Source organism: Triturus cristatus, chromosome 2_2 (genome assembly GCF_964204655.1).
Source record: "Triturus cristatus chromosome 2_2, aTriCri1.1, whole genome shotgun sequence".
NCBI lineage: Eukaryota > Metazoa > Chordata > Amphibia > Caudata > Salamandridae > Triturus > Triturus cristatus.
This window is the reverse complement of record NC_140582.1, coordinates 194,374,655-194,446,743: the sequence shown is the minus strand read 5'-3', so window position 1 is coordinate 194,446,743 and position 72,089 is coordinate 194,374,655.

Below are 72,089 nucleotides of genomic sequence, written 5' to 3'. Positions count from 1 at the left end.
TGCGATGGGGTGATGTTGTTGTTTCCTGCGCTGGGGTTGGAAAGCTCTTTCACGATGTTGAAGAGTTCCTTGCAGTTGTGTGCGTTGTTGTCCAACCGGTCCTTGAATGCTGTTTTCTTGGCGGCGCGGATCAGCTGGTGGTGTTTCCGGGTGGCAAGTTTGAAGGAGGTCCTGTTGTCCGGTGTCGGTTCCCTTCTCCAGACTTTCTCGAGGGCTCGGCAGTTCTTCTTGGAGCTCTTGAGTTCGTCGGTGAACCATGGGGCTTTCTTGCTGCCGGGTCTGCTGGGCGGGGTCCTCCGTGGGGCGAGTTCGTCCGCGCAGTTGCTGATCCACTTCGTGAGGTTGTCGGCGGCCTGGCTGGGGTTCGCTGTGCTGGCAGGAGGGTGCTGGCTCAGGGAGGTGGCGAGCTGGTCTGCTGTGATCTTGTTCCAGCTTCTGCGGGCGGCCTGTTGCTGGTGTTGGTGGGTCGTCGTTTTCTTGAAGGTGAAGTGGACGCAGCTGTGGTTCGTCCATTGAAGCTCTGTGGCGTGGCTGAAGTCGATGTCCTTGCTGGATGAGAAGACAGCGTCGAGTGTGTGTCCGGCGAGGTGGGTGGGGGTGGACACCAGTTGCTTGAGTCCCAGGTTGGCGAGGTTGTCGAGCAGGGTGCTGGTGTTGCGGTCGTTGTTATTCTCCAGATGGAAGTTGAGGTCTCCCAGGAGGATGTAGTCAGCGGAGGGGAGGGCATGCGGGCTGACGAAGTCGGCGATGTCCTCGCTGAATTGTGTGCATGGTCCAGGGGGTCGGTAGATCAGGGTGCCTCTGAGGGTGGTGTTCGGGTTGGTGTGGATCTGGAAATGCAGGTGTTCGGCGCTGGTCAGGGTGTTGTCGGTGCTGGTCGTGAGACGGATGGTGCTCCTGTGGATGATGGCGATGCCTCCTCCCATCTGGTTGGCGTTTCGGTCCCTCCGGACAATCTTGTAGCCCTCAGGGATGGCGGTGGCGATGTCGGGAGCTGAAGAGGCGTTCATCCAGGTCTCCGTGAGGAAGGCAACGTCTGGAGCTGTGGTGTCGAGGAGGTTCCAGAGTTCGATGGCGTGTCTGTGGACGGAGCGGGTGTTGAGCAGGATGCACTTGAGGTGGGTGCTGCTGGTGTTCGGCTTGGTGGGTGCTGGTGCGAGGCAGGTCCGGATGCAAGTGAACTATAATAAATAAAGTAAATGTAACATGTCACCAAAAACAAAACTTATTGAAATAAATCTATTTTATTAAAATGTATGTAGTTTTAGAGACTCCAAAATGTCAACTAAACCGACCTATTCACAACCTTACAAACTGGAAATCACTGTTGTAGCATATAGAATACACATTTTATAAAGACAACATTGTGAATGAATGTACACTTTGGAAATGGACTAAATTCTACTCCGATGGCTGCTATGGGCATGCTGCTGCAAATCATGAAGGTATAGAAAATATCAGAGAGTACAATAATTCACCTCCAATGACTACATTAGAAATAAGACACATAGTACATGGCCTAAAAGCTGTTGCATAAACCTCTACATCTTCTACAAGCAAAATATTAAGCCTCTGGCCCCTAAATTCTATATGAGCCAGCTTTACATATGTTACCAGTTCCAAGCCTTAAAGGAACCATCAACAGAAAAAAGAAGAGCAGAAAAACTATCCCCAAAATCTTTGAAGCAGTAAACACCAACATCCCTTTTCTGTAGCACACCGTAAAGAAGACTTTAAACTCTCTGGTAAAAATAGTAAGGACAAAAGAATGATACTATTCATTAGTGTGCCGCTCATAGTAACATAAACCCAATCACCAATTTGCTATTGGTTGGACTTTTAAATCAAGCAACTTTTAAGTCAAACCTACACTACAAATGGGCAGTATTGTGTGTGACAAGGCTTTCATATGAAAATAAAGCATAGTACATACAAGACAGGCCTGATTGGATGTAAACATGACTCCATTTAATATTAGAGAATGAGTGTAATAGGCTTAGGGCCTAGGAAAGCAGATCAACTGTTTGAGTGGGGATGATGGCAAATATGCTTGATCAACTACTGTTGAAGTAACAGGACAGGGAAGGGCAACTTTCCACTTCTATGGTGCACACTTTATAACCACTGCTGCAGGGGAAGATGACCTCATAGAGATATCTTTGAATGAACCTGTATGGTTCTACAAAGAGTCATAACTTACACATGTCTGTAACAAAAAAGGTGATGAAAGCATATAGGATATTGATTCAGCAGTGAGGTTAGATGCATGAACCAGTGGCTCAGGGGAACTATTTATGGCTTGATATACAAGCTTAGCACAACGAATACAGCTTAGCAAAACTAATACAGTCATATAATTTAGATGGTTGACAATGTTTAGACACTTTGAGTAGTGAATAGACTACAGATTTAGGGATGTGCAATGAAATAGAATTGGAACCTATCTGATATTTGCCTTGTATGCATATCATCTGCTGAGTTGTTTATTATTATGGTAATTGTAACACATATACTTTGTAGACAGTTAGTGCTTTGTAAAGACTCATATAACTGTGAAATACAAGTGATTGTGTGTCCATACTGATTTGGTAACAGGACTCCATTTCATCATAACCAACAGAGAAGAGATTCTCTGACCAGTTTGTCTGAATCCTGACACTCTCGCTCTAACGTGGCATAACTCACTAGACAGGGATTGATAGACACCTGCCAGTTATTTGCTCTGAAAGGGGTATACTTCCTTTTGAGCTGAAGGGATTTACTTGGTATGACCCCGATCATATTCAGGTGAACACAGCAGCATTTCGACAATATTAACGTTGCCTATTCCTCTTTGCCAAACAAACAAGCTTCAACCTAACAAGTATTTATCTGAGTAATATATGAAGAAAGTAATAAATATTCAGCTACCAAAATAATCCTGGGCTTTGAATATGCAATATAAACAACATATTCAAAACCTACCCTCAAACTCAAAAGCAAGGGTTTTTATTTCATTTTAATCATGATTTTCTTTGCACTTACACAAATCTACCTTCCGGTACATATTGACAAAGGTAAATTTGGTTTCGATTGTAAACTTTATTATCTGTCCAAATTTACCTTTTTTACGCCTGCCAGGAATTCACAAAGGGATTCCTGACAGGTGTAAGGTGCTGAGATCTCCTCCACAAGTGCAGAGTTCTGTGTACTGTGATCCCACTCAAAGGGTAAGATTATGAATGTTCCAAGACATTCCAAGGCATGGTTAACTTTGTGAGCATTCACACACTCCTTTGTGGAGCTTTCCATGCAGATTCGTGGCAATTTCTTTGAATCCCAGAAAGTAGTAAATCTACACTAACATGTAGGTGTAAATCTGCAAGTATAAATGTACTACTTTCTTTGTGCATTGTGCCCAAAGTGTGGATTACTCCTTTAGCTATATATTTGCTTTTGAACTAAAAAAGAATCCAGCTTTCCATTGAACTAGTTACCAATTCTGACTAACTAAATGACTCACTTTACTGCAAAGCAAATGAGGAAAGTAGGCCTTTTCTAGGCTGTTTTGAAGGTACTTTGAAGGTTGAATTCACTAGGCAGGGTACAGGTGCAAACCCGGGTACCACATCTTATGGTGGAATCCTTTAGGAAAGAAAATTAAATAAAGCAGAAGAAAATAGACGACGGCAGCCGAATTTATCTAGAGTCAATGTCCTACACCCTAATTGTAACTAATCAACCATAGTAAACCAAAAAAAGTCTACTCCTATACCCAGAACTGGGATATTTTTTAAAGAGTTCTGTAAGTAAATTACCAATTACATGTTTTGGCTCCCATTCTGAAAGTTAATAAAACTGCAGGTCCCAGCATGCAATGAAAAACTAAACTACTATCAAATGGAGAATCCAAAACTATAAAGTGTAAAACCCATGCACAACATGGAACATTTTCTGAAAAATTACATACAAATAAAGCACGGTTGTTTAGAAAGTTCATAAAGTATTACAAAAAATGTGTATTGGATATGTATGCAAACATTACACACTTAAATACACGTAATTAAATGCATTAGTAATAACCCTTTAAAAACAAATAAAAACTAAGGGGCTGATTATGATATAGGGTGGATCGCCACCGCCCGCATGGCGGTGGCGATCCGCCCTACATCATACCCCGCCCGCCACCCATTTCCCCCCCACCATATTAGTATGGCAGGGGGGATCCCGGCGGACAGAAAGATCGTCTGCCGTTTTTCCGCCGGTCGAACAGTCGACCGTGCGGAAAAGGGTCTGGATATGGTGGCGGTGTCTGCTAGACACCGCCATCCATATTAGCATGGGTGCGGGAAGCAGCCTTTCCGTGGTGGAAAGGCATGCAGATTTTGCTGTTGGGGCCAGTTGCGGGCCCCCAGGGTATTGGGGCAGTGGGGGTGCACAGGGGGGGTACCTATAACCCCTACATTGTCACGGACAAGGTGGCAGCCACCATGCGGTGCCTGTCACCTTGTGCATGATAATGCACAATGTGCATTCCCAGCATTGTGGCGGGCGGTGCTGTGAGCACCGTCCGCCACAATGCTGGGAATAGAGGATCCCACCGCCACGGTGGCGGTGGCATCCTAATTGCAGGGGCGGGACACCGCACCACTGGCGGCCGGTCCCAGCACCTCCATCCAAATCGGCCACTAAAAGACACAAAAGTTATCCCCATAGAAAATAAATAAATAGAAATGCTCACAGTCCTGTGGCTGTAGAAGGTACAAACAGGAAGGTAGTACTCCATAGCAGATGGTCTTAATGATAGCTCTCATACAATACATGGATACGTTTCTCCAAAAAACAGTCTCAAAATAAAATAAGATTCCATATGACATCTATGACTCCTCCCAATATATAAGTTAAAAAAGGTGAATTAAACTGCAGAAAATGAAAGAAAATGAAAGCAAAATAGTTTGGAATAAAATATTCCAACACATTTTCCTTAAAAAACATAAACATAAAAAATAAAAAGGGAAGGAATACAACTGAAAAAGGAATGCTCTTTTCTACTTACAAATAACAACATTAGATATTCTCACCTCATCCCAAATCTTTAGGGCCAGATTCATGAACTGCATTTTGGAGTACACAATTTAATATGCGATTAGTATTGTTTACTTACTACAAAATGCAAATCACAAACCTTTCTTATCTTTTCTGTAAGGAGATATCTGAACAATACAGGCAAAACTCCTTACAACACCAAGCAATCACATACAGGTTGACCACATAAGAAATTAACTCAGAGACCCAACTGTTTGTTTTGTTCACTATGTCGGTGAATGTAGCTTTGCCCCTTACTTTGGGAACAATTATTTGAGGAGGAAGAGAAAGGGTTGTAGGCAATGGATCAACATCTTTTTCCTGACCAGGGAAGCGGTCATTGCCAGATACTGCTTCTCACATTAATTGATCCTTGACATGGTTGCATCCTGGCAGCTAGAACCTGCTTCACCTGCAGCCCACTCCCAAGCTATCTCTACCTATCTCAAAATACTGGCTGAACTCCATTCATTACCACTGAATCTTACCAAATGGTCACTACTGACAATGTAGGCATCTCATAGATAAGACATTCTTGATGCTTGCACTAGATACTGAAATGCACTACCAGAAGAGTGCCCTAGTTTATTGCCGTGCTACAATCAGTGTAAGAAAAGGCAAAGGGTGGCAGGGGAGTTCTATGTCTTTGTCCACTTCCCTTGTGTATTATGGCCATCAATTGCACCCACATGGCAATAAAATCAACTCACCACAGGGAGCTACTTTTCCACAATAGGTACCAATGGCACTTCATCAATATAAAAGCTGTCTGCGATGCCAGGGATGCTTCACTGATATGTGTGTTGCCTTTCCGGGAGGCAAACAACAGCTGTAATTTCTTAAATCACCTCTTGTATGTTGGTTGTTTGCTGGGGATTCGGTGGCATGAGACTATAAGTAACTTAAAACGTCTCACACTGGGACGGCATGTACATCTGGGGAATGAGACCTCAAACATACTCATTACTCATTTCAACACAATAGACACACACTACCTTAGCCGGTACTGCATGGATGTGTAGTAGCACTACATTAAGAATAGAACCACTTCTTATGGAATGCCACATGCCTTTGTAGCAGGTGATGCCGGGTATGCCTTGTCTCCATCACTTCACACTCTTCAACCATACTGCCTCAACAGAGGTGCAATAGGACACACACATATAAAAATGAGCCATTGTTAAACACACATTTGGTATTCTGAAGTTTTGCTTCAGACATTTTGACCATGCAGGGGGTTGCTGATGTATTCCCAGAGTTTGTGTGCAAGATAGCAGTAGCCTGTTGCATGTTGTACAACGTCACTATGCAATGGAGCTCACATACAGACATCACCCTTGATCAATGGCCACATCCCGGGGTGGCACACAGAACAACAGGAAGTGTCTGCAGGTGTGGGATACACTAACTGCCTTATTTTTCACAAGTTGCTAATTTTTTGTTGCATTATTAAGATTAGACAGTGGCTTGCCAATGATCAGGTTTGAACTATTACATCATCCACATATACCACCCTGAGACAATACTGCTATAATAATGTCAAAATCAAATATGCTATATTCCATTTCTTAATACACTTATACTTCACTTTCACGCTCACTCTATCACACTTATGACTGTATATTGAAATAAGACCCTTCACACAGTCTTCATAAGTATTTATTCATACATTTCTAAACCTTAGAATGTTGCTTCATTAACTCCTTTTAACATTTAACCTCCTTCTTCTATGTGTTTAGAATACTCTGCATGCGCAGTGGAGACCCCACATGTGGGATTGAGAGCGCCGCATACGAGGGCAGAGAACTCTGCTTGAGGAGTGGGGACTCTGTTTGCAGGGGAGGCCCTCATTCTTGGGGTGGAGAGCTTTGCCTACCACTACAAAGAGGAAATTACACGAAAGAACAGGAAATCTGCCATTTTCTGATCATTTTGAGCCATTATCTCAAAAGAAAAAAAACCACCATTCTTCTCTATCCAGGTGCTCCTTAGTGAATCAAAACTCACAAAATGGCTGAGGGACGAAAAGAAAGGGCTCCCAGTTTTACTGGTGATGAATTAAACATATTTTTTTGAGGGCGGAGGGTCCTCCATAATTGCCCTGAGTGCTTTGGGTTTCACAGCATAGCCCAAGATTTGGCAAAATATCGGCATGTGCTGCAGTAGGATGGGGGTCCACAACTGCAAAGTAAAGAACGCTGAAAGTGTTCATGGAACCTTTGGTGTTGGACCTACAAAAAATCCCAGGGCTTGCTTGGCCTCTCCTGCCACCTAACTTCACAGCACTCCCAAAGGATACCACTGCAAAGGAAAATCCTGAGAACAGGTTGCCCAACCCTACATGTTCAACTTGAAGTTTTGAGCACCAGAGCAGCAGCCAGAGAAATATGTCTATGATGATAAGTATGTATATAGTTTGAAAGTCTAATATCTAATGTTGTCTAATGTTTTCTTATAATGTCCATGTTGTCTGTACCAAATGATGTCTTGTTAAATAAATGGATTAATTGAATGACTGTTTATGGTTGATTGTGTTTTGTTTATAACATAACTTACATTTAAAAATTAATGTTATCTTGCCACAATGGAAAATAATTGTGACCTTAATATACTGGGTGCATATACCATCATTTACTACAGTTTACGCATTCACATATTTTACATTTCGATTTTGACAATGTATGTAAGGCTGACACTCTGCAACTTTAATTTGGTATCCCAAATGCAATTGGTTTTTATTTTGAAAGACTAATAACTTTGCAATATAGTGTGCAGTTCAAATATTTTTATACTTTAAATAGTCATTTTACATGCAATGTTTTATCCTATTTTCAAAGACTTTTGTGTAGTTCTAATATATTTTAGGTATTGTATATATTTTTTAATTGATATAAACACCACATAAGAGGTGATTCTACTGCTAAATTATTTGCATGATAGGTAGCATATTGGAGAGGCCTTGGACTACTTAGATATTTTGCCATGAACCAATCCTAAGTATGTATCCTTATTACAAAATAATGTCTTGCATAGAAGGCCTAGTTTAAAGGTCTTTTTTAATCATGGTTCACTACTTTTTTTAAAAATATACATAACTTCAACAATGTGAAATGTGGAAGATTTAGTGTACACCTTACCATTGCAAAGGTTAGTAAAACTCTTCAAAATGTCAATCATTCTCATAGCTAATGTTTTAATTTCCTTGAAAAGTTTTTTCTGCCAATGAAGTAGTAGACATATGCACTGAAATGTTCATTTGTTTCCCATACATTGCGGGTGGAAGAGTGAGACACCACCAGCCACGAGGAGGCTAACAATGGGGCTACTCCTGACTTAGAACAAGACATTATGTAATGTGCCAAGAGCAGACCCCAACATCATCTTTGATCTGCAACTACCCCTACTTAGCCCCATAGACCTCTGTACCATTGGAGCCTCCGTCTAAATCTCCTGTGGAGCCTCCTTTTTCGACCACTCCACATATGTCCCCAGACCAACACCAGCTTTCAAGGAACGTTTGTGCCCTAGTCCCCTAGCCCTCATGTGTTGCTACCCTTCTAGAGGGGGATTATGTCTCTTTGACTGATCTCAGTGAGCTTAAGAGGATCTTAGTAAATACATAGCGCTCTCAGGATGTAGGAGGTTTGATAGGTGAAGAGAGAGCGCTCTATGTAGTTCATTGACCTCCTTGGTTGCGGACATTACATCTCATCTGCCTCCACAACCTTCTCACCTCCTGTTATCATGTCTCCTGGTTCATCTGTGTTAACTATACCCCCATCAACTACTATGTATCACATTTCTCAAAGGGTGTCGGTCTTGCCTCTTCACATCTGTGTCTGAAGAGGATATTAATGTTGTTGTGGTGAAAAGTGAATTGGAGGATGACCTGGAATATTTGCCCCCAAACTAGAACTGTGCTTAGATACTCCCTCTCATGCAGCGGAGTGCTTTTATATTATGATTTGGACTGCTGATTTTGATTTAGACCTTTTTTAGGGCTTTTTTGCATTGTGTTTGGACTGCTTGGTTGTGCTGCGGTTGACTTAGTCCCTGACATTCATGTTGTGTTTTTATAATTTACCAACAACTCTTCAAGTTTCACTGTGTCTTCTGATTGAGGACTCTATTTTTTATTTTGCCCAATCCAAAGGATTGTGTGGGCAATATTTACAGAGGTATTTGTACACATATGGATTTACCATGGTGAAATATCCTACTATTTCCGAGTGCAAATGAACAGCTAGGTAAAGACTTACATTGGGTAGCACCTCCTACAATGTAAATTACAACTACAAAGATTCTACTAGCAACGTTAAGGCTGTATTTTATGTTCAAATTGCAAAAAAGAGAGAGATGGCTCCACATTGTCAGGGACAGGGCACAACAAGAACCAAAAGTTTTTTTACCTTCAGAGACTGATTCACACACTATCTGCTCTCCATTTGCACCATAGTCATCTCTATGCCACTTTTAAACTGGTACCAAAACAATGATATACAGGTGTAAGAATTTAATATTGTGTTATAAAAAAATGTATTTTGTATTTATAGTGTCTATATACCCAGAGGTACAATATAGATCATACTAAACATCTGATCCAAAAAATGAATTAAAAACAGTTGTAAAAGTCCCACCCTGTTAAAAAGAAGAATTGTTCTTCACTCTATAATGCAAACACCTTTCAAAACATAAATGACAATTACAAAATGATAAAAGAAGCACAAGAATCAGGAGAAAGTCAACACAAACTGGTTTGTCTACAAACTAATCCATTGGATCTGTGGTGGAGACCTTCATACATATCTAAAATGTCAATTCCCCACTCCACAGTCATTATAGATTCAGTATTCCAAGTTCGTCAATGTAATTCTTTAATTCTCATTTATGTATTGAAAGGTTTTTGCATTTACCACCATCAACGTTACTATCTCCACCAACAAGACTCAGAACCAGAAGTGCATGGGTGATGGTGTAGAATAGACCCCTGATAATGATGTAACATTTTACTTTCTCTAATGTAACCACAATGCACTCACCGAAACTCATAGCTATAATAGCCATTGTAGGTATCTTTTGTAAAACCTCCTCTGCATACATGTCAATTGTGAGCTATTTTGCAATAGAAAGTTATTAAAAACTGAACTAAGACAGCAATTCAATCATTGTTATTTGTTGACATTTTAAGTGTTCTTAATTTTACATTTTGTGAAGTTAATGAGAAATACAACTAATTTCATTATTATGGCAGAAATTGCACTTAGAAATGAACTGCTTTAAAAGAGTTTTAAAAAAACGTGACTCTGGGCATAAACTATCTAGAAGTAAAGTTATCATGCAGATAAATTCTCATTATTTCACACAATGTGCAACCTGGCATTATTGCAATCAGTGAATTATTTTATGATCATTAGAAACCATTAAGAATGGTTAGACTTCCACCAATCTTACTTTGAATAGCATATTACACATAGAGCATAACCTTGTTTTTCATATCAAATGCTTATTTGTCTCATTTGTAGTAAAATTATCATAAGAAACATTCAATAACAAACATCAGTCCTAACAGATTCAACTTGGGCCCTTGAAAAGTCTTTTAACCCTTTTGCTGCGGCGGGAATTCCGCCGCAGCGCTGGAGGGTGCGGGGGGGCACCGCGGTGGCGCTGTGCTCATGACGGAGCCGCTCCGTCATGAGCCACGGTTGAGCTGTGCTCATGACGGAACGGTTCCGTCATGACTCATAGGCGGAGCGGCCGCCAATGGCCGTGACATGACGGAACCGTTCCGTCATGAGCACAGCTCAACCGTGACTCATGACGGAGCGGCTCCGTCATGAGCGGGGAAGGGGTTAAATTGGGGAACACTTATTGGTACATTGTTTTTATTTACACCATCAAGTACCAACTAAACTGGGTTGGTGTATTCTGTAACCCAGTATTCTTCTTTTTTTTTAAACACTATTTTTTTCTCATAATTTTATTATCATATTAAAAATATTGTCTCACACAAATACTCTCAAATATTTTGTGTTGGCAAGAGAAATATTGTGATACAGAATACTACAGGTAAGAATAGTCTGTTTCTATGTGATTGCGTTAATGTTTTAGGATTTTGTGTGTTTAAGTTATTAGTATATTTGTTTATATTTGTACGTTTGTTTGTCATTTTTTGTAGTTGTTTTGACAGTTTTGGTAATATTTGTAAAGTCTTGTTTTTGAGTTTATTTTAATTTTTTTAATTACTGGCTGGTTGTTGAGTTAATTGGGGAGCAGTGTGGGAGGATATTTAAAGTATTATATTTCACATTTTTTAACAATTTTTTAATAATTTGTTAAAGTAAATTAGGTAATCGTTACATTGTTGAGTTAATTATAATTAGGGCTATCGGTTTTATGGTATTTATTCTTCTAGCATTTCCGTCTGTATTTATCCATATTTATTTTTTGCTCACTTTCTCTGTATCTATCCATATTTATTTTGTGTTTTGCGGATAAATGAAGTTGTAAAACTGTACATTTCCATATTTATTTAACTGATAGACGTGCACTCATACTTTGATGTCTGTCTGTTTTAGCTATTTAAGCTGCCTAATATTATATAACAAAACATCCACTGGTAAATATTAGCATTATACACAAATATATGTTGACACATGGCATTATTAATGAAATGGCATCCTGTTTTTTTTAATTTCCCATGCTGTCCATCTGCTCAGCTGTTGGCCTATAATTCATGAAAGACAGCACAGAATCACTTAAAGGAAGTCCAATTTTCTGTATTTATCCAATTTTAAAAATAGATACAGACAGAAAGCACATTGTTTTCTTTCTGTATTTATCTGTAAAAATCCGTTAAATACAGAAAACCGGGAGCCTTAATTATAATGAAAATGCTTTTATTTTAAATGGTTAAGCAGATTATTAGTTCTGTCAATTTTTTATTTAATAATCATTTATTGTTTTAAATAACAATTATTTTCCATTTGATTTTGTTGTTAATTATGTAAAATATTTACCTTATTTAATCAATTTATTGTCTTTAATTTAATGTTTTATTTGTTTTTAAAGAGATATTATTTTTTATTGTAATTTTGTTTTTTTTCAAGTATCATGTAAAATGTTTTGATTTTTGTGGGTTAATGGGATTACAGGTGGTACGGTACAAAGTATTTTGAATAAAAACTGTTTTATGTTTTTAATGGTAAATAATGTTTAAATTGGAATTTCTTTACTACATATAATTTTAAAAATTATTTTGTGTACGTAATTTCTTTTCATTGTTTATAGAAATAGCTTTTTGTATTATGATTTTTTTTGATTAACAAAATGAGTAATTTTTATGTAATTTAAAAAAAACTATTATTATATATTTTTCACACACTTTTCCTACTGTTACTTAGGTTGAAGTGCAATTAGTAAATCTGACCCTAACAAAGTCCAAAACTTCCTCTACTGTTGCTTAGGTTGGAGTGGGAATAGTAAATTTGACCCCTTAAATCCAATACTTTCATTAATTTTGCTTAGGCTGGAGTGGGAATAGTAAATAATACACTTTAAAGTCCAACGCGTTCCCTACTGTTACTTAGGTTTTAGTCGGAATAGTGAATCTCAACCCTTCAAAGTTTAATATTTTTACCAGTGTTGTTTAGGTTGGACTGTAATAGTAACTATGACCCCTTCAAAGTCAAATTCTTTGCATGCTTTTGTTTAGGTTGGAGTGGGAATAGTGGATCTGACCCCTCCAAAATTAGGCAGTTTTTCTACAGTTGCATAGGTTGGAATCTCGTCAGATTACAAGCTTCATCGTTGTCTGGTGGGCGGTAAGGCGGTGCAGCGGTCTCATTGCGGTGCCTATTGAAAAGGCACAGCTATGGGAGCGCCTAAGGGCGTTCCTGCACGGCATGGACAGTGCGTTCCATGCCGTGCAGAAAAGGGGTGGATGCAGACAGGGGGCACAACATGTGCCCCCCTGCATGCATCCCTGTGCACAGGGGCAACAGGGGGCCTTGTAGGGACCCTTTTGTTTCCCCACCATCAGCCTTTTCATGGAAGGCTGGGGGTGGGAAAACTCGTAATATGCTTGGTGGTGCTGCAGTAACACAACCAAACATATTGCTTCCCCCGACCGCCCTTAAGACCGCCAGGAATCGCGGATCCCTGTCGGTTGTGGTAGTCCCCTGGAGGTCCGACCACTGTAGTCGTAATACAGTGGTCAGACTGCTGGTGCAACGGTCTCCGACTGCCACCGCACCTACACCATGAGTTTGGCAGTCCTATGAACCGCCAATCTCATAACTGGACCCTTAGTGATCTTTTTGGATTAAGTGGTTTTTGATGAACTGATGTTTCTGTCTATAGGCATAAGGCTAAGTCCCTGCATACATATGACATCATAAATACTTAACGTGACAAATTTGATCTTCCCAAAGGACAGGATTAGGCCATGACAACTATCCTGCCACATGTGTGACTGCTGATATGAACCAGTATTTTGTCTGTCATGGAGAGGGTTGCCACCTAGGAAGCTGTGGGGGCGAGGTTGATTGGGGAGAGCTCCTCCTCACCATATGTGCCCGCCCCACCTAGTGATTGAGAGAAAACTAGAGATTTAACAGAATGGGGGTAAGTGTTTAGGGGATTCAACTGAGGTACTTGTTGGATGAGGGCTGTAGGAAGGAGGAATCTGACTGGATGGTTACCCCCACTTTTTGCCTGGTGTTTTGCTGATTTTCGACTTAGTTTGACTGAGATCCTGCTAATCAGGACCCCAGTCTATCTGCTTTCTCCTTAAATTTGTTGTTCATATTCTTCAGGTACACTCCAGATTAGATTCTGGGGTACCCTTAAAAGTCCCTAGTGTATGGTATACTATATACCCAGGGCATAGGTACCCCAGAGGCCTCTCAGGGGCTGCAGCATGTATTATGCCACTCCTGGGAGACCGTTCAAAATGACACAACAGGTCTGCTACAGCAGCCTGTGTAAGGTGATGCATGGACCCCTTACTTATATATAGGTACACTATATCTATCCGTATCACTGCACATATAAACCTATCAGTCACCCCTATAGCAGGCCTTATCAATCCTGAAGGCAGGGTGCTGGGTTTTATGTGAGAGGGTTCACCTGCATGAGCATAGCCCCTCTGCAACCTTCGGAACCTCTATTCTGGGGTTGTTTCTGATGCAGCCAACCTTATACTATTCAAGATATGAGCTACGGAAAGCTATGTCAGTCTGCTCTGTTTTCTATGTTAGCGCGGAGATACCCCTGTGGGGGTGATTCCTGCGCTTTATAAATTCCCTACATACATACAAGTGCATTATAACCTCGCGGTAAATGCTAACTTTAAAACGGCTGCATGGAAACATGTTGTGTTTGCTGTCAAACACCTTGGAATCATACCTCCACACCAGTAACTGGTGTGGGAGGTATGATTCCACCCTACTAGAGCGAGAAATATGACAACACCGGTACACCCGGTACCAGCTTTCTCGACCCTGGCATCACAAGATGGATGCTGCCAGCCACAGACACAAGTCTGCCCTCCTGCTGCTGGACGAAACTCCGGCAGGGGATGGCTGGACAATAGGTTTCCTGTCACAGGGAGGTGTGACTACCTCCCAGACAGGCTTTAGTGCATTGGGGCTGGGTGGGTGCACTCTGAGAGTGCTTGGAAGTCTGCACTGGGGGCACATTTGGTGTCCCTGTGCATAGTCCAGCTCAAACCGGTTTCAGGGGCTATCCGGCCCTGCTCTGGTGCAAAACTGGACAAAGGACATGGGTTTAGCCACCCCTCTGTCCTGACCCTCCCATAGAAGGGTCCCCAGAGTTTGTCCCAACCTTTCCATGGGTATAAAGTAAAAACTCCTGGCAACAGGACTTTAGATTTACCTGGAAGAAACTCTGCTACATAAACCAAGTACTTTGCCTATCTATACTTCGTTGGAGACTGTAGAATCTCCCTTGGAGTAAAGGAGTTACTCCCCTGCAAGGCAGGAACCTGAAACGCATCTGACCGGTTTGCATCTATGCAGCTCCTGAAGGATTCCAAAATTTTGCAACACAGGAGGTGGGTTCCCAAGCTTCCCCGAGGTCAACTAGTACTCTCAGCAATCTTGAGACCCGCAGCCCTCGTGGGGGCCATGCAACCCGTACCCCTGGACACCGTGAAGAATTGCAGCAGCATATGCTTTTTGGCAATCCCTGAGGCTGTGCTTTAGGCTACTTGTAGTCCTGACCCCGAGCAGTGTTTTCACCCAAGATTATTGGCCTACACTCCACGAGTGTTCCGTGGGCTGGTATTTTGTGATTCCTCTCAAGGTCCCTTCACGATCCCTGGTCCAACGACCTGTGGGTCCCTTTAAGGGCAACTTTAACTTTCAGTGGGCTTTCCTGGTTGCTCCAGATGTGCCCTGACTCTCCATTGCTTGGGGAGTCACCAGGGCTTTGCTGGTCCTCGCCGAATTTCAACAGTGACTTTCCCATATGATTGTACGGAGCTCGTGGCTGCGTTCTCCCACTGCACGCGTCCCCCATGGGTCCCCTGTGTCACTACCTTGGGTGGTTCCTTGGGGTCCCAGCGATTCTACGTGCTCTAGGCACTATGTCTATTCAAGTCGTGGTTGATATACCACTTTCTTAATATATGGTTTGGTCTCCCCCTGGGGCCCAATGTGTATTGTGCTATTTACTGTCGTTCTAGCATTTTAATATGGTGTATCTTGTGCTCTAATCTCATAAAGAGGTTAGTAGAGAGTGTTTAGTAATAAATACATATATTTTATATATATCTTGTGTGGTTCTCCTTTCTTTGGTCATTCAGGAGGTTATAATCTGGTAAACCAAGCTTCTTTACATTCCTTCGAGACTTAGCCTGAAGGCTGCTCTCCATAGCTACCACTAGAATAGCTTTCAGTAAAGGTTGTCTTTAACCTAATCATCAATAAGGGTTGTTTGGACTGGTGCAAGGTGCCCACTAGAACTGGGGGACAGCATATCCCAGGTCAACTTCTCACACTAGCAATTCTCAGGGGAGACCTTGGAGGAAGACTGATAGCCAGCCATATGGTGGTCTTCTGTGATGATTTCTGAGTGGGCACCAACCATGTCCTCCTCCTCTTCCTCACTCACCTTCACTACCATCTTCAGCTTTTACTCCTCTTTTTCTTTTGCTGTGCTGGCTGTGGAGAGCTGGTTGGAAGAGGATTAGATATTCACTGGGATTGCCAGTCTTCCTCTGCCTGTGGATGGTGCAGAATCATTATCATGCTCAGTGTCGCTAGTTCCTGCAAAATGAAGATGATAAATGTTGAAATACATAAAATAAAGTTTCTGTTCAGTCTTTCACCAAGCTTGTTTCACAATAGATTGTGGAAAGAAATCGCAATTTAGAAATTACATCTGATTGTGTAATTTCACATATGAAGGGAAGGATATATCCATGCATGGAAAATATATACTTCTGTACTGGCAATTCCCCTGTTCCAGCTAAGTATGCTTGTTTTCTGGAGTGAATCCTTGATGTCAGCTCATGAGCCAGTATCCTTGAATCTTGGGCTGATAAGGTGTCCCCAGAGCCAGCAGCTGGTGAAAAGATTAGGATGAAATGTGAGATAAAGAGCTACGAATCAAAAGATAACAGTATTCTTAGCACAAATATTTTAAGTACAGAGAGAGATACATCACAGATCAAAGGAGTGACGGAATGCCCTGAAGTCCCTTTTATGCAGAGGTCCCTAAAGCTCCGAGCCCAGAGGGGGCACATCAGCCACCGCTGCTGTAAAATGAGATTGCAAGGAAATAAAAGAATTAAGAGCAGCTATCCCTGCTATTGTATGAACAAAAATAAAGTTATTGCTTGTTTTTGTGCTGATAGTTAGGGCCACAGAGAAAAGGACAGACACCTCTATGTCCCCCCCTGTCTCTGAGCCTTTTAGCTGAGGGAGAATACAGCAGGTGGGAAATATAGCTGGGCAATAAACAGGGGAGAGTGCAAAAATGAGCTGAGGAAGGGGAAATAAAGGGTAGGGAGAAGTTAGTGATGAGATAAGAAAGACAGATGATGATAAAGGGAGAGAGAGATAGAATGAGAGAGAATGAGAGAGAGGGAGAGAGAGAGAGAGAGAAGAGAGAAGAGAGAAAGAGAGGAGCTGCAGGAAATGGAAACAATAAATAATATTGTATACCAGTTGGAGGAGAGAAGAAAGGAAGAGGCAACTGCATCCCCATTCAGCTTCTCTTCACTGCACATTGGTACCACCTTTACTCATGCATGAAGGAAACATGTCTACTTTAGTTTTCATGGGACCTAGGTTTGCGTGTAGGAGTAGGCCCCTTGGGAGACTGGGTCTCATGAAGAGATTGTTATACACAGAAATCTGCAGCAATTTTGATTACAGTCAATACAGTACACAGTTGTTTTTGCTTCCCAAATATTGAACTTTTGAGGGGCAGGAATATGGTCTGCTTCAAAGCAGGTGAAACATCAATGATCAATTTATTGGGTTGGGAAATCAATTTGGGACTTGAACTTCGTCTTCATTCTATTTTCATTCCTCTAACCCTATTCCTCACGCTTTTCATTCAGTATCTCTTGCAAGCTCTTTATGTTCTCCACCTCACTATTTTATCCCTCTCCTTCTTATCTCTCCACAACTCTCCTTTCCTCCTCTCTGCTTCTCTTTCTCTGTTTCCCTCCAACTGCATATCTTGCAGGGTTCATTTTTTTCTCTTTGCTTTCCATCTCTACATGACACAGTACTCACCCACTTTTTTCTCTTTCCATTCCTTTTCTCTTCGAATCTCCTTCTTACTCCACTTACTGCATTTCATTCAGTGTCTTTCTGGGCTTGTCCATATGGACCGAATCTAAAGTGAGTATTTATTTATTATGTGATAGTTCGTGTAAGAAATGGAGATGTAAGAGCAGGGGTGGCTCCATCGCAATGGCATAGGAGCGTCGCCCCAATTGCTCAGAGCCATGAGCAAAAGACATAAAACAATATTTCAATATTGCTTTATGTTTAAGCCTCTGGCTCAGCCAGTGTGTGCAAGGAAGGACGGGGCTGAGGCATGGGAGGGGTGAGGAGGAGTGCTAGTGCACGCCCTAAGTGCTCATATGTGTTTGGCCAGCAGTTTCAGGCCGACCAAAACTCACATGCACACTTATGTTTCTCTAACCCAGCTGTATTGAACAGCCGAGTTAGAGGAATCCCACAGACTCTCTGGTCTGTGCATAGTGGCTTTCTAGCCTGCTCAGCCCAATCCCATGCTGCTCTGTAGGCCAGGAATTGGACAGGGAGTCTGTGACTAGCCTGCAGTGTCTGCTGGGACAAGCATGTACCAGCACCAATGCGCGACACGGAAGGCGCTCCAACAGCTGGTAAGTTTAACTTTTTTAAAATGTTTTAATATACTTAATATGTTCCTCCACCCTCCCCGCGTCCTCTCCCGCGCTTTGTCCCGCGCTTCCCCCCGCGCTTCCCCCTCCCCGCTACACTTTGTGTATGTGGCGGCTGCCACTGTGTAAGATTCAATGAAGGACAAGAAACAGCCGTGGTCCGTGCAGGCAACAGAGGTGGGGCCGGTAGGGGGTATTTCGAGGGACGATGCCGAGGGATAATTAAATAAATAATACATTTTCCCTCTGCATCATCCCTCAAAATACCCCCTCACCCAGCCCCACCACGCCACCGCTCTTACCTGCGCGGACCGCGGCTGGCAAGAAAGCAATGTTGAGGAACCTGGCATAATCAAAGATTAGTTAATTGAGGAGAAAATTTTAATAATTAGAGTAATAGAAAATGCGAAAAATGGGTGGAGGGCGGACTGAAATTAAAATAAGTGTATATCCACCCCACAGCAAAGGGCCCCACTGCATATAAGACCATGAGAGCTGAAGTAAGTTCATTTTCTCACGTCACCTTGGTCCCTCCATTTACCTCTCAACAAATCTGTACTTCATAGACAAATCATCTGACTGCGCAGGGAGCCCTGCTTCTTGCCCTTTCAGGGTGATGTGTTGTTTACTTTACTTTGTGCATATTTCCAGGCTTGATGAAAGAGTGCACAACATTTGCCTATGCAGGACAGGTTTTCCTGGTGAAGGCATGCTCAGTTTGGGCTCATGCTTTAACTGGTGAATATATTCTCGTTTTGTTCATATTTTTAAAGGAGTCATGCACTGCTGCTTCTTGCTGATGTGTGCATTGTGAAGAATTTCCAAAGGGTTTTATCTTTTCTTAGAATTGCATGTGCAAATGCTTCTTATGCTTTTACTATTTAGGGCCTGAGTACGAGTTGAGGCGTTATTTATCGTCCCTGATAAATAACGATATCACGTGGTACGCTATTTATTGTGTGTGATAAATAACAGCTGTTACAAGTTTATAGCGATAACATGCAGATTTGGGTATTTACATATGAAAATCCACATGATACAGCAAATAGCGCCAAAGGTTTTACATGCCAAAAGTTGAAGATGGGTGAGTTATTTAACGCATCTGATCAACATCGGTTGCGTTAAATACCTTCAAACTCATAATTCCGACCAATGCCTAAACAGGGGTTAATGCAAGGGTCTGAATATTACAAGCAACTTGTAATCAGGCCCTTGGGGGCGTAGCCTGGTGCTCGGCAAGATGGCCGCACAGTAGTGTTGCTCTGCCGGCCGCCGAATCAATCCTTCATCTATCCTGCTCCTGATGAACCATCCACCGTTGCCCTTTGCATAAGAGTGCTTGCTGACATCAGGAGAGTGCTGCTGCTGTGCTGACTAGCGCTGAAATTGCTTCCCTGGACTGCGGGTGCCCGCCGCGCGCTGGCCTGCGGCCATGATGGCAGCTGCTGTGCTGCGGCCGAGCGGACTCCTCTGAGGGCCTGATCAGCATTGGTGTGCTGTCGCTGGAGTCTGGGCGCCCTCCGAGGCTTGCGGCGGTGACCGCGACTGCGTTGGAGGGTGTGCGGTGAAGTGTAGGTGGAGCCTGCATGACTCAGCGGGACCCGACCAGCTAAGGGACTTAGGTGCACACGGCACTCTGTGCTACGCTAGCGTCCGCCTTCAATTTGGGAGGTAGGCCGCACTGTGAACGTGGCCGCCGGCCTGCGGCATCGTGCGGATCTCCGCGCCTGCCTAGAGACCTTACGCCTACTGAAGAAGTGTCGATCTGCATCCTGCGCCGGTCGCTGTGATCGCGGAGGTAAGGCGCTGAGACTTTCCGGTGCTGGCTGCCCGACCATTATCCTGCGGAGGCTTGAGATTCCCTGAGCAGCGCTGACTGTGTTGGTGGTCTGCCCCTTTGCCTGGTCCTGAGGGCGAACGCCTTGGTGTTCCTCTGCAGCCCTCTAACTTGGCCCTTAAACAAGTTGACGCCAAAACCACAGGCATTACAAAACTCCTGGCCGTCATTCAGGCAAAGAATGAGGACATTGAAGCGCGCTCTAGGCAAAACAATGTGTGCATTTTAGGCCTGCCGGAATCAACGAATGTTGGGCACCTAGAGGATTATGTAGAGACTCTATTGCAGGAGATCTGTGGAGCTGACAGCCTTTCCGCCATGTTTGCCGTAGAGCAGGCACACAGGGCTCTGACGGCGCGCCCGCCGCCAGGTGCTCCCCCCAGACCGATCATCACTAGGTTACTGAATTTCAGAGACAGAGACACTATGCTGCGTATCACTCGCCAAAAAGGCACGATCAACTACCAAGGCAATGTCTTATCATTCTATCCAGACTTTACACCTGCAGTGCAGGCGGCACGAAAAGAGTTCCAGGGGGTTAAGAAATTGCTCATCAAAGCGCAGGTTCAGTATGCTATGCTTTACCCTGCGCGACTCCGCATAGGTGCAGGTGACAACCCCAAGATCTTCTCGAACCCGAGGCAGGCTATGGAACACGCCAAATCTCTGTGTCGCTGGCGCAGCTCCTCAGCCTCTACGTCGGATATTGATGACTGAGTAGGAAGGAATCCTACAACCGCATTGTCCTACTTAACCGCTGTTTGTCCCTATGTTAGTGGGTCAGGTTGAATTGCAGGACAGAAGTGCATGCTTGTTTGTTGTGCTCACATGGGCCTTGGCGGGATTCTGATATTTTGCATTGCAGGTTTGGGGGTATGGCCTCTCCCGGTTCAGGTTTCATGGCAGACTCAAATTATTATGTTTTCCCACTGGGCATAGGTGTGATGCACTTCCGTGGGATTTGGGGCTGGCTGGGGTTTTTTCCTCTGCTCTGCCACATGTCACATGCTAAACTACAGTAGTCTTGATACTTCGCACACAATGCTCCCCATTAGGTGTATTTTCTGGGCGCGGCGGGGTGGCTCATGGGAAGGAGTTTATCGCATCCCTGTGGCGGCCCCCTCCTGACCTCATCTGGGAGTGGATCATGCCGCTACGACCCCCAATGGGTATACCCCAACTGAGGTGTAGTGTTATTGTGGGTTTGTTGGGACTGCTCACACTGTTGGGATTTGTCTTTGGCAAATTGGGGTTGCTGAAGTGAGTGGGGGGAGGGCACAGGTTTTATTTTCTTAAAGTTGTAGGTACGGTGGTCATAATGCAGATTGCAAAGGAGGTAACTGGTCATACAACCCGCACGCCGTTCAACACTCAGGGTGTGTTCACCGTGTACGGTCTTGAAACTGGATGAAATGTATAAATGCATAACTTGGAATATCCGCGGTCTTAACACCCCACAGAAAGTTTGTCAAGTGCTCACATATCTAGACAGACACATGGTGCAAATCGCTCTCTTACAGGAATCACACCTGAGTAATCTATCGGAGGACAGGGTGGCGCAGAGATGGGCGGCGTTCCGCTTGGCCTCTTCATATTCCTACTACTCCAGGGGGGTGCTTATTCTACTTAAAAAGGGAGTATCATTCCTACCCATTCATACTTGCACAGCTACAGAGGGAGGGTCGCTAGGCTATAGTACAAGGTAAGTTGGGATTGTCCTTAATAGCAATAGTCAACATGTACGGTCCCGTAATAGATGACCCGACACCCTTCCTTCAAATGTTTCAAATTTAGCGAACATGGCCTGAATCCGCAGTCATATAGGGAGGCGACCTAAATACTCATCTTAATCCACAGGTTGACAAATCCAATCCAGCGGGAGCGCGCGCTGTTAAGGTGGTCCAGTGTATCAGGGATGCCATGGCAGAAATGGGTCTGCTTGATGCTTGGTGTCTGCGAAATGCAGACGTTTTAGAGGGCACACATATCACCCCGGCATTCAACAGCTGGTCTAGGCTTGACTATTGGCTGCTGAACGAGGAGGCTAAGGGGTGGGTCACACAGGTTTCCATTCTCCCGCGCACATTATCTTATCATAACCCGGTTTCACTCAGCATCTGCGTTCCTAACACCCCCCATCGTCCTTTCACCTGGCAGTTTCGGGCTGAGGCATTGCTAGATCCCTTATATAATGAAGCCGTGAGAACAGCTATTGTACAATATCTCGACCTAAATGTGGGATCAGTAGACAGTTATGGGAGGCATTTAAAGTGACGATACGCGGAGTGTGTATTGGTACCACTGCTGGGATCCTAAAAGACATTAGGGGCCAATTGTCAGAAACGGAATAGTTCCTGGGGGACTTGGAGAGACAGTATCTCAGACACACTGGCTCGCATACATGAATTAGTGGCCGAATATAATACTGTAGCGGACACCGAGGCACGGCATATAGCAAGGCGTCGCACGGCCAGGGCTTATGGTGAGGGGGGACGTCCCGGTAGGAATCTGGCCTCTAAACTGCGGTTTTGAGCTGACCATCACATGATTGCACATTTTACCCCACATGCCATAGTGGATCAATTTCGACAATTCTACTCCACTATGTACACCACGAGAGGCGGAATGGAAGATGACGACATGGATGCATATCTATCAGACACGGCCTCTGCATGGTTATCGGATGCCCACAGGGAATATCTGAGCCAGCCCATCGACGACACTGATGTCAGGGAGGCCATTCTCTCTCTTCCCAATAATAAAGCCCCTGGGCCGGACGGCCTAACGGCAGAGTTCTACAAAGCCTATGTTGAGAATATGCCTCTTCACTCCGCATACCATTATCCCACATGCTGTCACAACGCGGTCATAACAATGACGCGTTGTGACAACGCATACCATTACCCCGCAAGTTGTTACAACGACTTGCGGAGGCGGGGCTCTGGATGTTGGAATAGTAAAATTTACTATTCCACCTCCAGTCTGTGCGGACTGTAGGGAAGGTGTTGGATTTTAAATCCAACACCTTCTCCCCCTCCGCAAGTTATTGTAACGACTTGCAGAGTAATGGTATGCGTTGTCACAACGCGGTCGTTGTTACCACCGCGTTGTGACAGCATGCGGGGTCATGGATGCGGGGTGAAGGTAGTTTACCCTATGTCGATCTCCTCATACCTCACAGCTTGGAAATGTACGCAGAGGCCCATGAGTCCTGGACCCTCCCTTCTTCCCTACGACAAGCGCTAATTATCACCCTTCTCAAAAAAGATAAACCACCCACGCGATGTGAATCATATTGCCCACTATTGCTGATAATTTTAGATGCAAAAATACTTGCAAAGATTCTGGCCACAAAAATACAACCTTTGATGCCTCTTCTTGTACTTCCTGACCAGTCCGGGTTCATTCCTGAGAGATCCACCTCCCATAATCTGCGCACCATTTTCGCTATGTTTCACGTTCTTAACCCTGAGTTATCTGCTGCAGCGGTCAGGTTGGACGCGGCCAAAGCATTTGACTCCGTAGAATGAAATTACATGATGCGCCTGCTGCATAGGATGGGATTCCCTCCTGTCTTAATGAGATGGATACAGGTTTTATATACTGACGCTTCTGCAAGTGTGCGCGTCGGTGGGCTCACCTCAGAACCTTTTTGTATAGAACGGGGTACAAGGCAGGGTTGTCCCCTCGCCCCCCCTTCTTTTTGCCCTTGTTTTAGAACCACTGGCCAGCAAAATCCGTCAATGTCATAGGGAAGCTGCTCTCAATTTCAATCACCGACCGGTCGGAATTTCCATGTACGCGGACGATATGGTCCTATCTGTCCGTGATCCCCAACTTCATTTGTCTCCACTTATCCGTGAATATAGATTTTGGCCTTCTCTCCGGACTCCAGATTAATTGGGAGAAATCAGTTATTATTCCTTTAACCCCTTCGCTGCTAGGCCTTTTCCCCCCCACGTGCTAAGCCTTTTTTTGGCTATTCGGGGTAGTGCACGCTTAGGCCCCTATAACTTTTTGACCACATAAGGTATCATCGCCAAATTTGCACCCTTTTCTTCCAACATCATGGGGATTCTAAAGGTACCCAGGGTTTGCGGATTACCCTGGAACGGACCCAGAAATTAGCTAAAATACAGCTAAATTTAGTTTTTTGGGGTAAAAATAGGAAAAACGGGCTGCAAATGAAAGCGTCTGGGTTTTTCCCTGCAAATGTTATCAAAAAAGGGTTTGTGGGGCTGAAATCACCATTTTCCCATCTTTTAGGGAATGACAGACTTTTGTCAGAAAACCAAAATGTTTTACACAGTTTTGGCATTTTTCTGGGACATAGCCTATTTTTGCTATTTTTTGTGCTTTCAACCTCCTTCCAGTTAATAGTAGAAATGGGTTTGAAAGTAGTAATGGATCCTGGAAAGCTAGACATTTTTAAAAAGTAGACAAAATTCTGAATTCAGCCAGCGGTCATTTGTGTAGATCCATCAAGGTTTCTTTATAGAAACTAACAGTTACATTTAGAAAAAATTGAAAATTGGTTGATAAAAACAGCCTTTTGTGTCAACGTTTTCACCTGTAACTTCTTCTAATTATGACAGCTCTTTTAAAGCAATATACCGTTACATCCGCTGGACCTTCCTGGTTGTGGGGATATATAGCACTTGTAGGTTCACCAAGAACCCGACGCACCCAGAGTCAAAACCTGAGCAGCAATTTGCAATCATTTTTTAATATGTTCCGGGAATATAGCAATTATTGTGGGAAAATGTATACATGGAAAAATCGGTATGCGAGACACCTACGTATTTCTGAAATAGGAACAAACTATAGAGTTTAGAAACAGTACATATCTGCACATTTTCGAAATTGGGAATACTCATACTAGCATGAGAATTATCGGTAATTTTTCAAAATGACTTATTGTTTACACAATGTCTTTCATTTGGAAGGCAGAAATGCATCAAAAATCAATAGGTAATAACAGTTGCTCTACAAATCTGAATTACCCTAAGTCTCCCGATACAAATGGTACCTCACTTGTGTGGGTAGGCATAGTGCCCACGACAGGAAATGGCTCAAACCCAATGTGAACACACCACATTTTCACAATGAAAATTTACCCTTTTTTGCGAAGTGTCTAGCTGTAGTTTTTGAACACTAGATCTGCTGGCACCTAGGGAAACCTAGCAAACCTATACGTTTTTGAAAACTAGACACCCAGTGGAATCCAGGATGGGGTGACTTGACTGCCTCCCATCAGGTTCTGTTACCCAGAATCCCTTGCAAACCTAAAAAATTGTCAAAAAAACACATTTTCCCCACACTTCTGTGGTGGAAAGTTCTGGAATCTGCGTGGATCCACAATTTCCACCCACCCTGCGTTCCCCAAAGTCTTCCGAGAAAAATAGTACCTCACTTGTGTGGGTCGGCATAGTGCACGCGACAGGAAATGGCGCAAAGCGCAACGTGGACACACCTCAATTTCACAGTGAAAAATGACCCTTTTTGGGCAAAGTGCTTAGCTGTAGTTTTTTAACCCTAGCACTGCCGGCTCCTAGGGAAACCTAGCAAACCTAAACATTTTTGAAAACTAGACACCCAGGAGAATCCAGGATGGGGAGACTTGACTGCCTCCCACCAGGTTCTGTTACCTAGAATCCCTTGAAAACCCAAAAAATTGTCCAAAAAAACCACATTTTCTGCACATTTCTGTGGTGGAAAGTTCTGGAATCTGCGTGGATCCACAATTTTCTACCCACCCCGCGTTTCCCAAAGTCTTATGAGAAAAATGGTACCTCAATTGTGAGGGTCGGCCTAGTGCCCGCCACAGAAAACGGTGCAAAACGCAATGTGGTCACACCTCAATTTCGCAGTGAAAAATGACCCTTTTTTGACAAAGTGCCTAGTTGTAGTTTTTGAACCCTAGCTCTGCCGGCACCTAGGGAAACCTAGCAAACCTATACATTTTTGAAAACTAGACACCATGGAGAATCCAGGATGGGGTAACTTGACTGCCTCCCACCAGTGTCTGTTTCCCAGAATCCCTTGCAAACCTAAAAAGTTGTCCAAAAAAACACATTTTCCCCACATTTCTGTGGTGGGAAGTTCTGGAATCTGCGTGGATCCACGAATTTCCACCCACCCCACGTTCCCCAAAGTCTTTTGAGAAAAATGGTACCTCACTTGTGTGGGTTGGCCTAGTGCCCGTGACAGGACATGGCGCAAAACGCAACGTGGTCACACCTCAATTTCGCAGTGAAAAATGACCCTTTTTTGGCAAAGTGCCTAGCTGTCGTTTTTTAACCATAGGTCTCCCGGCACCTAGGAAAACCTAGCAAACCTATACATTTTTGAAAACTAGACACCCAGGGGAATCCAGGATGGAGTGACTTAGCTGCCTCCCGCCAGGTTCTGTTACCCAGAATCCCTTGCAAACCTAAAAAGTTGTCCAAAAAAACACATTTTCCACACATTTCTGTGGTGGGAAGTTCTGGAATCTGCGTGGATCCACGAATTTCCACCCACCCCGCATTCCCCAAAGTCTTACGAGAAAAATGATACCTCACTTGTGTGGGTCGGCCTAGTGCCCACGACAGGAAACGGTGCAAAACGCAACGTGGTCACACCTCAATTTCGCTGTGAAAAATGACCCTTTTTTGGCAAAGCGCCTAGCTGTAGCTTTTTAACCCTAGCTCTGCTGGCACCTAGGGATACCTAGCAAACCTATACATGTTTGAAAACTAAACACCCAGGGGAATCCAGGATGGGGTGGCTTGACTGCCTCCCACCAGTGGCTGTTACCCAGAATCCCTTGCAAACCTAAAAAATTGTCCAAAAAAGCACATTTTCCCCACATTTCTGTGGTGTAAAGTTCTGGAATCAGCGTGGATCCACAAATATCCACCCACCCCGCGTTCCCCAAAGTCAAACGAGAAAAATGGTACCTCACTTGTGTGAGTTGGCCTAGAGCCCGCGACAGGAAACGGCGCAAAACGCAACATGGTCACACCTCAATTTCGCAGTGAAAAATGACCCTTTTTTGGCAAAGTGCCTAGCTCTAGTTTGTGAACCCTAGCTCTTCCGGCACCTAGGGAAACCTAGCAAACCTATACATTTTTGAAAACTAAACACCCAGGGGAATCCAGGATGGGGTGGCTTGACTGCCTCCCACCAGTGGCTGTTACCCAGAATCCCTTGCAAACCTAAAAAATTGTCCAAAAAAGCACATTTCTGTGGTGTAAAGTTCTGGAATCTGCGTGGATCCACAAATATCCACCCACCCCGCGTTCCCCAAAGTCTTACGAGAAAAATGATACCTCACTTGTGTGGGTCGGCCTAGTGCCCACGACAGGAAACGGTGCAAAAAACGCAACGTGGTCACACCTCAATTTCGCTGTGAAAAATGACCCTTTTTTGGCAAAGCGCCTAGCTGTAGCTTTTTAACCCTAGCTCTGCTGGCACCTAGGGATACCTAGCAAACCTATACATGTTTGAAAACTAAACACCCAGGGGAATCCAGGATGGGGTGGCTTGACTGCCTCCCACCAGTGGCTGTTACCCAGAATCCCTTGCAAACCTAAAAAATTGTCCAAAAAAGCACATTTTCCCCACATTTCTGTGGTGTAAAGTTCTGGAATCAGCGTGGATCCACAAATATCCACCCACCCCGCGTTCCCCAAAGTCAAACGAGAAAAATGGTACCTCACTTGTGTGAGTTGGCCTAGAGCCCGCGACAGGAAACGGCGCAAAACGCAACATGGTCACACCTCAATTTCGCAGTGAAAAATGACCCTTTTTTGGCAAAGTGCCTAGCTCTAGTTTGTGAACCCTAGCTCTTCCGGCACCTAGGGAAACCTAGCAAACCTATACATTTTTGAAAACTAAACACTCAGGGGAATCCAGGATGGGGTGGCTTGACTGCCTCCCACCAGTGGCTGTTACCCAGAATCCCTTGCAAACCTAAAAAATTGTCCAAAAAAGCACATTTTCCCCACATTTCTGTGGTGTAAAGTTCTGGAATCTGCGTGGATCCACAAATATCCACCCACCCCGCGTTCCCCAAAGTCTTACGAGAAAAATGATACCTCACTTGTGTGGGTCGGCCTAGTGCCCACGACAGGAAACGGTGCAAAACGCAACGTGGTCACACCTCAATTTCGCTGTGAAAAAGGACCCTTTTTTGGCAAAGCGCCTAGCTGTAGCTTTTTAACCCTAGCTCTGCTGGCACCTAGGGATACCTAGCAAACCTATACATGTTTGAAAACTAAACACCCAGGGGAATCCAGGATGGGGTGGCTTGACTGCCTCCCACCAGTGGCTGTTACCCAGAATCCCTTGCAAACCTAAAAAATTGTCCAAAAAAGCACATTTTCCCCACATTTCTGTGGTGTAAAGTTCTGGAATCAGCGTGGATCCACAAATATCCACCCACCCCGCGTTCCCCAAAGTCAAACGAGAAAAATGGTACCTCACTTGTGTGAGTTGGCCTAGAGCCCGCGACAGGAAACGGCGCAAAACGCAACATGGTCACACCTCAATTTCGCAGTGAAAAATGACCCTTTTTTGGCAAAGTGCCTAGCTCTAGTTTGTGAACCCTAGCTCTTCCGGCACCTAGGGAAACCTAGCAAACCTATACATTTTTGAAAACTAAACACCCAGGGGAATCCAGGATGGGGTGGCTTGACTGCCTCCCACCAGTGGCTGTTACCCAGAATCCCTTGCAAACCTAAAAAATTGTCCAAAAAAGCACATTTTCCCCACATTTCTGTGGTGTAAAGTTCTGGAATCTGCGTGGATCCACAAATATCCACCCACCCCGCGTTCCCCAAAGTCTTACGAGAAAAATGATACCTCACTTGTGTGGGTCGGCCTAGTGCCCACGACAGGAAACGGTGCAAAAAACGCAACGTGGTCACACCTCAATTTCGCTGTGAAAAATGACCCTTTTTTGGCAAAGCGCCTAGCTGTAGCTTTTTAACCCTAGCTCTGCTGGCACCTAGGGATACCTAGCAAACCTATACATGTTTGAAAACTAAACACCCAGGGGAATCCAGGATGGGGTGGCTTGACTGCCTCCCACCAGTGGCTGTTACCCAGAATCCCTTGCAAACCTAAAAAATTGTCCAAAAAAGCACATTTTCCCCACATTTCTGTGGTGTAAAGTTCTGGAATCAGCGTCGATCCACAAATATCCACCCACCCCGCGTTCCCCAAAGTCAAACGAGAAAAATGGTACCTCACTTGTGTGAGTTGGCCTAGAGCCCGCGACAGGAAACGGCGCAAAACGCAACATGGTCACACCTCAATTTCGCAGTGAAAAATGACCCTTTTTTGGCAAAGTGCCTAGCTCTAGTTTGTGAACCCTAGCTCTTCCGGCACCTAGGGAAACCTAGCAAACCTATACATTTTTGAAAACTAAACACTCAGGGGAATCCAGGATGGGGTGGCTTGACTGCCTCCCACCAGTGGCTGTTACCCAGAATCCCTTGCAAACCTAAAAAATTGTCCAAAAAAGCACATTTTCCCCACATTTCTGTGGTGTAAAGTTCTGGAATCTGCGTGGATCCACAAATATCCACCCACCCCGCGTTCCCCAAAGTCTTACGAGAAAAATGATACCTCACTTGTGTGGGTCGGCCTAGTGCCCACGACAGGAAACGGTGCAAAACGCAACGTGGTCACACCTCAATTTCGCTGTGAAAAAGGACCCTTTTTTGGCAAAGCGCCTAGCTGTAGCTTTTTAACCCTAGCTCTGCCGGCACCTAGGGAAACCTAGGAAACCTATACATGTTTGAAAACTAAACACCCAGGGGAATCCAGGATGGGGTGGCTTGACTGCCTCCCACCAGTGGCTGTTACCCAGAATCCCTTGCAAACCTAAACAATTGTCCAAAAAAACACATTTTCCCCACATTTCTGTGGTGTAAAGTTCTGGAATCTGCGTGGATCCACAAATATCCACCCACCCCGCATTCTCCAAAGTCGAACGAGAAAAATGGTACCTCACTTGTGTGAGTTGGCCTAGAGCCCGCGACAGGAAACGGTGCAAAACGCAACATGGTCACACCTCAATTTCGCAGTGAAAAATAACCCTTTTTTGGCAAAGTGCCTAGCTCTAGTTTGTGAACCCTAGCTCTTCCGGCACCTAGGGAAACCTACCAAACACAAACTTTTCTGAAAACTAGACACCCGGGGGCTTCCACGGAGGTATGGCTTGCATGGATCCCCGAACGTTTCCTTACCCAGAATCCCTATAAACCTCAATTTTAGCTGAAAAATCATTTTTTTCACACATTTTTGTGTGGGTAAGATGAGTCATCACCGGGCTCACACAAATTACCCACCACCCAACATTCCCCCAGGTCTCCCAATAAAAATGGTGCCTCACTTGTGTGGGAGGCCCAAGTACCCGTGACAGGCAAGGGCCCAAAACGTAGTGAGACAACATCAAAATTGCCTATCTCAAAACCACCTGGTTTTGCAAGGGGGATCACCTGGGTTTTTGACCCCGTGCTCGGCGGCCATCTAGGGAAACCTACCAATCCCACACATTTCTGAAAACTAGACACCCGGGGACTTCCAGGGAGGTATTACTTGCGTGGATCCCTCAACGTTTTCTTACCCAGAATCCCCTGCAAACCTCAATTTTAGCTGAAAAAAATCACTTTTTTCACACATTTTTGTGTGGGAAAGTTGTGGCATCACCGGGCTCACACAAATTTCCCACCACCCAGCGTTCCCCCAGGGCTCTCGATAAAAATGGTCCCTCACTTGTGTGGGAGGCCCAAGTATTCGCGACAGGCAAGGGCCCAAAACATAGTGAGGCGACATCAAAATTTCTTATCTCAAATCCACCTGGTTTTGAAAGGGTGGTCACCTGGGTGTTTGGCCCCGTGCTCGGCGGCAATCTAGGGAAACCTACCAAACCCACACATTTCTGAAAACTAGATACCCGGGGTCTTCCAGGGAGGTATGGCTTGCGTGGATCCCCCAACGTTTCCTTACCCAGAATCCCCTGCAAACCACTATTTTAGCTGAAAAAATCACTTTTTTCACACATTTTTGTGTGTGAAAGTGTGGCATCACCGGGCTCACACAAATTTCCTATGACCCAGCATTCCCCCAGGTCTCCCTATAAAAATGGTGCCTCACTTGTGTGGGAGGCCCAAGTACCCGCGACAGGCAAGGACACATCAACATTGCCTATCAAAACATTTTTTGGGCCCTTCCCTGTCGCGGGTACCTGGGCCTCCCACACAAGGGAGGCACCATTTTTATCGGGAGACATGGGGGAACGCTGGGTGGTAGGAAATTTGTGTGAGCCAGGTGATGGCACACATTCCCACACAAAAATGTGTGAAAAAAGAGATTTTTTCAGCTAAAATTGAGGTTTGCAGGGTATTCTGAGTAAGGAAACGTTGGGGGATCCACGCAAGCCATACCTCCCTTGAAGCCCCCGGGTGTCTAGTTTTCAGAAATGTGTGAGCTTGGTAGGTTTCCCTAGATGGCCGCCGAGCACGGGGCCAAAAACTCAGGTGACCCCCTTGCAAAACCAGGTGGTTTTGAGATAGGTCATTTTGATATCGCCTCAATAGGTTTTGGGCCCTTGCCTGTCTTGGGTACTTGACCTACCCACACGAGTGAGGTATCATTTTTATCGGGAGACCTGGGGAAATGCTGGGTGTGAGGAAATTTGTGGATCCACGTAGATTCTAGAACTTTCCCACACAGAACTTTGAGAAAAAAGTGAATTTTTCAGCTAAATTTGAGGTTTTCAGGGGATTGTGGGTAGGAAAACCTTAGGGGACCCACGCAAGCCATACCTCGCTGGACTCCCCCGGGTGTCTAGTTTCCAGAAATGTGTGGGTTTGGTAGCTTTCCCTATGTGCTGGCTGCGCTAGGGCACAAAATCCACAGGTAGGCATATTGCCAAAAACAACTCAGTGCCTAGTCGGCTTTCTGCCACCCGCGGGGGGTATGGGGGATAGGGGGTTGCCCCGATATGACCCCAAGGGGGGCAGAAACACTGTGGCTATTTTTTGGGGGGGTGGGGGGCATTGGTATGCCCATTCTGGGCAGCCCCCAACCCCACGCATAAAAAAAGCCAGCGTAATCGTTGGCGTCTAGTGGGCTTTTTGCCCCCCTGGGGGGCAGATTGGGGGCTACTGCCCCTATCTTCCCCCCAGGGGGGGGCAGAAAGGCTTTAATTGTTGTGGGTGGGGGGTGGGGGCATTGACATGCCCGTTTTGGGCAGCCCCCACCCTAATTAAAATTTGCCCAAAAAAATCCCTGGCGTCTACTGGGCTTTTTGCCACCCGGGGGGGGCAGATTGGGGGCTACTGCCCCATCTGTCCCCCGGGGGGCAGGAAGGCTGTAATTTTTGCGGTGAAGGGGTGGGTCATGGGCATGCCCGTTTAGGGCAACTCCCACCCTAATTAAAATTTGCCCCAAAAAAATCCATGGCGTCTAGTGGGCCTTTTGCCCCCTTGGCGGGGCACATTGGGGGCTAATGCCCCCATCTGCCCCCAAGGGGAGGCAGAAAGTCCACTAGACGCCAGGGAGTTTTTTGGGCAAATTTTAATTAGGGTAGGGGCTTCCCAAAACAGGCATTGCAATGCCCCCACCCTAATTAAAATTTGCCCAAAAAAATCCTTGGCGTCTAGTGGGCTTTTTGCCCCCCGGAGGGGCAGATTGGGGGCTACTGCCCCATCTGTCCCCCAGGGGGGGCAGGAAGGCTGTAATTTTAGCAGGGAGGGGGTGGGGGCATGGGCAACCCCCACCCTAATTTAAATTTGCCACAAAAAATACCTGGCTTCTAGTGAGCTTTTTGCCACCCCGGTGGGGCAGATTGGGGGCTAATGCCCCATCTGCCCCCCGGGGGGGCAGAAAGTCCGCTAGATGCCAAGCAGTTTTTGGGAAAACTTTAATTAGGGTGGGGGCTGCCCAAAACGGGCATGCCAATGCCCCCACTCTAATTAAAATTTGCAAAAATATTCCCTGCATCTAGGGGGCTTTTTGCCCCCCCCGGGGAGCAGATTGGGGGCTACTGCCCCATCTGCCCCCCAGGGGAGGCAGGAAGGCTGTTATTTTTGCGGGTGGGGGTGGGGGCATGGGCATGCCCGTTTTGGGAGCCCCCACCCTAATTCAAATTTGCCCCAAAAAACTCCCTGGTGTCTTGTAGGCTTTCTGCCACCCCCCCCCCGGCGGGGCAGATTGGGGGCTAATGCCCCCATCTGCCCGCCAGGGGGCAGAAAGTCCACAAGACGCCAGGGGTTTTTTTGGGCAAATTTTAATTAGGGTTGGGGGCTGCCCAAAACGGGCATGCCAATGCCCCCACCCTAATTAAAATTTGCCTAAAAAATCCCTGGTGTCTACTGGGCTTTTTGCCCCCTAGGGGGACAGATTTGGGGCTAATGCCCCCATCCGCCCCCCAGGGGGGGCAGAAAGGCTGTCATTTTTGCAGGGGTGGGCATGGGCATGCCCATATTGGGCAGCCCCCACCACAAATTATAATTTAAAAAAAAAATCTCTGGCGTATAGTGGGCTTTCTGCCACTGGGGGGGGGGGGATTACGGGTTACAGCCCCCCCTGGGGGCAGAAAGGCTGTAACTTTTGCGGGGTGTGGGCATGGACATGCCCTTTATGGGCAGCCCCCACCCTAATATAATTATGCGGCCAAAATTAAACATCCCTCGTGTCTATTGGGCTTTTTACCTCCCGGGGGGGGGGGGGCAAAAAGACTAAATCAGAAACAAAACATTTGGGGGGAGCAAAAGCCCATGCCCAAGGGGCTGCTCCCCGTTCCCTGGTGTCTAGTGGGTGGATCCCTGATTGGGGAATGCCCTCCTGGAGCGATTCCCAAGCAGGGATCTACTGGGGAGGGGTACCATTGGAAAGGGGAGATTCTCCCCTTTCCAATGATACCTCTCCCGTCTTTCTACCTGCCCGGGTGGCTGAGATAGCCCCCTGAGCACATAGAAAGTGAAACTGAACAGTTTCGGTTCTGTGCAATGATGACAGCGCGACGTGCGCTCTGATCGTCATTGCACAGAAACCAGGGAGCGGGCCTTGGGAGCTTGGGAAGCTCTTCCCCAGCTCCCAAGGTCACAGGGCAATAATAGAAATCCCTCTGCTGTCTGCAGCAGAGTGATTTCGTGCCCCTGGCCTCATGACGGAACCATTCCGTCATGAGCATCGAAGGGGTTAACGTTGGTCACGTCCCTGCCACAGATAGAATACCCATTGATATGGTCCGCTGACCCAGTTAAGTACCTTGGGGTATGGGTACACCGGGATCCAGACACCGTGATTAAGGAGAACTACGGCCCAGCCTACCACACCCTGGTGCAACAAGTGGACAAGTGATCCCGCCTCCCGCTGTCCCTTGCCGACCGTATTGCAGTGACAAAATGATGATACTACCACGATTTCTTTACCTGTTTTGTAACATTCCGATTAAACTTACCAAACATTTTTTTAAAACAGTGCAAACCCAGCTTTTGAGGTTAGTGCGGGGGGGCAAACAGCCAAGAATCAGCTGGCGCACCCTAACGCTTGCATATGACAAAGGGGGGTTTGCGGCTCCTGATTTCTATGTCTATTATCTCTGCGCACAGGCCCAATACGCTTTTTACTGGTTCAGAAAACACGATTATATCCCACACGTTGCGGTTGAGGACGGTGATGCTCATCCCGTACCCCTGGAGAATATCCTCACACATACCCGTAGGCAGACGCCCAGGGCTGAGATTAATACAATTGACACCACTATCGCGGCCTGGCAAGCGATTGGCAAACAGGCACACAAGCTCCCTTTATACGCTCCTGCTTTGCCTCTCGCGGGTCATGCGGCTTTATCTGTAACACAGGAACAAGGGCCCGTAAAAATATTTAGAGAAGCTGATCTTACACACCTGGGTGACCTTTATCTGGGGGGTACATACATAGAAGATGATGATCTGGCTTACATTCAAAACCCCACTCTGCTTTTTCAATACTCATGTTGTCGCCTGCAGCGTGCACTCAGAGGTCACGACCCCGATTTCCCGGCAGAGCCCGCCACACTACAATCACTCCAGCTATTGATAGTAGCCCCTACCAAGAAGAAACTGATCACCAAATTGTATAGGGCGGTGCAGGGTGAAACGGTACGAGCGCAGGACAGCAGCCTAGCGTGGTGGAACACAATAGTAAACCCCCCCGATCACTGCACGAGAGTGGGAACAGATTTGAATACTGACTGGTCGAATTACGTCAAAAGGCAACTTGCGGATTATTCATTTTAAATTTGTGCACCAACTGTATCACACCCCTGTTAAACTTCATAAAATGGGACTCAGAGACTCTGATTGCTGTAAGCGCTGCGGTCAATCTGGAGCGGATTTCATTCACCTTGCATGGCAGTGTGACTTTGTGCTTAAGTATTGGGAGACTGTTGTTTCACGTATACACACTATGATGGGTCAGGTACTGCAGTGCACACTTCTGGAATGCCTCCTAGGTTATGCTCCCTACTTGAAGGCTACCATGGGTAGGTTTATTAGAGTAGCCCTCCTCTTGGCCAAAAGGCGAGTTATGTTCACTTGGGAAAGTAAATTTGCTCCCAAAATTGACGAATGGATTAAAGACCTAGGGCCTCATTTATGAAAAGTGACGCATCACTGCGTGAAAACAGTGATGCGCCACTTTTCACTGCGCCCTCCCTGCGACTCCAGTGATGCGTCATATTTACAGTATGACGCATCATGTCGCAAGGAGTCACAGATACGTCAGTATTTCTGACGTATCTGTAGGCGCAAAAGTGACGCATCGCTGGAGTGTGTCACAAAAGTGACGCAACTCCAGCAATGTGTCCTTTCACATGGGGCAAGCCCCAGTGGCGCAGTAAAATCTCGTAGATTTCACTGCGTCACTTCTACGACCCTTTGTTGCGTCAAAACGCCCCCCTTGCATACATTATACCTGGCGCAGGTATAATGTGGCGCAGGGGTTTACAAAGTGACGCATCTACCTAGATGCGTCACTTTGTAAATATGGCGCAACATGGCGCATGTTTTATGCCACTGGTGCGTCACAAAAAGTGACGCACCGGCGGCGCAAAAGTGACGCAGGGGCTCATAAATGAGCCCCCTAGTATATTATCGTGAGCAGTTGGAACTATATGCAGAGGAACTGCGGTCACATCCAGGCACACAGACATCTGGGCTCCGTTAAGAGAGTATTTGTTGCTGCAGTCCCAAACTGCCACTGTGTGACTCTGTCGGTCATCTGCAATGTTGGGTTTCTGCTTCACCTGGGATGATTGAATTATGCTATTTAGGGCGGGACCGTTGAACTACACTTGCTGTCTCACCTGATTACTGAAATGTACCTACCAATGTTGTCTTTTCTTTTAAATATTAATTATTTTTGTTCCCATAATAGTTTGATATATCTGTACAATGTACGATGCTGCAAATTTCAATAAAAATATATTTTTTTAAAAACTTGTAATCAGGCCCTTTGTGTCAGAGAGACTTGTGCTGTCACTTCTTTACCATTAGGTAACCGAATCCTATGGTAAGCAGTCACTACGTTACCTGTCATGTGAGCCCGGTTTGCAAGAGACACTTGCCCAACAACTGCCTAATTAAGTGAGGGGGGCTTGCACAGCTGCTTCGAGTGCTGTGCCTGCTCCGCATGGGGACATTTGCACTTCTGCTGATCATCCTTTGCCTGTTCCATGTGAAGGGAAGTTGCATTGCTCCTGCCTTTTATGTGATTGGTTGGCGCGTGGAAGCTTCCACTGCTGCCATTAAGTGCCTAGATTTTTTTTGGTGGTGGACCTATTGTGTGTGTGTGGTTTTGACTGCTCCTACCTTTGCGCTACCTGTTACCTGAGAGGAAATCTGGTTCTTTTCATGAGTGCAAGAATGAGTCCTTTTTCTGGCTTATCTAATAATTTTCTTTTCTTTAAGGACACATATCATATATAGTTAAAGTATGCAGATAAGGTCACAAAAATATTCGTCCTTCGCGAAACATTTTATTGTAGATAATGTTATAAAATGGTACATGTATGATTTCCAGGTGCAATAAATAAAGCTGTTGGGGCCTGTGGTAGCCATTGAAGTCTAATGATTTTTGATTCTTTTCCCTTCAGAGCTGCCTGTATAATCTATGGATTTTAAACAAATTATTTGGGAACATTTGCTGTGGAATTCTTAGTGTGGAAGCATTTTTCTTCAGCATTTCTTGGAGAGAATCACCTCCCTTAAGCAACACCGGGAAAGAGCCAGGCTCACTCGCTACTCTTATTCTAGTAAGAGAATGTCTCACACTTCGCCATTCACCATTTGCAGACACTTGAGCGAAGTGGCTTCAATTTTGTCACATCAAGAAATCAAAGCACATTGAGGTATACTAACTTTCTTGGATTCACACTGCTTGATATCACATTATTTATTTTAACTGTTCTTTGTGGGACTCATACATTTTGATTGGAAACTTGCAGATCTTCAGACCGTAGCTCTTAGATAACAAAGAGTGCATGCCAATAGACTTGTGGATTTGAGAGATGCACCCAGAGTCGTGTCCGAGTAATCCACATTTGTAAAGCGCGAACAATCACCTGTAAGGGTCTCTAGGCACTGGGGGTCGTCGGGAAGATTAAGCACACTATTGCCCAGAGTCACATGGTGCAGGGCTAATCTGCCGCCGCCGCCGGGGATCGAACCGTGATCCCCAGATTCCGGAGTCAGTCGCCCTGGCCGCGGCGCCAATAGCGTAAAAGAGAGAGAGCGACAAAAAAAATGGGAAAGAATAAAGTAGTAGGTGAACAAAGAAAGCTTGACAGAAAGAGAAAATGAAAGAAAGAATGAAAGAGTGAAGAAGGAACAAACCAGTGCTTAATTTGTGACAGTGGTTTCCGGTCCTCAGCACCGGTGCTTAATCTTCAACACCAGTGCTTTTCCTGAGCACCAGTTAAGGACACATTCATTTATGTTTGGCACAGGGAGATTAAGTGATTTGCCCAGAATCCCAGGATGTTGAGCCAATGCAGAGACTCAAACTTGGTTCCCCAGCTCCAAAGTTGGCAGCTCTGGACATTGCGCCACATCCTCAACACACATTCAAAATTTGTAGTTGGTTCTGTTTTAGGCACCGCTAACAGGAGAAATAGGCTGGTGCAGGCTTGCTCCTGACGAGAGCCTAGTTACTTATTTTTTTTTTTAAATTAACTACTGGAACAAACAACAGTTAGCACTGAAGGAACAAAACAAGAGAAAGGTGAAAGGAAGCTAGAGGAAATATGGAAAGAAATATCAATATAAATAAATAATAGTAAGCCAGAGTTACAGAATAGCCTGGTTGAAGGAAGAAAGTTGCAAAGAAGTGAAAAGAAGTAAGAAAAGTGGAATGAAAAGCATGAGCATAGGAGAATGTGAGTTGAAGGAAAGAAAGGAAGAAAAAAGGACAAGAACATTTAAAAGATGGAAAGGAAGAGAAAGTAATGAAGAATGAAAGAAAGATGGCAATGAATAAGTAAACAACAAGAGGGAGGAAGTTAATGATCAAAGAATAAATAATGAAAAGAAGAAAAAATATATACAAAAAAGAAAGATAGAAAGATGGAGCAAAGGGAGTGGAAAGCAGGAAAGAAAATTGATTATGGAAAAGAATAAATAAAGAACTACGGAAAAAAGAAACGGTTAAGAAGAGAAAAGAAGAAAAAGAAAGGGAAGTGTAGGGAAATGAAGCAAACAAGAAAGAAATGGAACAAAACCAGTGAGAAGGTAAGAACTAGGAAATGTAGGAAAGAAAATGAAAGGAGACCTGATGAAGGAGAAGAAGCAGTTAAGTTAAAAATAAATTATGTAAATAATGAGGAAAATGGAAGGAAAGAAAGTGGAAGATGAAAGGAAGAAAAAGAAAAAAAGTAGGATGGACAGACAAAAATAAGTGGAAAGAAAACTGAAAAAGAAAAAAGAATAGTAAATTTGTAAAGAAAATAAAGGGCACAAAATAGAAAAAAATACAGTGAGGGAAAGGAAGAGAAGACAAAATTGAAAACCATAAGAAAATGCTAAGAAATATAATCCAGAAAGAATGCCCAATGCTGAAAGAAGAAAATAATGAAGAAGAAGAATGAAATGATGTGCCAAAAGGGATCGGAAAGAAAAACACTGACCATAAAAGAAAAAATGAATAAAAGAAAGATATGATGGGAAGAAAAAAGTGAGGAAGAAAACAAGATAATAAAAAAGAAAGAAGGAAATAATAAACAAATGAGAGGATTAGAATGATCAATAGAGGAATGGAGCAGGAAAACACATCAAGGCAAACACATGCTAGAGAATTAGATTAAAAAAAGAGGATTAAGTCATTAAAGGAACAGTGGCAGGATGATGCGAGAGACAGAGGAGGAAGAAAATATGGGAAATGGAAGGACAGTGCAATAAAGATAGAAGAAAAACGTGACAGGAAAGGAGGAATAAAGAGTATAATAGAGGGCGTGTGAGATGAAATGAATGCTGGGGAATCTGGGGATTCAAAGCCAACTTCAGGTCGAAGAACATTAGAAGCATAACTGTTGGAGCAGGGGTAAAATGGAAGGTTCCAAGCCTAAGTGAGGTAAGTAAACTAAACTGAGAAGAAAAATGAGTAACAATGAGTGTGGCTTTTAATGTGACCTGAGGTAAATCACCACAGCACATATAAATATCGCAGTGTTATCGGGTTTTAGCTTGATGCTAACATTTATCTTCAAAATACTGTGATGTTGTATTGCATTTCTGTGGTTCGGGCAACTGAAGAACATGTGGCATGGGTATGACAGGGACCTCCTTTAATGTTTCTCAAAGGGTGCCTCCTAAGGTTTTGTTACATAAGTGTGAAAAATAAGTAGCAATCCATAACACATACAAAAACAATAAAAAGTGGAGATTTGAAACAACATACAAAAGATTCTGAGAAAGAACAGGGAGCTAATAAAAGGTCCAGAACCCTTGCTCCCAAGATCAAGTATGAAAAATGTTAATAGGGTAACTGTTCTTGTAGTTGTGTGTCTCCTTGTGGAAGTACTGAGGGGGTCTTCCTTATTAGGAAGTGGTGCCCTCACACACCCCGTAAGGGTGTCATGCTTCATCATCGGGCTTAGCTCCTCGTGGGGTCGGTGCTGCAATACACCACGGGCCCCATGAGAGGTCTCTTTGGCAGAGATATTTTGATAAAAATAGCTGTTATGATAAGTGCGGGTGTGTGGGATAACTGAAATAGTGAGTTTAAAAATACCTAGGGGGTACCAAAAACAACATGTTGATTGCTTACATCTTAATTATGAAGTAAAAACAATCCAACACCATGTGTAGGTCGACATGTTTCACGCCTCACCGGTCCAGGAGGGATCCATGACATTTCAAAAGGACCAAATAAGTGGTAATAAATATCCCTACTCTAAATAGGGTTAGGTGAATGAGTTTTAATATCAAGTGATTACCAAACTGTGCTGAGTAGGGCAGACAGGTCAAGAGAAGCACTTGCTAGAAAGGAACCTACTTAGGTTTTCTGTGTTCCAACTGAAAGAGAAGAATTTATGATCAAATGAGAATTATACGTACCCTGGGTTACCCACAGGGAGTACATAGTGACATATAAATATCTTCTGAAAAATCCAGACATGCTTGCAGTGCAATGCAAAACTCCTCTGGTGCGTTTTGTCACACATCCCGAATATTGAGGTGAGTGACTTTAATGATCGAGGATTATCAAGACACGGTTGTATAACAGACACACAAACACAAAAGAAAAGATGAAAAATGTGAAATAAATGACCCCTGGTAAGGGTATGGATATATTCTTACCCTACAGACAATCGTTTCATGCACCTTGGGTTATGAGAAGAAGACCGCGTCTATGCTGCAGCAAAAAATCTATGGAAGTGAGTACAAGGCAGGACTGTCAAAATAACTCGAGCAAGTGTTCCGTAGGTGTTGAAACCTCCCGCTCAGCATCTGCGATACTTAATTCAGTCATCATGGTGTGCATCATAGTCACCTACCCTTCCTTCTTCTAGCCTGTGCGCAGTTTGAAACTGCCAATTCAACCTTGCAAAATAACCCCTTTGCCAGGCTTAATCATCCCTTTGTAATGCATATAAGTCACCACTAAGATAGGCCCTAAACAGCCCATAGGGCAGTGTTTATTGAATTTAAAATGTTCGACATTTACCTTTAAGTTTTACATGTACTGGCAGTGACAAATTCCTAAATTCATTTTTCACTAATGTGAGGTCTACCCCTGCCATAGGATAATATTTGGTTACCCTATTACATTTAATATGATAACTTTTGCTTGTGAACAGGTAGAAATGTCATGTTCAGTCTCTAAAGAATTGCAATTTAAAATCCTCTTAAATGGGAAAGTCAGATATTAAGCACAATTCTTAAAATGCCACTTTTAGAAAGTTATAGACACACAAATGATGGATGAAATGTGGAACAAATCAAATATTTACCCCCAGTCAAGAGATCTGGGTTAAAACCATCATTCTTCAGAAACAAGCATCCTTGGAACGGTTTCAGGGTAACACCCCTCATCATCCAGGCTAGCTTAAATACAGTGGAATGGAGAGCACGGGTCCCACGTCTGGGGATACCCATCCAACTCAGGATGACAAAAGCGAAGAGAACAATTGATGGGCAGAATGCTGAACGATGTCAAACATTCACCCCAGTTCAGAGATCTGGGCCTAAATCCATTGTTGTTTTTGTTCCCCATGCCATTCCAGTATAAAAACCCAGCCATATGCAAATCAGTCTTGACCCTCCTCCCCATGGGAACAGCCCATACAGAAGTCAAGTTAGCCTGGCTGATGAGGAGTGATACCCTGCAATCGGTCCCAGCATACTTGTTTCGGTCACAGGAGGATGTGGCTTGTCAGTTTGGGCTGGACTGTTCCCATGGGGAGCAGGGTCAAGACTGATTTGCATATGGCTGGGTTTAAACTGGAATGGCATGGGGGGCAAAAAAACGATGGAGCTAGGCCCAGGTTTCTGTGCTGGAGTGAATGTTTGACATTGTTCAGCATTCTGTTTGTCCATCAATTGTTCTTTTTGCACTTTTAGAACGCTGTCATTTTCTTGTCAGAAGGATTTGGTGCCTTTATCCTGTGTTCTATATCACTTAAATGTGATTAGAGTGGCAGTTTGTGTATTCCTCTCAGACAGTGAGACAAAAGGGGACTTGTTGTTGGCAGGATGGGTCATCATGCTAGGATGGGAGGTGCAGAGCTGTTCACTGCCCACTTACATTTTAAATGAGCTGCCTCAGCACACTCACAAAGAACTTCACAGTAGCCTTTTGTCAACATAGAGACATTGGAGCCTGGGTAGGGAGAAAGGAGATTCCAGAACCATCCGTGGGACAAAAACTCCAAATATGTCTTAAACTTCAAAGTTGGCACCAGTTTTGGAAATCGTACCCTCAGACCTACTCTTCAGTACACTCCTGGACCGGTGAAGGACAGTCAGAAGGCCTGCTCTGTAATTCAGAGGTCTGCGCTGCTGCTTGAGACCTGCTTTGTACCTCAGAGGACTTCCTTGCTGATACCTGAGGGCTGCCATGCTGCTTGAAACCAACTTTGTGCTGTCAGAGGACAGCCCTGCTGCTTGAGGCCTGCCTTGCTGCTTGAACCCAGGACTATCAGAGTGACTACAAAGGCTAGGTGGCTGGCTTTCTGTTCTGAGCATCTGAGACACAAAAATCTCCAATAATTTGAACCCTGTACCTAGAACCTACCTGAAATGAGTTCTACCTTCCAAGTGTGTCCACTTAGTTCTGGACCCTTGGAAGTGGTGCTTAAGGTACCAAACAGCCCAAAAAAAGTTAATTCAGACTTAGAAAGTTTTCTGCCAAACAGTGCTCTGAGAACCATTAGAAGACCAGGACCTACTTGCTCGCTGATCCCCCAAGGTACATCACCAGTCAGCCTGTCTTTTGCACTAGCTCCTACTAAGTTCTTCTCAGCAGCAGTAAATCCTATTCAGCGGCTTCCTGGTAGAAGGGATATCCGGCCTTGTGGAGCCCTCGTTGGCTAAAGCCTCCTGTTTCATTCCACTGGAGATTGTTTAGTTCCAAAAAGAAACTAATATAGTATACATAGAATACTCCACAGCCACTTCGTCCAATAGCTCCCCCACAACAACACTTCCTCCTTGGACACCGCCAGTTGGTTTGCTCCACTGAACTTTACCTTCACAGACATTTTCCTTCAACATTTCATCTAAGTCCAAAGGTAAGCCGAGATCGACTCCAATCCACTTCTTGTATCTGAAGGGCGCTCCATCACGATTGGCCATAACTTTTGATTTTGCCCTGTTCTTAAATGACTAGATTGCAGCTTTGATATATTAAACTTTCAAAATGTATAGCTCTAGTTCTACTGATTGGATTTTTATTGTATTACATTTTACTCTGTTTGGCTAAATTGGCTTGGGATTTTTCTTGTGTTGTGTTTTCACCTTATTACTGTTTGTATGCTGCATACATTCGTAACACAGTGTCTCTAATTTAAGCCTGACTGCTTTTGTTCCAAGCTACCAGAGGCTTTAGCACAGGTTAATTAGGGGGTGCGTGGCTAACCGCCGAACATGGCGGCCGCACTTTAGCGGAGCTCTACGACCGGACCCAATTATCCTGCAAACAGCTGCGACGTTGGGGGGCATCCAGTACACAAATCTACCCCATTGCGAATAAAGATCGTAGAGACATTGAATGAGCGGTGTGGCACCGAACGACGCCATTGAGGATACAAGAGTGGCCGGAATGCAGGGGACGAAAGCTGTACACACTTCAGGCCTGGCGCACTGACTGAGGGCCTGTGCTGCCTCCGTGGGGCCCAGCAAATGTCTAGGATGCGTGAAAGTGACGGCAGTCCATCCTGAAGTGCTCGCTGACGCGGGATGCCGAATGGAGCAGTATCGACCCCCCCTTTGATCTGCTATGGGGGACCAGGTCACACAGTGGATCCTGGAGCACTGTCCTACCTGGCAGTGAGTCAAACATGCCTGCTGTGCGGTGCGGTGCTCCTGCGAACAAGCCTCCCTTCGTCCTCGGGCCCGTGCTGTGCATGTCTATGGGCAGCTGCCTGCATGGCCTGGGCCCTCCAAACTATTTGCCTAATGAGCGCTGTGCCTGCTGTGTTGGCGGCCTCCTGGGCACCCAGGACACCAATAGAGGGGTGATCAGCCAGCTGTGGGCCCCAGAAGCTTTGACGAAATAGACTGCTGTCGGCCCTACCCTACCGAAGGGGGACTTTCCCTCAACTCAAGCCTGACCATTGAGCTACCCCGGCGGCGTGACGCATGGGATGCCTGGAGGCCTTATGACTCCTTATAGCACTTTCCTCCCATAACTGCCTGCTGCAAGGTGCCCCCCTGCCTACACATTTAGCCGTGGGAATGGTTATTCTGCAAGGCTGTGTCCGGATCCATCGTCCCACCGTCGCCTCTGCCTTAACCAGCTGCATAACGCCCATGCACCTGCTCCTGCCAGGGCCCCCCTAAACCTGTGAACACAAACTTGGTGCGGCTCGCCCCGCTGCCTGGGGTGGATCAGGCGACGGCCCTCAGTGCTTACTCATCTGTTCGCACTATAACCTCTGATCATATTCTGGTGTGGGGGAAGGACTGTCCCCACTGAATATCGCACCATGAGACACATGAAGGAAAGGGTACCGGAGATGGCTTCTGTGGGCACGCAGCTGCAGGAAGACATGGACAATACCACCCAAACACTCTCAATGAGTTGCAACCCACCAACCACCATGGAATCTGCTCTGGACAAGCTGGACCTCATCTTGCAATAGGTAAGGGAGTTGTGGAAGGCAATAGAGCAGCAAATAGGTTCTCAGACCACTGGTTTCACGCTCCTTAAGGCGGATAATGATAAGCTCTCTTGCACAGTAAAGAACAATAAACTACTCCTGACTGAACTGCTGCCGCAACATAAGGAACATTCAGAGCAACTATCACAACTGCAGCGGCAGGTGTCTGGCCTCCTCGACAGGGTGGAGGACGCCGAGGGCAGGGCACGGAGGAATATTGTCCGAATAATAGGTCTGCCAGAGCGCTCTGAGGGTCTCAATGCCACCCGTTTTCTGGAACAATGGCTGCGAGAGCATGTAGCCCAGGAGGGCATGTCCAATTTCTTTTGCGTTGAGAGGGCGCAAAAAATCCCAACAGGGAGACCAGTGATGGGCACTCCCCCGTTCCCAATGATAGCCCGTATACTCAACTATATGGATCTCGACACTCTGGTCCAAATGGCCAGGGAGAAATCCCCTATACAATACGAAAATCACCAGATTTCATTATAACCAGACTATACTGTCCTGGTTCAATGCCAAAGAGCCTCTTACCAAATGCTTAATAAAAAATTCAGAGCCCTGAAGCACAAATAGGCTCTACTATTCGCGGCCCGCTTGAAGATTATAAATGATCAAAAGACACACTTCCTGGAGGCAGCAGGTGACTGGCTGGAGAACACTTTCCCCCCTCAATCATTGGAGAGTTCGTCCCAGAGTACAAGTTGGGAACCACGGATGACAATGGAGAAGAGAACAAGTCGCAACAAATTGACTTGCAAATCCAACGTGAAGAGCCTCTCGCATGAGCAGGCGCTACAGGACAGAGAGTCGGCACAAGCAGCAGCAGTTGCCTTTAGAGACTGCAACCCCCCCTCATCGCCGGAGTCCTCAGAGGACACCACTATGCACTCAGACTCAGAGAACAGTCTCGCTTTGTTTCCCTCTATCACTCCACAGACTGTGACCCTCCACATGGATTCCCTATTGAAATAGAGATGTTTTAAATTAATTGTGGAGATGTAAGGTATTTTATACACTTTTACCCTTCCCCCCAGATTCTCTAAACCCCTAATAAAGTCATTCACTTAGCTGCACACAACCCTGTGCGTTACCCAAGGCGTAGGAAACACCCCCCCCCCCCATAGAGAAAGCATACCGAAAACAAAGAACGTTCACACAGTTGTGTATATTGTTTGGACCAGCATAGTTTTGGGGCTGGTCCTTGTATTTGGAGTTAATATGGGTCTTAGGATTTCTGGCTTACCCCCCACTGCACTCCATACATTACCCGTCTCACGACCACAAGGAGATTCAAGAGCCAAGCATAGAAACACATGGCCATGCTGGGAACGTACACTATACTCACCTGGAACGTCAGAGGGATGGGATTGGTACACAAACGCCACAGGATTCATGCCCAATTGAAAAAGTGAAAGTCACAGTTTGCCCTGCTACATGGGTCCCACCACAGAGAATCCTAAGCTGTTAAGCTCTGCAAAACATGGAGAGGCCAAGTGTTCACCACATCATTCTCTGCTTTTGCAAGGGGAACAGACATATGAGTCAGACAATGGGTCCCGTTTGTGGCCCTGGAGCAGCATACAGATAGACAGGGTAGGTATGTCATGGTCCATAGCACACTAGACAGTACACACATAGTCATTGGCAGCATATACGCTCCGAACTACAAGCAGGACACATTTTTAGCAAGCCTCAACACAGTGCTGGCATACTGGGTGGGCTACCCATGGGTAATGGCTAGAGATTATAACACAGTTCTAGATGTCCAGTTGGACCGCTCTCACCCCCTCTCCAGGGAGCTGTCTCTATTAGGAAGGTGGAGTCCTTGCATGCGTGGGCGGCAGGCTGGTCGCTGGGAGATGTTTGGCACCTTAAAAACCCAAACAGACGATAATACTCCTTCTACTCTCTGCCCCACCAATTACACACACGGCTTGATAGGATATTCTGCCCCCTCTCCAAGACAACCCAGGTGTCCCATACCACATACCTGGGGAAGACCTTCTCCAATAACAACCCGCTAGAGATCAGGTTATCCTGGGGAAGAATACCCACTCCAGTCCCTACTTGGAGATTGTGGCTGTAGATGTTGGAAGATGCTGTTTTCAGTGACACTATGGCATCGACTATCACTAATTATTTCAATGAGAATACTGATTCGGCTTCTTCACACCTCATAGAGTCGGACGCGTTTAAGACAGTGATTAGGGGTGTTGCTATCGGTGCCACTGTGGGGGCCAGACAGGAGATCCACAATAATCTTAAACCAGTAGAAGACACTTAAAACAAGCAAGAGCAGGAGGCGGTCAGCAACCCCTCGAAAAAAGAGGCACTGCAAAAGGCGTGTATGCAATACGCTGAACTCCTGGAGCGACTCAGAGTAATAGATTATCAATCATTTACCCAGCACAAACACGCAGAGGCAGATAAATCTGGAGCACTCCTGGCACGATTATTGCGAGATGCACCCCTCCACCCCTACACACGAGGTAGCCGTTTCGGACGGAACCATAGTGTACACACAGCAAGAAATAAACCTGGCCTTCCGCGAATACTACGAGGCACTATACCGAGTCCCTGGTAGCTCAGTGGAGGAGCCCACATCAGCCTTCCTGAACGGCCTAGCCTATCACAAACTCACACACTTGGCCCAGGAAGACCTGTCTGCTGCCATTACCAAGGCTGAAATTAAGGTGGCCATCCGAGAACTTCCACGTAATAGGGCTCCAGGTCTCGATGGCCTTCCTGTTCTTCGATACCTTCTCAGATAAACTAACCCCTCACCTGGATTGCCTATACCAAACAGCTCAAGATACCGGTAATCACCCTCTCTCCACCATGCAGGCCCTGGTCACCTCCCTCCCTAAACCTGGCAGAGACCCAAGGGATATGTCAGGCTACTGCCCACTATCACTTTTAGCCACAGAATACAAGATCCTAAGCAAAATCCTGGCCCGTTGGCTACTTCCCTACCTGCCACAACTGATCCACACTGATTAGTGTGGCTTTGTCACAGCCCGTAGGACATCCCTGAACATCAGACGCCTCCACCATGTTATGGAGGCTACTTCTGATGACTACCGAGGTGCTGGATGCATTTCTCTTGATTTGCACCAAGCTTGCAACACCCTAAATTGGGAGTACATGATAAAGGCTATGGACACATTTGGCGTCCCACCAGGATACATGAGCTAGGTCAAGCTGCTATACACGGCACGAGTCCGCTCTGGTTCCCATATCTCAGGACCCTATCCAGTGGGCAGAGGCACATGGCATGGCGGCTGCCTGTCACCACTGCTGTTCTTGCTGGTGCTAGAACCCCTCGCAATTAGACTCCATAAGGAAGCAGAAACAATGGGGATCAGGCTGAGCAACTCAATGCACATATTGTCAGCATACGCAGATGACCTTTTCTTATACACTCATGATCTGACAGGGGACTTAGAGCCTATACCACGTAACTTCAAACAATTCAAGTGTATCTTGGGCCTAGCCATAAATGGGAAGAAATCCTATGCGTTCTTCTTTCATCCTGGAGAGCGCCCCAAAACTGTTAAGTTTGGACTGCTCACCCTCTTAGTCGCCCCACACACTTTCAAATATATGGGTATTCAAATATATAGGACTCCACAGGATTTAATAGAGGGCAATCTGATGAGGGTGGTCAGGGCGTTACGTACTCAGATATCCTTCTGAGTGTCGTTGCCTCTCTCTGTGATGGGCAGAATAGCCATCTCTAAGATGGTTGTGCTCCCGCTCCTGTTGTACTTCTTTACAAATCTGCCAGTACTGTTCGCTGCCTCTATTTTTAAAACACTGGAATCCCTCCTGTTGGATCTCATCTGGGGAACAGGGCGCGGAGGGGTGGGACTGCCTACGCTACAGCTGGGGCCAGACAAAGGGGGCCTAGGAGTGCCAGATTTTCATGCCTACTGCTTTGCAAGTCAGTAACAATGGCTGTCATACTGGCTCATGGGGCACAATTTGCATGAACTTGGCTACACGCCACAATTCCTGACCCGGAGCACCCTGCACGCCCTGCTCTTACCACGGTGCAGGATACCCCGACCCCCCCCTGTTGTCATGAATAGGGCTTTCTTATTGGAAAAAGGCCTCACAATACACCAAGTAATGCCTCCCTTATGCCCCTAACACCCCCTTACTTGGAATCCCCACTACAACAGGCTTGGTCACTAGACAGGGTATACTTTGTTGGTCTCAGGAGAGGGTCTCCACAGTGAGGGCGCTGTTTGCAGACGGTGCCCTGATGGATCACGAGAATTTTGCTCGGGAACAAGGAGTCCTGCATTCTCTCTTTGTTACACAAAGCTGTTATCCGGTATGTAAAGAAACATTGGTCACCAAATGGCAAGGAACCCCCTACACATGGGCTAATACATGCCGTACACCTGATGGGTGAGGGACACCACCTCATTAGATGGCGGTACAGGGGCACCTGGGTACACGCAGGGACCTCCCTTACGACTCTAAGGGAAAAGTGGTCTAAAGATCTTGGAAAGGACTTAACGGACAAGGACTGGTCCTCTCTCTTGGAATACCCTAAGAAGGTGTCCCATAACGCCAAATTTAAGTGTAATACACTACATGATTCTCCACAGGGCCTACCTTATCCCACACCGTCTCAATTGCATATAGCCCAACGTGCGTGTTTGTCGCCCTAGATGCCAGGCAGAGGTGGCGGACATTTTGCATATGTTATGGATGTGCCCACGCCTCAGAGGGCTTTGGTCATCAGTCGCACAATTTATAGGAAATGTCACAGGAATCCCAAACTGGGACACAGTAGAGTGCTGCATACTAGGAATGTTCCGTCGCCCTCAGTCACAGAAAGTGCACCTCCGTTTAGCTGATCTGACCCTACTCATAGCAAAGTGCTCCTTTACAATGAAGTGGAAATTGGCCCTTCCCCCAACAGTTTTCACTTGGCACAGAGAGATATCCCAACTGGCTGGAGCAGAAAGTGCAATTATTAGATAGGAGGAAAACCGTGGGTTGAAAAAAACACATATTTCCATGGAATGTGAACTGATGCTGGAGGCTTTTAAGGCCACTGACCCCCTTACGCCACAACGTACATAGTGCAAAGCACCCCCTTTTCCCAGCCTGAGGCAGTGATAGTCACCTTTGCTTGACGCTGGCCTCTCAACCTGAGCGACATCCCTAATTCAGTGATCCCCAAATGAGGTACATATGAGAACAGGGCAGAATCTCAGGTCCGAATCATCTCATCTGGGGGTGAGCCAGACTAGAGGGAGGGGGGTGCGTAGTTTAGAAATGTTGGGGTAGATTTACAAGAAGGTGCTGCAGTACGGCTCTGCAAGCCCTTTGGCTGCGCCACGCTGGGGCACTTTCAGAGCACAGGAATGCGACATATTTACAATGATATGTTGCATTCCTGTGCTATCCCCTGCGCTGGCGCACAAACAGCATCCATGCGCCGGTGCACGGGCCCTTGCACCATGGTGCAAGGATGCCTGCGTCATGGGAAGATTGTTTTTGTGCATGAAGGGGCACCTTCCTGCAGAAAAACAATCACTGCAGGCATTTTCCTCTTTCAATGCATGCTGTAGAATGCAACACGCATTGAAAGAGGAAAAAAAAGAGGAGAAATGAAAAATTTCTCCTCGTTGTGACTCCCTACGCCACCCTTGGAGTGGCGTAGCATACTGATGTATTTCCAGGTTTACGAATCCTCGTAAATCTGGAAATATGTCTGGTTCCATAGGTGTTGCGTGGGAACACCCACAGCAACACCCATGGAACGCTCCTTTCGCGCAAAGTGCTGCGTGTAAAGGGGCCGCATTTAAAAGGACATGAAAAGCCACGCAGGGTGGCTTTTCCTGTCCTTGTAAATAAGGGGCAGTGTAATGCTCTGCCAGTGTGTCACAAAAAGTTATGTTATGTTTTTATGTGATTTTGTTTGACAACACACATCTGAAACAGCTGATGCAATTGGTCGATCCTAAAAATTTCAATATCCCAAACGGGCTATTACTTGTACTTGAATGTAAATTATTAAGATAGTTATGCCCCAGCCCACTGTACCTGCGTTATAAGAGTTATGTACCAATTACAGCGGCGCTTAAGCAAGGTGCAACATTATATAAAATCAATAAAATATGTTTTTTTTAAAAGCACAGGTTTATTTTGTGGGTCACCCTCACTGGGATTATGGTTGTTGCTTGAGGAAGGTTAGCACTCCCTCAACCAAAAACCCAATTTCTAACAAAAAAGTTTAGTACTACAACTATCACTACAGACTCCCACTTTGTTGCCAACCCCAATATATACAATAAATACAATAACCGTCCTTTGCTGAAACACCAAACAGACACAAACCTTCTACCGCTAAGTGATAAACTATATATTTTATAACAACTAATCACTCATAATATCACACATAATATAACTTAGAGTGCAACTACCCAGTCTTTTTTATTTAAACATATATACAATTCAAGCTTCCTTACCTGATCCAACAAACAGGGAACCTGTAGACAACTTCCTCATCATTGGCTCGGGAAAACATGGGCTGTAGAATGGGCCTAGTGGTGTGAAAAAAAAGCTAAATTAAAATGATCGAGAGACTAAAGTACATTAAAGTCCTTGTAAAATGTAATTTTTTTCCTGTTAAAAATATGAAAATAAATATTTTCATTCTGAATTTTAATGTACTATAAAATGTACATAAGGTTATGCATCACCTTGTACACAAATGTTATTACTTCAAAATTTGCTATGCAACTTAGTGGCAATAATTTGTCATAGAAAATATTGTTATTCGAATATTAAAAAAGTAAATGATTATGTAGATTTAGAAACGCAGTTTTAATTTATGTTTTGCTTAAACAGCTGACTAACTGTTTATTCCTATTTTCAAGTTATTACATTTAATTTGACTGACTGATTTGGAAGGGTAAGATTTACTATTTTACCTCCAGTCAAACAAACATTAGATAATGTGTAAGAAGTTGGGTGAAAGCAATTATACTGTTATAACTCAGGGTATTTGCGCGCTCTATAAATTGCTTAAATTGCTTAAATAAATAACTCCAAGTCCCCCAAAACTGGGGAAAGTGCATAGTTTTGAAGGGTAAGATGTAATATTCTAATTCAAGTCTAACAGACATTGGCGAAAGTGCCTACTTTTGAACAGTAAAATTTTCTATTCGAACTCCAGTTCAACTAACATTTGGGTAGGTGTCTGAATGAGGATAAAATATACTCTTCTAACTCTAAATCCCCAAACATTAGGGGAAGTGCATAACTCTGGCCCTGATTTATTGTTTGGCAGAGGGTATTCTGTCACCTAGTCAATGTAGTACCCCCTATGTCAATCCAGAGGTCTGCTCACCTGATATACAGACGGGTGCTTCTTCAGTATGTAGACCACGGCGACCACTCCAATTCCACCACCTACATACCCCTTCGATGGCCTGAGAGAGTAAGGTATGTTGGAGGTTTTGCCATGTGTCCACCAGCCCGATGAAGGGGGAGATTTACTAAGATTTTGCGCTGTGATTGCATCACAAAAGTGACACAATATGGCGCAAAGTCTTTTTTCCCTAGTTTACTTTCCAGCGCTAAACGTGTTTAGTGCTGGAAATAATGTAAAAGTAAAGCGCTTTTTCACATTACTTTGCACCATGGAGGCGTACCAAGGGTGGTGCATGGGTATTCCCATGCAACCACCCAAGGTTTCTCACTCTAAACCCAATTTACTAAATACAATAGATTGGGTTTAGCAAGAGAAAACTGCGCCCTTTTAAACTAGGCACAAGGAAGGAGAAATGCATTATTTTTCCTTCCTTTTCCGACTTTGCATGCGTGCTGCGTTGTGCAGCACACATACAAAGTGCAAAAACTTTCCCTCATGTCTAGGTATAGTATTTTGTACAGGAAGGGAACCCTTCCTGTACAAAACCTATGCTAGACTCACACACACACGCCCTAGCACTATGGCGCTAAGGTGGTGCATAGTGCACGGCAGCTATAATCAGCGCCAGTGCAAGGAAAAGGGAAGGAGAGAGCCATATCTTTGAAAATATGGTACTCTCCTGCTCCAGCCCTGTTGCACAACGCAGTGCGGCCTCGCGGGAGGCTGCATTTCGTTGCGTCAAGATTTGGTAAATCTCCCCCTTAGAGTGGTTGGACGTGGCCAGTTTTGGGGGTTTTTGTTATTGAAAATAAAAAAATTAAATAAACTGAAAGTGTGCAGTGTGGAGCTGTCATGTTGACGGAACCACACAGCACACTTTTAATGCATTTACAGGACCATTACGGTGGTTCCTGTAAATGCAGGAGATATTTACGGGGCTGATGGACATCTCTAAATTTGGCAGACGGAGTACTCTCACCATTGCAGGAGAACTCTGCCAAGGTCACGATACTAACACCGTCCACCAAAGACAAAATCAAGACCTTAGAGAGGTAACATTTACTATGTCCAGTTAATCAAACACGTGTGAAAGTGTATAATGTTGGGGTGTGAAAAAAATATGCTACTGTAATTCCAAACCCCCCCAAATTGGGGAAAGTGCATAATTTTGAAGGACAATATTTACTCTCCTAACGCCAGTCTAACAAACATTGGGCAGTGTATAAAGTTTGGAGGAAGTAAATATACTATTCTAACTCTGAACCACGGACTTTGGGAAAAAATGCATAACTTAGCAGCATAAGATTTACAGTTCTAACTCTAGATAAACAGACATTGAAGTAAGCACCAAATTTGAAGGGGTGATATTTACAATTATAACTCCAGTACAAAAACAATGGTGAACGTGCAGAGTTTGGAAGGGTATGAATTACCCTATCTCTAGTAAAACCAAAATAACACGATGAACAGGTATAAAGCTAGTGGGAAATATATTATTCTAACTCCAAACCCCAATACACAGGGGTAAGTGCATAATTTAGAAGAGTAAATTTACTATTCTAATTCCAGTTAACAAGCATTGGTAAAAGTTAACAATGTTGTGGGGACTAAAGATACTACTGTTACTATAAATATTGGTGAAAGTGCATCATTTGGGGGGGATAAGATTTATTATGCTAACTGCAGTCCAACAAATTATGGTAAAAGTACATACCTGTTTTTTGAGGGAGGTGATCAATTATACTTTTCTAACTCCAAGCCCCCAAACATTGGGGGAAATCTCTAATATTGAGAGGTAAAACTTACTATTCTATCTCCATTGTGAAAAGTGCATAAATGAGGTCGCACAAATATGGTATTCCAAAGCCAAGCTTCCAAACATTGAGAACAATGCATAATTTTGAAAGTGTATTATTCACTATTCTAACTACAGCACAAAAAACATTGGTGAAAGTGTTCAAAAATGGAGAGTTGGAGCAAATATATTATTCGAACACATATCATATTTTTTGATTTTTAAAACCAAAAAAAAAAATTGAGCTTGAGTTATGCCATACCTCTATTTATAAGCAGAAACAGAATATGTTATCAAGTCATGAAATAACCCCAAACAAAAATATTAACCCCAACATTGCTTTTATAATTAAATATTCACGTTTGATTTTTAAAAAGTATTCATGATTTAAAAATTACATTTATTAAATTAATTAAAACGCATTATTTGTAAATAAACATTGCCCACTGAAACTGCAACAATAACTCAAAACCCATATAAAACATTAAAATAAACAAACCCCCAAAAAATGAAAACACTACCACCTAAAAAAACATTTTTGAAATGAAACTTCTAATCATTAAAATTATGACAATGTGAATTTTATTTAGATACAACACCATGTTATATTAGTAAACAAGATTTTTAACCGGCTCAAAAAATTAAGTACTTAAATTCAATATTATGTACCATGATATTTTTTTCAGTCACAGTTGTTTTACTGAGATATTGTGGTCCGACCATGTTTTAAACTCTGCATCCTGGCACCATACCAAAGAAGCCTCTGGCTAGAGTTGCAGATTAAAAAGGAACATTTTAAAAACATGATGCCTTATTTTACTCTTTTGGAGAGTATTCCATTATTTCAGGTTGCACTGATGCCCAGGAGAATTGTATTCTGAAATGACACACAGAGAGCGAGAATCGCAACGACTAGAACAGTTTGCCAAAGAAAGTTTCACTATAGTGCCATCTAGTAGCACCTGAAATTCCAGCTATAAACGCATAAAGCATGCAATCAAATTTTTTAGTTGTCTGTACAAATACTACCAAATACCTTTTTATCAGACTAGCCAAAAATGATATGCTATGTGTGCTTGGAGCAACACAAACACACACACACACACACATGCACACACACACCTCACCCCTTTTCAAGAAAGTCATTGCACCTCTTTCATATGAACTCATCTTTGGACACCAGGATGCCCCCAGCCCTGGACATGGACATCTGGACTGATTTTACCAAGTGATTGTCTCACAGCACCCCACTGCCTTAGAATCCAGTCTCCTACATCTGAGCAGGGAAACTAACTTGCCTGGTAGATCCACCCCTCTTGGAGAGCAGCAGTTCCATTTAAGGGTGAAGCTGCTAGAGTGGGAATGAGCCTGGGAAAGGGTGACAGGAAGCCGGGTGATGTCAAGATTCATAGATGTGGGATGGTCAACTACAATGGCAGAATATGGTGAATATGCCCTTCACAAATATCTATCACAGTTGAACGGGATGTTATTGTTTTCATTAGTGGCTGTGACCCAGGCACTGTCCGAGCTCAAGGTTATTCTATCTGCTGCTAATATTGTAAACACAATAAGATGATGGACTGAACACTGAAATTTTTCGGGCACTCACCCCAGGCACTGTTAGATCTGGGATCATCGTTATTTAGCGCACTTCACCACCCCAGTTCAGACCCAGCTATATACAAATCAGTCTTGACCCTGTTCCTCATGGGAACAGTCTAGTCAGAACTGCCAAGCCAGGTCTTCCCTGGACCGGAAACAAGCATCCTGGAACTAGTTTCGGGGTGACAAGCAGTGGTTGAAAAGTTTGAGTACTCTGTCCATCATCTGGTTGTGTTTGCTACATTTGCCCTAAGTGGCCAAGGGTATGCCCAGACATTGGTCCCTTGCTCTCTGTGCTGCTGGATTCAAGCTAGCCAGGCTGATAAGGGGTAATCCCCTGAAACCGGTCCCAGGATGTTTGTTTTTGGTCCAGGGAGGACCTGGCCCAGCAGTTTGGGCTGGACTGTTCCCATGAGGAACAGGGTCAAGACTGATTTGCATATGGCTAGGTCCAAACTAGGGAGGCATAATGAGCAAAAGAAGGATGGATAAAACCCAGATCAGTGACTAGGAGTAAGTGGTTGAAAGATTTTGGAACTCCGTCCATTATCTTGTTGTGTTTGCTATGTTCACCCTAAGTGGCCAAGGTTATGCCCAGACATGGGCCCCTTGCTCACTGTGCCACTGGATTCAAGATAGCCAGGCTGATGAGGGATTCTAGCTATCCAGGCTGATGAGGGGTAATCGCCCAAATACGGTCTAGGATGCTTGTGTCTGGTCCAGGGAGGATCTGGCCTGGCAGTTCGGCTGGACTGTTGCCATTAGGAACAGGGTCAGGACTGATTTGCATATGGCTCGGTCCCAACTGGGGTGGCATAGTGAGCAAAAGAACGATGGATTAACCCAGATTTGTGATTTGGGTTGAGTGGTTGAAAAGGTTCAGCACTCCGTCCGTTATCTTGTTGTGTTTGATGCTATCTTGGGCATCAAGAATGGATGGTAGTGGAGCCAGGGTGATCCAGAGCAGATGACAAGGGGAAGTGAATTTGCTGTACTTGCAATTGATTGATTAGGAGAATGTATCTCCTAGAACAGCCTCTTAGGCATGCCAATTTCCCCACAAGACTTCTCTTTGTCTCCCCTCCAGCCTGGAATACACACAACAGAAGCACAAAAAGGTATGAACTTTCCACAATCAACAGCAACATAGACAGTGATCATAAAAAGCCTGGCCTCTCACAGTGGAGAGTGCAATTCCACCCTTCACCTCCTCCATCTACCAAGTGGCAGTGCTCAGGAGGACTATTCAGCAGGTCTTCTCATCAAAATTACCGAACTGATGTTCTGTAGGAACCCTGTCTCCTCTGTCCCCACTTCATTGTCAAGGTGTCCTCTCTCCTGCTTCAGGAATGTCATCAATAGACGTCCACTGACCTCACCCCCCTCCATTTTGTGCACATGGATAGCCCAGGGTCTTCCAAATTGGAAACCACAGGACTCCATTATTCTACTTCACCTATACACACAATGCATGTACCACCCTTGCCACATACACAAAACACACAAGTTCAAGTTCAAAAAGACTTTATTCGGATTGTAAAAATCCATAAAAGCACAAGATACAAATGACATTGCAAATAGACAATATGCAAATATTTACAACAAAAAAAACAACAGTTCGTTCAAGCTTTAGGACATGGTTAAACGGGCACGAACCACAGTTTTTAAAAAAGAACCCATACGGAAGACAAGTTCAGAATCATCCAGGGTTAATATCATTAAGAGTGCAAGATCCAGGCTAATGGGTTTTAATCTTTTAAAATACGGAGTTAAAAACCATTTAATATATTTAATATAAAATTTACAAAAAAATAAGAAATGTAAAATTGTTTGGTCACTCCGGCAATAACATGGACATGGCTCGACAATTTGATCATTATAGTTCCATAGCGGGAAACTCAGAGCGTGTTTGATGGTGCCAGCCCTAAGGCGAAATAAAAGGCCACGCTCCCAGTGGCTCATTGGGAGAGTTAAGTAACTGGGCATAGGATAAGTTAAAAGATTACGGGACAAGGTATCTAGTGACACTGGATTTTGCGGACTCTCTCATGGCCCTTTCATTGCTAAACAGTGTATAGAGAGCTTGTTTAAGTACAGACTTGGGTGGGAGCTGAATGGTGGTAGGATCAGAAAAAACATTTTTGAAGTTCACGCTACCAAGAACGCTCTGCACTCCTGAGAGCCAAGGGATGGACATACCTCTATCACAACATAAACAATCCTCTATAATATCCTTGGTCAGTTTAGCAGCAGGGTTTTTCCATATGGCCAGCCAAAAAAGAGCAGGACGGGCACGAATAAAATCCTCGATAAATTGCAACCCCAATTCTTTATGACAAATGTAATGGGGAGAGGAAATAGGGGCACAAAGGAGCTTCCTGCAAAATCTGTTTTCCTCTGCAAGGATGTGTGGACATCTGGCTGTACCCCAAACCTCAGCTCCATATGTTGCAACCGGGACACATTGGGCCTTATATATTTTTAAAGTGGCGGCCAGTGCGCCGGTCCTTTTGGGGCGGGGAGGCTTAGGATGGAATTAATGGCCTTTGAGAACCTACTCCTGGAGTGGGCGATGTGCCCACTCCAGGAGTTGTTCGCAGCAAAGACCACTCCCAAGTACGGGAAACTACTAGTAGACCCTAGTCTCTCTGTCCCCACGGTGATACTTCCAATGTGTCGTTTCTTCAGGCCACAGGACATGACAAAAGATTTCTTAAAGTTGGTCTTTAAGTCCAAGGAGTCCATATAGTCGACTAAACCATTCACTAGAATTCGTAACGCATTAGGGGTGCGGCCCATGAGGACCGCATCGTCTGCATATAGCAGAGCTGGAAGGTAATTGCCCTTTATTTTGGGGACATCACAGGTTAGAGAAACCAGGGACTTGTGTAGCCCATTAATATAAATAATATATAAAAGAGGGGCTAAAACACAGCCCTGTCTAACCCCTCTGTGTACTCTTACCACGTCGGTCACCTCGCCCCCTTGACCAATCCTAATACGGACCTTCAGATCTCTATGCAAGTAGACCAAAAAATGAACCAAGGGTTCATCCAGCCATTATTACAATAAGGCCCTCCAAAGCATCGACCTATTAACAAGGTCGAAAGCAGTGGATAGGTCCATGAAGGCGAGGTAAATTGGGGACTTGCGAGCTACGGTATATTTGCCCAAAATAAGGTTCAGGTTAAGACATTGCTCAGCCGTACCAACCTTATTTCGAAAACCCAGCTGGCAACTCTCCAAAATATGATTGTCCTCAGCCCAGGCCAAGATTTTATTGTATAGCACTCTGCCTAGTATTTTTAGGGTGTTGTCAATAAGGGAGATAGGCCTATAACAGGATGGTTGGGACCGGTCTCCCTTCTTAAAAATTGGCATTATTGTGCTCGATGACCAAGTTGGTGGTGGAGAGGTGAGTGTTAAATTGTTAAAAACATTCAACAAAGGGGGGCCCCACAAGTCAGGATGAGATTTAATAATGTCGATAGGGAGGCCATCCAGTCCTGGGGCCTTATTCCCCGCACACTGAGTGATTGCTTCTTCCACCTCCAATAATGATATTTCTACCCACGGGGGATGATTAAATACAGGATTAGCTGTTACTGGGTGCGGGGCAGCGTAAATCTTAGAGAAGTGATCCATCCAGGCTGCACCAGAAATGGTGCAGTCCATTGGGGTCAGAAGCTGGCATGAGCAACGCAAGTCTTTGACCGCGGCCCAAAAGATGTCCCCCCTACCACGATCAGCAGTTCGTGCTAACACCTCCCAACGCTCTTCTAGGATCTCCTCCTTCCTTCTCCTAACAGCCAATTTATAACGAATCCTAGCGTTTTTCACGTTGGTCGGGTTCCTCGGGCAGGAAGATAAAACGCGCCGCAAGTCGCGGTTGGCTAGAGAACACTCGTGATCGAACCATCTCGGGCCAGCCCGAGACTATGCGCCGCGGGGTCATAAATTGTGCTCGACAAGCTGAGCATATTTTAGCAAAGTCCTCAACTGCCACGGGATTTGGATTAAGGTCAGACAGACATGAAAGGAAAAGGGGTATATTATCTCTAACCAGTGTCTGAAAGGTCCCCATAATATTGATACCTCTCCATTTTAGTCTAAGATTGTTTGAGCATATGGAGAGGTTCCTTGCTCCGCATTCCTTATTATATACCGGGCGGTGGATTGATTTTAGGCTAAGCTTAATGGGATTATGATCCCCTTGGGACATGGGAATTACTATGGCCTCACTAATACGGTCAGCCAACCCAGGAGAAATAAAAATATAATCAATGATTGAAAAGCAATCTCTGCCTCTGAATGTAGGTATTAGGGGAACTGTTGGCAGACAATTGGCCGTTATGTCCATGACATTCTCCAAATTGTGTGAATTAAAAAAAGAGGTAAATTCTACTCCCCTTTGACACCCAGAACCAGAGCTACTTTCCTCCATAGGGGGACAAGCCACATTAAGTTTAGCATTGAAATCTCCTCCCAACACAAGCCTGCTAGTATCATCAAAGTCGTGCCTAGATTCCAAAATAGTGATAAAGTTAAAAAGATTCATGAAATTAATATTCGGCGATGAGCTAAAATCATTATTATAAAAGTTAACCAAGAAAAAACTTATTTTCTGGGTAAATAATATAGCCTGGAAATTCTGATTGTGCGTAGGTATAACCCTGGTAATGCCTCCAACGGTGATGTTGACCCAAATAGATAAACCTCCAGAGGGACGACCCATTCTAGATTTGGTTGCCAGAATGTTATAGCAATGGAACCCGTTAGCGTGCAGATCCGTGGTAGCCCATGTCTCCTGTAAGATAACTATGTCATGGCTTTGAATTAATCTGAGCCACCCAGGGTCGCATAATCTCTGCTGGAGGCCTGCTACGTTCCAACTTAAAACGTTTAGGGTGCCTGCTTTTGACGCAACACTCCCTGGGTGACTGTCTAGGCTATTTTGGGTAGGAAGTACTAGTGATGGAGAAAGAGCAGGGGTAGCCTCAATCTGTACCAAGGTGAAAGGTTCAGCGCTCACTCTTAGTTGTCAGTCAGGAACATCTAAATCTGACAAGGCAGAAAAGCGGTTAGCCAGAGGGAAGGTTTTGAGCATAGGCGCATATGCATTAGTAAGGGGTTTATAAAAATAACCAAGGGTAAACATGCATATATTCGACTGTAGGCCCGGCAATAACTCACAGGTTTGCATTAGGGAACGGACGGAATGGGGACTACAAAAATTAACAACAATACAATCGCCTGTGATGTTCTTAGCAGATTCACCCACCCAACCCACTCTTCGCACCATTAGGATTTCGTGCAGTCTGGCCGGGTCAAACCCTTTGTGTTTCCTCAGCCAGTCCACACATTTATTTCGAAGGTCCACCCATGACTCCTTCCTAGAACCTGACAAGCAAGGAACTCCTGCCAAAACTATCACATAAGGATAGGAGGCAGGAGGAAGGTTCAGAACCTCAGATTTAGGAAAGGACTTTGGTGGCATTAGATCTGTGGTGGCTTGTCTTACTTCAGGGTCCGATGTTCGAGGGAGGACAGTCACAGAGTGCTGGTGCTGTGAGCTACTAGCTGGACGCTGGGTCCTATTGTTAGCGTCAGCTAACCTAGGGTCAAGGTTTGCAAAATCCCCCTGCGTGTGAGTAGTTGTGATTGGGGGATTACGGTTATCAGCCAGGAGATCGGAAACAGGCTCCCGGGCTAACGATTGCTCTATGTGTGCGAATCTTTCCTGTAAAAACGATTAATGTTTATCAAATAAAGCCTTAGAATGGCTAACTAATGCTCTCAAGCCCGACTCCAATGCGGCCATGATGTCATCTTTACTTGGAGGGCAAGTTATGTCATCAGTTTGAGTACCAACGGACACAGTGGTAGGAGCGGCTGAAGTTTGTAGGGGGCCAACACTAAGAGCTCCAGAACAGTTGTTACATTTCGATGTAAGGTTAGGGCCCCTTTTGCGTTTAGCTGGTGGTTCCTTAGATTTTGGCTGTATAAAAGTTTTAGCATTGCGGGACCGGGTCCGAGCTTTTTGTCTGCTTAGAATGGTAAGAGAAGGGGAATCCGGGATTGCTGATGAGGAGGATTGAGGGGTAGGTGCCTCAAGCGTAGAAGAAAGGGTGGGTGATACAGAGAGCCGAGGATGTAACATATCTCCCTGGGTTAGGGCTTCCAATGAAGAGCGTCTTTGAGCCGCTATTAAGTCTAGGGACAATCGTCGCTCAGTTAGCTCAATCTCATGCGTGAGTAGGCTCTCTGCCCTAATCATAAATGCATCCAATGTTCCCACCGTACCCTTGCGTCGATTCATGCTTATGCGATGCTAAACACACCCCAATGCGACAAACAACAGTAAATTACTATGGCAGCCGCCCATATGTGTGTAGCAGTCACCTGTGGGTATGAGTTGTGATGTGCTACAAAACCATATGATGTGGCCCAGCCCGGCCTCCTCCGTCCTCGGACGGCCACAGACGGCCCGCCCTTTGCCCGGGCTTAGCCCGGCGCCGCCCGCGACGCGGAGGGAGCCTCTCTCTTTTCTACGCCTCCAGGCGCGAGAATGGCGTGTGACAGCCGCTAAGCAGCCTGGGAGCTGTAGTCTCCCCCTGCAGGAACCGCGCAATGGAATGGAGCGGCCGCAGAGGAGACACACAGCGTCAGGACCCCAGGAGCGGCAGGAAAGCAGGTGAGTGCAGGATCAAGTGGCCGGTCCCAGTTCAGTGCAGGACAGTTCTGTGAGGACACCCGCTCCACCGAGGGAGCCTCTCTCTTTTCAATGCCTCCGGGCGCGAGAATGGCGTGTGACAGCCGCTAAGCAGCCTGGGAGCTGTAGTCTCCCCCTGCAGGAACCGCGCGATGGAATGGAGCGACCGCAGAGGAGACACACAGCGTCAGGACCCCAGGAGCGGCAGGAAAGCAGGTGAGTGCAGGATCAAGTGGCCGGTCCCAGTTCAGTGCAGGACAGTTCTGTGAGGACACCCGCTCCACCGAGGGAGCCTCTCTCTTTTCTACGCCTCCGGGCGCGAGAATGGCGCGTGACAGCCGCTAAGCAGCCTGGGAGCTGTAGTCTCCCCCTGCAGGAACCGCGCGATGGAATGGAGCGGCCGCAGAGGAGACACACAGCGTCAGGACCCCCGGAGCGGCAGGAAAGCAGGTGAGTGCAGGATCAAGTGGCCGGTCCCAGTTCAGTGCAGTACAGTTCTGTGAGGACACCCGCTCCACCGAGGGAGCCTCTCTCTTTTCTACGCCTCCGGGCGCGAGAATGGCACGTGACAGCCGCTAAGCAGCCTGGGAGCTGTAGTCTCCCCCTGCAGGAACCGCGCGATGGAATGGAGTGGCCGCAGAGGAGACACACAGCGTCAGGACCCCAGGAGCAGCAGGAAAGCAGGCGAGTGCAGGATCAAGGGGCCGGTCCCAGTTCAGTGCAGGACAGTTCTGTGAGGACACCCAACAGAAGCACAAAAAGGTATGAACTTTCCACAATCAACAGCAACATAGACAGTGATCATAAAAAGCCTGGCCTCTCACAGTGGAGAGTGCAATTCCACCCTTCACCTCCTCCATCTACCAAGTGGCAGTGCTCAGGAGAACTATTCAGCAGGTCTTCTCATCAAAATTACCTAACTGATGTTCTGTAGGAACCCTGTCTCCTCTGTCCCCACTTCATTGTCAAGGTGTCCTCTCTCCTGCTTCAGGAATGTCAGCAATAGACGTCCACTGACCTCACCCCCCTCCATTTTGTGCACATGGACAGCCCAGGGTCTTCCAAATTGGAAACCACAGGACTCCATTATTCTACTTCACCTATACACACAATGCATGTACCACCCTTGCCACATACACAAAACACACAACATACACTTAAGATGTTAATGCAAGGTACCTTTTGTATCTAAAACTCTGGTGTGCCCGAGAACAAGCTAGAGTAGGATTAGATAACATAACAAGCAATGGCAAATCCAATAGGTCTCATCTATGCAAGAGCTATTGGGTTTGCCAATAGGTTTTAGCCATTTTGTAAACTATCATGGCTGCTGTTCACCATTGCTAAAAATTAGCTAGGTAAAGGAGAGTGGCGTGGAGTGTTGTGGAGGAGGGATGAGTGATATGGAGTGGCATAGAGAGTCCTGGACTGGGTAGAGTGGTGTGAAGTGGCTTAGAGTATAATTGAGTTGAGAGAAATGGAGTATCATAGAGTGGTATAGTGTGGAGTGGCATAGAGTGTTGTGGGGTGTCATGGAGGGAGAGGAGTGTCGTACAATGGAAAGGCATAGAGTGGTGCAGAGTAAAGTGCAGTGACATGGAGTGGTGCAGAGTAGAGTGGACTGGGGGAAAGTGGAGTATCAATGGTATGGGAGCACACTACCATTACAGACAACACATTTTTGTTGTAGAATGATGTGGCGTAGAGTGCAGTGTCATGGAGTAGAGTGATGAACAGTAGATTAGATTGGTGTAGAGTGCAGTGGCATGAGGTGCATTAGTGCAGAGTGCATTGGCTTAGAGTGCAGTAGAGTGGTGTAGAGTGGTGCAGAGTAGAGTGCAATGCCATAGAGTACAGTGGCACAGAGCAGAGTGGTGCAGATTGAAGCGGCTTAGTGTTCAGTGGTGGAAAGTACAGTGTTGCACAGTAATGTTTGGTAGAGTGCAGTGGTGTCGCGTGGCATGGACTGCATTGTTGAAGAGTGCAGCAGCATAGAGTAGATTGGTGCAGAGTACAGTGGCATAGAGAGCAGTGGCACAGAGGTCAGTGACGAAGAGTAGCATAGAGGGGTGTACAGTGCAGTGACATAGAGTATAATGGTGTAGAGTGCAGTGGCCTAGAGTACCATTGCATCAAGCAATGCAGAGTAGAGTATAGTGGCGTAGAGTGCAGTGGTGCAGAGTAGATTGACATAGAGTGCAGTGGCGTCGATTGCATTGGTTTTGAGTAAAGTGGTGTAGAGTGCATTGGCATAGAGTGCAGTGGTTGCAGTAGAGTGAAGTGGCTTAGATTAGTGTGACACAGTGTGGAGTGGTGCATCGTAGATTGCAGTGGCGTAGAGTACAGTAGAGTGGCGCAGAGTGGAGCTGTGCAGAGTGCAGTGCCACTGAGTGCAGTGGCATAAAGGAGATGGTTTTAGAGTAGAGTGAAGTGGCATAGAGTGGAGTGGTGCAAGGTAGAGTGCATTGGCAGATAATGAAGTGGCATAGAGTAGAATAACAGAGTGCAGGGGTGCAGAGTAGATTAGAGTGGATTAGCATAGAGTGCAATGGCTTAGAGTGGAGTGGTACAGAGAAGAGTACATTGGCGTAAAGTGCTGGGGCATAGAGTCCACTGTTGCAGAGTAGAATGGCATAGAGTGGAGTATAGTGGAGTGATGCAGAGTAGAGTGGAGTGGCCTGTACTGGAGTGGTGGAGCTTGCAGTGCCGCAGAATTCAATGGTGAACAGTAGAGTAGAGTAGGGTAGAGTGATTTTGCCTAGAGTAGAGTGGTGCAGAGTAGAGTAGAGAGGCAAAGAATGAAGAGGTGTAGTTTGAAGTGGTGCAGAGTAGAGTGCAGTGGTATGGAGTGGTGCAGAGTAGAGTGGAGTATGGTAAAGTGGAGTATCAATGGTGTGGTAGTTCACTGTCATTACAGACAACACATCTTCAATTGAAATGAAGATTACATTTGCACAGACATACAGTTATTCTGATAAAAGTAAACAACGTACAAATGATAATGTGAGGAAATGTCATCACCTAGAGTAGTGATTTGATTTGATCGTATTAAAATATTTGTTTCCACCACACTTCAGAATTACTAAAAAAAAATTATTTCATATGTGCACAGTTTATTTACATGCATTTAAATGTTGTTGTGTGCTAAAAAAAATAACATTGTACAGCCTTCCTCAAGCACAAGCTGTAACGACAGCGTGATTGTCACATACATCCTCTCACTTTGAAGTAAAAACAATAGTAAACACCAAACTCCCTCTGAAGAGAGAGCCTGATATATGACTTCTGTCTTTGAATGCACATCAAATGTGACTAGATACAAACAAAATTGAAAGCCTTTTTACAGAAATCGAACACTGGTGGAAAAATACAGTAAATTGGGTATGACACACTGAAGGGACAACATCAAGCTGGACAGCCTAAACCAATTAAAGCTAGCAAATAGAAGCCAAGCAAATGTGAGTTACAAACCACAAAGCCAATGGTAAGCAATGGGCGGAATGCATTCTGAGGGAAGTTTTCTGAATGTCCCCAAAATGTCTTTAGCAAACCATACAGTTGCACTGTCAGGTAGGTTTCGACCAAACAAGGTACAAATCTGACTGCGCATTAGTGAGATGCTGTCATCCAGGGCCAAATTACTCCTTTTTAGTCAAAGAAACAACCTACTATGCATAATAGTGAGGGAGGAGTATTAAATGAGAGTTTTTGTAAAGAAGGTATTTGCACCATGGCCCCTTGTGCATTGAACCTATCCTGTACCAATCTTGGGATACTCCAGACTATGTGTAAAAGGGTTGCGCTACGCTTAGCACACAGAAGGCTCAGGCTGTTAATGTTTAAATGATCTGTACACTCATACTTGCATGTTTAAACTGTCTACCCAGGGTGCAGTTTTGTTTCTTCCTACAGCTTACATCCTCAGATTGCTTGCTATCTCAGAAAGCTTTCTGTTACTTTACTCCTAAACCATGCATGAAAACTTGATCTTGAGTTACTTCTGATTGATTTCTGTCCTTTCTTTATTTATAGTTGCCCTATTCTTACTTTCCATTCTTTCTGAGAATAGTGTTGTCTCAGTATCGCGGCTGACTGCCTTAATTTCTCTCATTGTAGTTCTGCAAAATGGCTCACTCCTCATTTCACAGATTACAACATCACCTTCTTTAAAATCCTATTATTTTAACGTAACAATGCCTAATCTCCACCAACCTGTTTATTTATCTCATCAAGCAGTTGCCTGATATCACATGTCCCCTAATAATGATCACCCCTAAATGGTATTTATGTTAATCTACCGCAAAGAACTGTAGTAAATGCATGGAATGTGTTTTTCCTTGAGACTACATAACTAATCCCAATAACCAACAATACCCACTGGGTTAACCCCTAATCTTGAGTTCAGGTGTAGCTGGCTACTCACAGTAAAGTGCTTCAATGACTTGTCAGGGCCAGTAAGCACTACATTAATGCAATTACATACAATACGTGAATGTCTGCACATACACTTTCATCAGTGCATTGAAGCTGCTGAAAAAAAGCATATTAGTGATTACAATGTGCTTGTGAAGTAGTATTACAGACAATATACAGTTGTACGTTTCATACTTTCTCAGTAAAACTGTGCGTTTGTTGGACAACATAAACATCAAAACTGTGCGAGACTAAGTTTATGCACAACATCAGGATATGATGCCCTGAGTCCTGGTTAGCTCACAGTGCACCATCTGCACCCCTAACCAAGCAAGGTAACAGGTGGTATGTGTAACCTGAGAACATGACAACCCTGACTCCCCAAGGAAATTATGGAAACAGATCTAGAACTCTTTTATTTGGTAACTCATGCACGCCCAAAGGTAGACATAAGAAATACTCGAATTGGCATTTCAATATTTATTGAAGCAATAAGATTCTTGTGTAAAATAAGTGCACTACAATAATCAATAGAAGCATCACGAGAATGGTAATTAAAAAGAACAATTCAACCATTGTGTTATATAGATTATATGGTTGCATATAAGTACAATTATATTTGTGCTCCTACTTAGCGCTCCCTATCCTAGTATGCCTAGGGTGAGTGAATTTGCCAGAATACCTGTAGGTTGATTTAACTCCCCAGTTACCGATGGGTATGTTTCATCTGGGAGCCCCTATTGGTGTAGAGCTGTTCTTCATCCTTCTCAGGAGGTTTACAAGATTCCGCTGGGCTCTAAATCTGGCATAGGGGGACCTCGACAGTATCAGCAAAATGCTCCTCTAACTAAACAAAGGAGGGATGTCATTTATATAATACACTTCACCCATGTTGCCATGCCAAAGTCCCAGTCAAGCTGTCATTATTGATTCTATACTGACAAAGCTGTTGCTGAGCGAACAATAACAAACAACATTTTGTGCAGTGAACTTAAGCCATCATACAGAATGTTCAAGGCTCTGATAATATGCCCACCAAGATGTATAAATGTAAGCACAGTTATTTCATGGAACATTATCCATACAATAACGCAAGCAAATGTGTGTCAAATGTCAATTGTCAAGAAAAGATGTCAACTTTTAAAAGTGAAATATCAAATGGGGAATGGATCACTTGAACTGAGTAACCAGGGTTTGTAAATTTTCGTGTAGTATACCGATAAAAACCCTCATTCACGTACAGAGTTTGGAATGGCGGTATATCTTGATTCTCCGCCTGGCTCTTACAAACATGACAGCATCATCATAGGGTTAGTTGTTATGCTTCCTCCACCTGGAGGTAAACCACTGGTTAGTACAGTAGTGATCAGGAAAAACAAAATTTGAAAGGGGTTCAAGAACGGAACCTATCCCTGAGACGATGGGTCATCCGGTGGGGGGGGGGCCTCCGTTCTTTGTGAATCTTTGGGAGAGAGTAGAAGTACGGCACCCTCGGAGTCTTTGTTTTCAATTCTGCTTCGTCAATCATAAGTTCGATTGTTCTTTGTAGTCTTGTTGTTGGGTCCATCGTGATTTTTTGTAGAATTTCTTGTCTGAGAGTAGTTCTACACATTGTAGGTCGTATCCCTCTTTGCTCAACAGGACGATTCCTCCGGCTTGATGACTAGCTGTCCATCTTGCCGTAATTCATCCAGTGCTTGTTGTTCTGCTTTAGATATGTTCATAAAAGGTACGAGAATGAGGGTTTTTATCGGTATAATACACGAAAATCCTGGTTACTCAGGTCAAGTGATCCATTCCCCATTTGATATTTGATGTATAAGTAAGGAAGCTGAATGGATCACAGTTCCTTCTTTCTCCCCCATTCTTGATTTGATATAACTTTTAAACGTGGACATGTAGCATGGTAGTGTTCCTACCCAGGACTTATGTGACCATATAACACCCACTCCTTGGAAGTGAAGTGAATAAAAAGCAACCTAAAACCTATGTTAAAAATATCAATTTCTCATAAGACCTAAAGTCATAAAAAGCTTCATTCTAAAAGCAATTTAGCAAATACATTCATAGCCGAATTAAAAACCTCTCCCCTGCTCGAAACTGCCAGTTTGTTTAAATGTTCCAAAAAGTAGACAAAACATTGCTGGTTGCAGCTTCCTAAGACTTTTGTTCCAACGTCACCCCTTGCACCAGCTTCAGGAAACAAACATGTTTATATCCAACCCCCTCAGCAGCGGTTGAAGGAGTGACAGCCAGTAGTGCAACCACAGAGAATGAACCAGGATCCAAGTAACCAGGAACTGAAACATCCCAGGAAGGCTCATAATATGGACTTTGAAACAATGGCAATCACGCCGGGCATCTGTACAAGTGAGTCTTTAGGAGACCCAGCAGCAATGCAATGTCCATAGATTGAACCGGTTGTATACCCAAGCATATATACAGAGCACACTCAAAAATGAACAGTTGACAGTAGAATACGGGCTGCACGCAGAGTAGCCAGACAGGCCTAAAGAACAAGATTCATTTGTCATTTAGTTCTTGAAGCAAGAAGGTGCCAAAGGACTGCATAATTCTTTCACAACACTGTAGAAAATGTGGTAGTGCCATCCCCATTTGGCTGTGTGGTAAAACATACAATGTGGGTGCAAAAAGAATAACATCAGTGTCCCAACAACTAGAAATAGGACGAGCCTCAAAGCATGGAGAGTATGGAAGATGGAATAACTCCAAAGACCGTTTGGAAGGTACTAACCAACACGGAGCCAAATGTTTTTAAAAAGTGTGCTACCCCTGTAGTTTTTGAAATGTTCAAAATGCTGTGCACAAGTTCCCCAAAATTGTGAGCGAGATTGGTATGAAGTAGTGACTGTATCTCAGAGCAAGGACTTGCAACTTGAAGATCAAACATCTCTTGCACAGATGTTAAGGCCACTTCCTTCTGAAACAATAAGGCTTTCAGTCTGCTTAAAGCATCAAAGTTCACATTTGAAATTGTTATTGAACACCAAATTGTCGCATCCTGAACTTTATGGCCAGTTGGAAATAGCACGTGTGCACAACAGGTCACGACCACAGAACCCGTCAGCAGATATGGTATTCCCAGTTTCATCCCACAGCTACCTTGACTATTCAAATTCAAATCACTCCAATTAGAGAGCAATCTGAATGCTGGATGGATCACAGCAGCCAGTGAACCCTTCAGATAACATGACAAGTGTGTCTTGTACGCATTACATGTTCCATGCAGTATAACCACCAGTGGTGGCTGGTACCCCAAATAGTTGGTGAGGCAACAAAAACATGTAATACTGGCAACTTCACTAGGCCCCAAGTTGCACCAGGAGTCACATCTAGAATCTAGGCCCAGAACACAACTCCCTATACATTGATTTTCTTCAAATAACTTGCAAACAAAATGACAATGTAACTCAAATATGTTTAAAAATAAAAATGTACATTTTACTCGCTTCCACAGGACTAGCTGTCTGTCTGCCCTAGTGTAACCCAGCCTCTTCAGAACTCCAACGTTCCCTCGGGTAAATCCTTTCTCTGTCAGTATCTCTGGTGTCAGCCTCTTTACCCACAGACCCTAAATCACCTCTAACCCGTCTCTTATTGCTTTCAAGTTTTTCAGGTCCAGGCGCAAGTTACACATTCAGGCTAAGGTTTTGCTTTGTATTCTGGGATTTGCAGTCCCAATTTACGAAGGGATACAATAGCTACACGAAAAAAACTGTAATGGATGGATTACATATGCACGGACCTGGGAAAATATACTCTCTGCTTAGAACTGCTATCAGCAGGGGAGTGTGGAAAGCCCACCGAGTATTCCCCCGTCGCATGCATGTTGCAAGATCTTTGGCTTTTAATCGTAGGACACAGAGTTCCCAAGTCAGTTGACAGGGGGGAGGGGGGGCCTCAAAATACCGATTTCTTAACTAGACAAATGAAATAGCATAAAAAAAACAGAAAAAAGAGTCAGGAGCTATAGTGAAAGGATAAAGGTAAAATGAAAGAGAAAGTGAGCTGCGACCTGAGGGTGAAAAGAGGAAGCAAATAAAGCACGTATTTAAAAGTCTAAATATAACGTTTGGCCCACCAGAATCTCTAATTATCAGCAGCTTGGAATGTTGGTCATGGTCCTTCATGAATGCCATCCCCATTCTTCTGCTAAAGATGTGCCAGAGGAGCGGACATGTCCAGAAAAAAACAGGAATGCTGCCAGTAAAAAAGTGATGTGGTGCCAAAGGACTACACAAAGATAAACACAAAAAAAGCCAAGACTGGCTGACCCACCTCTTGCTACAGACGCCATTCAGGGAGTTAAACACGAGACCGGAAGGCTGCTCTCCTTCATGAGGGCCACCCACTTCATCAGCTCTGCTGCCTTGCGTCCTCCGTTCCTCTGCCTCAGTCCCTCTGCGTCTGCACCAATGGAATCCTTCACACCAATCCAGATGCTGCTCTCATGCTGCTGATAATGTTAAGCAGCATGAAAGCAGCACCAGGATTGGCTGGAGTGGGCTGCCTCAATTCTCCCACAGACACTGGGGACCTGTGCCTGCTCTCCACCCAGCTATCAAAGACAGTTGGGTGGAGTGGTTTAAAGTGAGTATGTCAGGCTGGCCATCACAAGACAGCCAGACAGCCAGCCTGACAAGCACACTCTAAACTGGTAGAGTGAGCCCCACTCCCCTGCTGTCAGTCAGCAGCAGTGGCCCCGGCCTCAAACACAACTCGGCTGGTGAAAGGGAAATAAAATGGTGATAAATTCAATTTATCATCATTTTATTTTTCACCTTTGATGAGCTGGCAGCAGGGGTGCAGCCCTCCTCTACCCTAATGGAGGGGTTGCTGCTGGTAACCTCCCTGCAAACTAGAGAATGGCAAAATGATTCGCAGTCTGTACCACTAAAACACCTCAGCTGCACCATTCCTACATGGAAAAGTGAAAGGTAGGGTCCGTGCCTCATGTAAAAAATCTTCTTCTAGCACTT